The sequence below is a fragment of the Hypanus sabinus genome, chromosome 10 (assembly GCF_030144855.1).
Source record: "Hypanus sabinus isolate sHypSab1 chromosome 10, sHypSab1.hap1, whole genome shotgun sequence".
Taxonomy (NCBI): domain Eukaryota; kingdom Metazoa; phylum Chordata; class Chondrichthyes; order Myliobatiformes; family Dasyatidae; genus Hypanus; species Hypanus sabinus.
In genome coordinates, this window is record NC_082715.1 from 103,140,719 (window position 1) to 103,212,807 (window position 72,089).

A 72,089-nucleotide genomic window follows, 5' to 3' on the forward strand; every position below is an offset into this window, starting at 1 on the left:
TGTAAGGATAAAAGTACATTCCGCTAATAGTTGCCCTTGGTTGATCAAAATGAAGGATCTAAATGTTGATCAAAATTAAGGCAGAACTGTATTTAAATATTCAAACTTTTTTTCAGATGCGGTTCAAAGGGGGTATTTATATTAGACATCTAAGTATATAATTGGGCTGGCACATTATTATGGAAGGGGTAGTGAGGGACTGCCACTTTTCCAGCAGTGTGTAACTTATAACTAAGCATTAAAGTCGTGCCTCCCTGATGTCCAATATTTATCCATCAAACACCGCTTTAAAAAAACAAAAAAATTATCTGCCCATTATCACAGTCTCGTTTGTAGGATCTTGCAGAGCTTAAATAGGCTACTGTGTTTCTTACATTACAACGGTGACTACAAATCAAAAGTACTTAATTAGCTGTAAAGCCTTTTGGGAAATCATGAGGTTGTGAAAGGTAGTATATAATGCAAGCCCTATAATGCAAGTCTTCAAATATATACTAACAACACAGTTTCCCATTATTTCCCTCTGGACTGTGCAGTATGTTTTGCTTGCCCACTCTGAGCCTGCAATAAGGAGAGCTCTGTGAATGTTGGAGATTTTAAAATGCAGATATAGCTATGCTTATTTCTTTTTGACTTTCTAGTACCTTTTCAGTACTGTTTTGCTTTAATCATATACGATATTATGTTATTTTTCAGTTTTGCTTTGAACATGTTGAGAATATTTGTGTTTGAAGCTATAAGAACAATTTGCAAAAGAATCAGAGAGTCAATTGTATGTAGGACAGTTAAAAATCAGGAAGAGCTCAGTAGATAGCAGCATATAATGGAGCCCTTAAAATTAACTACATAAACATGGGCATAGAAGTAACAAAGTTTCTTCTTGATTCTACAAGGAGAGTAAGACAACTGTGCTGATCCAAAGAGCGCTATATGAGGTCACTCTTATCCTTGGGCGTTAGACTCTATAATGAGTCAACCTATAGCCAGGGAAGTGGTGACCTCCTGTTAGACAGTTTGTGGTAACTTATTTATTTATTCTTTCTACTTCTCTTCTAATATTTGAATATCTGTGCACTTGTAATGCTATAGTGATACTGTAATTTCCTTTGGGATCAATAGATTATCTATCTATCTAAGATTCATCTTAAATAGCTTTTCTTGTTAAATGTTGAGAAACTTCTATAGATGCCCAGTGGAAAGTATTCTGATTGGTTGCATAACATTCTGTTATGGAAATACCACTGCGTAAAAATGGACCAGTCAATTACAGAAAAGCTATTCCAACCATTGAGGACATTCACACGGAACACTGTCACAAGAACACAGAATCCATTTACAAAGACAAAGGCGGAACTGTTCAGCAGTCCTGCTGAGTTCCTCTAGCATTTTGTGTGTGTTGCTTAGTTGCCTGCCAGTCTTTCTTTGTGTGTAGTTTTCCATTGATTCTATTGTACTTCTTTGCTCTACTGTGAATGCCTGCAAGAAAATATATCTCAGGATAATATTTGGCGACATATATGTACTTCGATAATAAATTTACTTTGAACTTGTCTGGCCCCTCCGGAGAGAATCTCAGTCAGACGATTGGAGGGTTAAACTGCCATTCATGCAAACATGATGAAAGTGGACGGCAGAAATTCACTTTAGGTTTTTAGGTTTTCTATCTGGAAGGATCGCAGTAGCTGTTGATATAACGGGATCTCTCTCATCTTATGGCTTGTGGGAATACATGCATCTCACCCCAACACTAGTATCTGTTCAACACACATAACACACACAAAATGTTGGAGGAACTCAGCAGGCCAGGCAGCATCTATGGAAAAGAGTACAGTCAACATTTTGGGCCAAAACCCTTTGGCGGGTAGAATGTTTGCTCTAAAGTTGAAGTGGTGGTCAGACTGTTAATCAGCTTTTGTAACTTTCCATCACATGCTGCACCAGCATTGAAGTTGATAGAGGCCTTAGGTCACAAACCAAGCACAGGAAGCTGACATTGAGACTGCATTTCTAGGATGTCCATGGATAATAATGCTCACTCTTGCTCTTGTAGCATTTCTGTCATGAGGGATCCTTATTCAGATAATTAAGGCCATTGTAACCATCAAATCTCTGATAGTAGTCATAGAAAACCATAAGAAATAGGGGAACAATTGGGCCATTTGGCCCATCTAATCTGCTCTGCTATTCCATCACGGCTGATTTATTAACCCCCTCAACCTCATTCTCCTGCCTTCTCTCCGTAACCTTTGACACTCTGGCAAATCAAGAAACTATCAATCTCTGCTTTATATATACTTAATGCATTTTGCCCAATCTGGCCCGTGACCTAAAATGAGTTTGACACCCCTGCTTTAGGGAATCCTGCACAAGGACTCTCAAGTGCCTTTGCACCTTATTTTTTATTTTCTCCCCATCTGGAAAATAGTCAATGCCTTTATTACTTCTACCATAGTGTATGACCATACACTCCCCACGTTATATTCCACCTGCTTTGTCCATTCTCCCAATCGGTCTAAGGCCTTCTGCAGTCTCCCTGCTTCCTCAACATTACCTGCCCTTCCACCTGTATTCATATTGCCTGCAAACCTGGCCACAAAGCCATCAACTCTATCATGCAAATAATAGACATATAATGTGAAAAGAAGTGGTCTCAATACTGACACTGTAGAACACCACTAGTTGCAGCCAGTCAACCAGAAATGACCCCGTTTATTCCCACACTTTACCTCCTGAAAATCAGCTAATTTTCTATCCATACTGGTATCTTTCCTGCAATAACATTGGCTCTTATCATGTTAAGCAGCCTCATGTGTGGGACCTTGTCAAAGGCCTTCTGAAAATCCAATTAAACAACATTTTTTTGTCTATCATGACTATTTTTTCTCAAAGAAATCTAACAGATCTGGCAGGCAAGATTTCCCCTTGAGGAAACTATGTAGATGTTAGCCCATTTTATCATGTTTCTCTAAGTACTCCAGAACCTCAGCCTTATTATTGGACTACAACATCATGCCAACCACTGAAGTCAGGCTAACCAGCCTATCATTTCCTTCTTTCTGCCTCCTTCCCTTCTTAAAGAGTGGAGTGACATTTGGAAATTTCCATTCATCTGGAACCATTCCAGAATCTAGTAATTCTCGAAGGATCATTTCTAATGCCTCCACAATCTCTTCAGCTACCTGTTTCAGAATCCTGGGGTATAGTTTATCTAGTCCAGGTGACAAAACTACCTTCAGCCCTTTCAACTTCTCGAGCACCTTCTCCTCAGTAATAATAATTACATTCACTTCTGCCCTCTGACACTATCGAATTTATGGTGTGCAGTTCATGTTTTCCACAGTGAAGATTGATGCAAAATAATCACTCAGTTCGTCTGTCATATCTTTGTTTCTTATTGCTACCATTCCAGCGGTCCAATATCCACTCTAACATCTCTTTTACTTTTTATATTTCTGAAAAATATTTTGTTATCGTCTTTTATATAACTGGATCACTTATCTTCATGTTTCATCTCCTTATGACTTTTTTAGTAGCCTTCTTTTGGTTTTTAAAAGCTTCCCAATCCTCTAATTTTCCATTAATTTTTGTAATATGCCCTCTCTTTTGCTTTTATGATATCTTTGACTTCCCTTGCCAGCTATGGTCTCCTCTTCCTCCCTTTATAATACTTATTCATCTTTTGGATGCATCTATCCTGCCCTATCCAAATTGCCTCTGGAAACTCCAGCCATTGCTGTTCTGCTTTCATCCCTGCTAGTGTCTCCTTCCTTTGGTCATCTCTTCTCTCATGCCTCTGCAATTCTCTCTACTCAACTGTAATAACAGAATTGCCTTTCTCCTGTTGGGCTCAACTATAAGCTGCTCTGTAGTTGCATCTCACAGGCATTCTACAAATTCTTTCCTGGGATCCAGCACCAACCCGATTTTCTCAATCCACCATGTCTATCCTAACATTACCCTTTTTGCATGCCTTTTCTAGCTCCCATTGAAATTCATATCCCGCATCCTGGCTTGTGTTTGGAGGGTCTTTATACCTTTGCAATTTTTTAAACTGTTTCCATAAGGATTCTGCATTTTCTGATCCTGTCACCTCTTTCTAAGGAGTTAATTTAATTTCTGACCAGTGGAGCCACCCCACGCCTCTTCTTACCTGCCTGTTCTTTCAATACATTGTGCATCCTTGACTGTTAAGTGCACGACTATTTTTCCAGCCATGATGCAGAGGTGCCCTGCCAATCTCTAACTGCTCTACAAGATCACCTATCTTTTTATGTATAATGTGCTCATTTAAATCTAACACTTCCAATCAAGTATTCATTACCCTTTTTGATTTTGCCCCCATGTTACTCTTCAACTCTTCCCACGGACTGCAATTTTGCGCTTTCACCTGCCTGTCCATCCTCACATTCTCATTACACACGGTACCTACTTGTATACCAACTACCCCCTCCTCAGCCTCATCACTCCAGTTCCTATCACCCTGCCAAATTAGTTTAAATCCTTCCCTACAGTTTGAACAGAACTGTCTGCAGTATGTTCGTCCTCCTTGGGTTCCGGTGTAATCTGCTTCCCCAGAACAGATCCCCATGAACCAGAAATCTGAAACATTGCTCCCTGCATCTGATCTTTAGCCACAATTTAATTTGGACAAATTTTCCTGCCCTGACAAGCACATGACACTGGGAGTAATCCAGAGATCTCCTGTCTGCACATCTAACTATTCAGTCTCTATCACTGTAACTGACTTTACCCTTCCCTGCTGAAACTCAGGCTGGCAACAGTGACAATGGCCTGGCTGTTGCTCCTGAGCCCTAATAGGTCATCTTCCTCCAGCAGTATTCAAAGGGGTATTCTTGTTGCTGAGGGGAATGGCCTCAAGGGAACACTGCACTCCACTTACTTCTCCTGGTGGTTAACTGCCTACTATCTGAGATCTGAAATCTGGATGTGAACAAGTCAGTAGAAGTCTCATCTGTGAGGTTTTCAGCCTTCCAGATGGTCCTAAATACATCCAGCTCCAGCTCTGGTTCTTTCAACTTGTCAGTCAGGATCTGAAGTTGAGTGCACTTCCTGCAGATGTAGACATCAGGGAGACCATTCGGTACCCTACAATTCCACATCTTACAGGAGGAGTATTCCCTCCTGAGACACCCTCAGACACCCTGAGCCAATAGGCTGGTCCTGGACTAATTTCCACTTGGCATTATTTACTTATTATTATTTAATTATTTATGGTTTTATATTGCTATATTTCTACACTATTCTTGGTTTGTGCGACTGTAACGAAACCCAATTTCCCTCAGGATCAATAAATTATGTCAGTCTGTCTGTAATTGCCTTGACTACTACCCTTCCTACACTTGTTATACAGTACCTCTAAATTCTCAAACTTATATACTTTTAGCTCTAACTTCCTAAGCTTAAGTTCTACAATCTCTAAGAGACTCAAAAGACCTAGTACTTTTAGTCAATGCCTGTTCTCACTGGAGCCTGTTGAGCAAAAGCCTGACCACTCTAACACTGGCCCAGTCCAACAATGGCTACTCCACTTATACTACCCTTCTTTTTATTGGCTCAAATAAGATTCACTTCTAATGAGACTTGGTGCTTTCAAATGGCTCCTGGCCTGAAAGATGTCACTCTTTCACTTGCTACTTCAAACAAGACTCATGCCCGATGAGACATGGAGACCAAATAGTTGATAGAACTTCAGAACTTCCTTCTGACATCAGCATCCTGTTCCTTTATTTGATTGAACAGTCAATAATATTTATTATCAGAAATGTCCTTTCACTCATATACTCTTTGGATATACTGTAGACTGATTTTGAAGTCCTTATAATCTGTAGAAAGAATTATTGCCTTTGTACACATCTTTTTAGTTTTGCAAATATACCCTTCTGATAGGTTGATGGGATGATTCCTTTGCTTTGATTTTCCAGATAGTATTTTACTTTGTTGGAGCATCACTTTCTCGATTGTGTTAATAACTGCCAGTCTGTGAAGGTAAGCTTCTCTGAGAACACAGCTCTGCACAATAGTCTTACTCAAGTTTATAAACTCACATTCCCTCAAGCTTGGCCAAGTTCAATTCCATAAACATTAGAGAAAAGAAAGAGATTAGAAACACCCAAAAAAAAAAACTTGGCAGCAACCACACTAATTATCCCTGTAGCCTGGTTTAGTTTAATGAAAAAAATCTGGATTATAACATTATTCTTCTCTGGAACCTGCATGAAAATTTAACTCTGCTTCCATGTGTGAAACTGGATGAATGCATTGAAAACACATGTGTGGTGCATTGGTCATGGAATGGCACAGATTCATTGATCCCACTTTCATTGACGGGAATACATGTGGCAGGTTCATTGTCTACTCCATTCCCAGGTTTCAGCAAGTTTCTGACACATTAACAAAATCTATGATTTCAAATCAAGTCTTCCATACACAACTTGATTCGAAGAACATTGTTCTGGAAATCCAAGCCTGACAATTCCAAGAAGGCATTTCATTCCAGACTTTGCTCCCAGTTACTCTGAGATTTTCCTCCAGCCATTCAGGAATTCCCTTCCAGGCAATGCTTAGATTTTACTCCAGATCATACTGAGGTTCCCTTCCAGATAATTCCAAGTCTTCTGCCCACTCCAGACTAAGAATCCAGTCCAAATAATTATTGAAGTTCACTCCAGAATATTCCAGGAATCTATCCCAGGTAGTCCAAGTAACCTTGAACTATTTATGAAAGAATCATGCTGTTTAAATCACAATGTGCAAATATAGCATGCAATGCTTCCCACATCAGTATAAAATTCCTTTGTTCCTCAAATTCAGGCACTAACCTCTGATTTTATTTTAATTGATTAATTGAACAACAGGGCAAGCTCATGAGCCATATGGCTCACTCCTGCTTCTATTTCTTAGGCTCTTCTGCAAAATGTTTGCTTGAAAATGCCTCAGAGTACGCCTAGGCCAAGCTTTTGTTATGGCCATTCAAATTTAGAATGATACTTTTGTGATGTTTCCAAGGCAACTGGTTCGTGTATGAAGAGATCAATGATCTAGATCCAAAGTAAACTTCCTTATAATTTAACAGGTTGAAAGAAAAAGAACTCTCACTTATATTAGACATTTTAAGTTTCTCTATGTTTTAAATAAACCTTCACAGCCAATATCTTTTTAAAGTGCAGTCTTTAATCATTTTTCTTGTATATAAATGTGGGAAACCATATGCACACACATGTCCAAGTGCTCATGGATAGTGAATATGGATGAGGGATTATTAAACTAGCAAAAAGGTGTACTTCCATTGCCTCTTACATTATAGGCCCCAAGAAAGGTAGAAAGCATGAGTTGAGCATTTCATCTTCCTTTAAGAACTGATATTTTATTTATAATATTAAAACATGACATATGGGCCAGGTGCAGGTCAGTGGGACCAGGCAGAAAAATGTTTCGGCACAGCCAAGAAGGGCCAAAAGTCCTGTTTCTGTGCTGTAATGTTCTATGTTCTATGACAATTTGGGGTGGCACTGTAGTGTAGTGGTTAGCACAACACTTTATAGTACCAGTGACCCAGGTTCAGTTCCTGCTGTTACTGTGAGGAGTTTTCACCTTCTCTCCATGACTGTGTGGGTTTCCTCCGAGTGCTCTGGTTTCCTCCCACAGTCCAAAGATGTACTGGTTGGTAGGTTAATTTGTCATTGTAAATTGTCCCATGATTAAGCTCAGATTAAGTTGGAGGATCACTGGGCAGTGCTGCTCAAAGGGACGGAAGGGCCTATTTTGTGCTGTATTTCAATAAATAAAGAAAATCAAACAATTAACATATTGCTCTAAAGATAGCAATTCTTTAAATTAATTATACACCACTTTTTGTTGAGAAAATGGCTAGGATGTGAAATTCTAACAAAATACAGATACTAGTAATGAATTACATATTCCTTCATAATATTTGTTTTTAAAAAATAGGAAAAAAAATGTGAAACTGGTCACCGTAAATACTGTTGATAGTAACCCAGTATTTGGAGGTACAACATGGTAACAGGCCCTTCTGGCATAATGAGCCTGCACCACCTAATTACACCCACGTGACCAATTAACCTACTAATCTGTACGTCTTTGGAGTGTGGGAGGAAGCTGGAGGAAACCCACACAGTCACGGAGAGAATGTAAAAACTCCTTAGGGGCAATGGTGGGAACTGAACCTGAGTCACTGGCCAGTAAAGTGTAACGCTAACTGCTACACTACCATGCTACCTGCTGAAATTTAATTTTCAAGTGATGAATTTCTATTTTAATTATTTCTTCTCTAATTATAAGTGTGTTAATTCACTGTTGCATGTCATCTAGCTCAGAGCTTATTATTTGCTTAAATTCCATTTGAAATGAGTGAGAGGAGGGAAAAGGGTGATTATCTGCACATAAGTGTTTTCTCTGGTATGCTGCATGAGCTGGTGAAAACAATCTCTAGTGGACCTGTTGAGACTAGATAGGCAATGGATAACTTTATGCTTGGAACAAAACAGAAGTGCTGCCAAGAGGACAAGAAGCTGGAAAGACTTTCAAAGAGTACAGCATCAATGGGACTCTTTCATTAATCTGAGCATGGTACATTCAGGTGAGAAGATAATTTTTATACACTGTGAAGAAAAAGCTTTGTGCTTGAGCAAATGGAATTCTATAGCACTGAAGACAAGATGTTATATGGCCCTTTCCATCTTTACAAATCATTATTGCTTCTAATGATGCAAAGCCTTTGTACCTCTGTGTGGATCGGGTGCATCAGACCATTTTAAGTGTCTGACTTATTAAATTGGCTTTGTTCTACCTGTCAGAACCTCTTTCTGCATTGTGATGTATTTTTTTAAATGTTTCTCAGAAAACAGCAGTTATACAAAGAGTTGGATGTTAACTCCCAAGTTTAGATTTAAGGCTTGTGATAAATATCCACAACAAGAACAAAATCAACTTCAAACTTGCCCTTTCAGTTTTGATGGGGGAGAACAATATTGGAGGATAATCTGCCCAAAGAAAGTGTGTTGTCAGTTTAAGTATTATAATGACACTGCCTGCTGTTTTTTTAAGCTACTGAATATTTATTTTCATCAGTCTTCCCAACACTCCCAAGCCATGCAGCTAAAACATGCAAAATAGAAGGTAAAGGGTGGTTGTAGATGGTTCGTATTCTGCATGGAGGTCGATGACTAGTGGTGTTCTGCAGGGATCTGTTCTGGGACCCCTCCTCTTTGTGATTTTTATAAATGACCTGGATGAAGAAGTAGAAGGATGGGTTAGTAAGTTTTCTAATGACACAAAGGTTGGGGGTGCTGAGGATAGTCTGGAAGGTTGTCAGAGGTTACAGTGGGATGTCGATAGGATGCAGAACTAGGCTAAGAAGTGGTAAATGAAGTTCAACCCAGATAAGTGTGAAGTGGTTCATTTTGGTGGGTCCAATTTGAAGACAGAATTATATATAAATGGTAAAACTCTTGGCAGTATGGAGGATCTGAGAGATCTTGGGGGTCAGTGTCGATAGGACACTCAAAGCTGCTGCGCAGGTTGACAGTTTGTTTAAGAAGGTGTGTGATGTGTTGGTATTCATCAACTATAGGTCTGAATTCAAGAGCCGTGAGGTAATGTTACGGCTATATAAGACCTTGGTCAGAGCCCACTTGGAGTACTGAGTTCAGTTCTGGTCACCTCACTGCAGGAAGATGTGGATACTGTAGAGAGAGTGCAGAGGAGATTTCCAAGGATGATGCCTAGATTGGAGGGCGTACCTTATGAGAATAGGTTTAATGTACTTGGCCTTTTCTCCTTGGAGCAATGGTGGATAAGAGGTGACCTGATAGAGGTGTATAAGATGATGAGGGGGGATTGATCATGTGGATAGCCAGAGGCTTTTTCCCAGGGCTGAAATGGCTAACACAAGAGGACATAGTTTTAAGGTGCTTGGAAATAGGTGCTGAGGGGATGTCAAGAGTAAGTTTTTCACACAGAGAGTGGTGAGTGTGTGGGACGTTCTGCTGGTGGTGGTAGTGGAAGCGGATACAATGGAGTCTTTTAAGAGCCTAATAGATAGGTCTATTGAGCTTAGAAAAATAGAGGGCTGTGCACTAGGGAAATTCTAGGCAGTCTCTAGAGTAGGTTACATGGTCGGCACAATATTGTGGGCCGAAGAGCCTGTAATGTGCTATAAATTACTATGTTCTATGTTCAAAATTGAGTCCCTGAGGTAACAATCAGAATCACATTTATTATAACTGAGAAGTGTCTTGAAATTTGTTGTTTTGAGGCAGCATAACATAAAAAAACTGTGTTTCCATTAAAAAAACATAAATAAATAAATATTGCAATAGAGGAATAGTGAGGTAGTGTCCATGGACTATTCATAAATTTGATGGTGGAGGGAAGAAAAGTTGTTTCTGAATGGTTTATTGTGAATTTCAAACTCCTGTACCTCCTTCTTGATGATTGTAATGAGAAGAGGACATGTCTCCGATGGTGAGGATCCTTCATGATTGATGCCATTTTCAAGATGTTCTTCATAGCGAAGAGGCTTTTGCCTTTGATGGAACAGGCTGAGTCCTCAACCCTCTGCAGTCTGCTTCAAGCCTGTGCATTGGAGCTTCCATACTATTTGGTGACAGAGACGGTCAGAAGGCTCTCCATGGTACATAAATAGAAATCTTCTAGTGTTATACCACATCTCCTCAAATTCTGAATGAAGTCTAGCTACTGGCATGTCTTCTTCATGATTATGTAAATACGTTGGGACCAGATGTTGATGCACAGGAACTTGAAGCTGGTTCCCCTTTCCAGCACTGACCCCTCAATGATAATCTGACTTCCCCTTCTTTGGTCTCGCAGATGTTATTGTTGTGTGACAATACAACAATATTGTGCAAGGTTGTTGTTGCAACACCACTCAACCCACTGATCTATCTCACTCTTGTAGGCCTCCTTGTCACCATCTGAGATTCATTACAGCATTTCTTCTGAGCTAGGAAAAGCTGGAGAATCAAAGCATGAAAAATTATGGATGATGAGCAGGCCAATGGAATTGGTGAAAAGTGCTTCCCTGTTAACACTCCATTATGATTTGTCTTTTGCTCCAACATTATCAATACCAATTACAACTACCCAAGCCCTCAATCAGCTTCTGCTTTTCCTTCAATTTCACCACAGCCGCCAATGTTTATTACCCCTTACTTCACGCCATCAGACAGCAGAGTTCTTTCTCATCCCCTAATCAACATCACCAGTTTCCAATCATTCTTTACTCCCTATCATGAGCCCATAGCTACCTGGTCACTGATTGTCATTGGATATTGAACATTTCTTGCTCAAAATCATCAGTCCATCTTATCCCTTCAGATGTCAACCCTCAGTCCATAGACTCATAGATCACTACAGCACAGAAACAGACCCTTTGGCCCATCTTGTCCATGCTGACTTGTTATTCTGCCTAGTCTCTTTGACCCGTATCTATACTATAGCCCTCCATACCGTTCCTATCCATGTACTTATTCAAACTTCTCATAAGTGTTGCAGTCGAACCCACATCCATCACTTTGCTAGCAGGTCAATCCATGGTCACTCAACCCTTGGAGTGAAGATGTTCCACCTCAGGTTCCCCTTAAATATTTCACCTTTCACCCTAAAACCATGGCATTTAGTTGTAGTCTCAGCCAACCTCAACAGAAAAAGCCTACTTGCATTTACCCTATCTATACCCCTCATAATTTCATAAATCTATCAAATCTCCCTTAATTCGCTAACATTCCAGGGAAAAATACTCTGTTCTCCTCCAATCTTATTAATTGATATCTTTCCTGTTGGCAGTCATTGACTATCACCTCATATCCCTTGAGATCCAAACCTATTCCTATGATCTGTCTTGAAGATACAAATCTACTCTCAGGAATCAGTTTAATGTCAAAATTGCTCTTGGATAGCTATGCACAGCACTTAAGGGAAACATTGATGCAAAGCTAATTAGGAAATTTGTTCTCCTTTGTTTCCAAACTCAAAGAATTGTTCTCCCAGCTAACACACACACAAATATTGCTGACAGTGTTATTGGTACTCAAGCAGAGGGAAATTCTGAAAGACGTCTTGTCAAGTCCAAGGACAAATCTGTCAAGTGATGCTGAAGTATAAGGAAGTACTACCCTCTTTATCTCACTACAGCATACAAACTGAAGTCAGAGTTAAAATATAATTATTTTTGGATGGGAGGTTTTTAAGAGTGCTTAATTGGGAGAATCTATTTGATTCTTGCCCTCTCTCAACCAGTAACATCCAGTGAGCATGTCCTTGTCACTTAACTTTTTGATTGAAGTATCTTTAAAATATAATGCACCTGTACACATAATAATAACTAATTAAATCTTAGATTCTGAAATAATAAAAATGTTAAATCTGGGATTTATGCAGTATGTTTATTTCCAATGAAAACCCAAAGTATTCAAATTCCTCAACCACTCTGATGAAAATATTTAGCAAGCTACTTGTCAGATTAACAGAACTTGTATTTTATTACTGGAAACTAATATTGTGGGTAAGAAGAAACTGCTTAAAGGTTGGCTCTCAGACAGATAATGTCCCTTTCACTTTTATGTAGCCTGCAAGTACCATCCACTTTCCCAACAGCACTATAAATCCCCCTTCCCAACTCTGAGCCCTTATGATACGGACTGTAAACCAATTGAATGTAGTCAAGGTGACCAAATATGCAAGTTAATTACTCAAAATCTGTGATCTTCTATATGAAACCAGAAACCCCATTCAGTATTCAGCGATGGAATCAATGTGCAATTTCTGCTGTAGGCTCTTGACTCAGAATGTTAGTACATCCCTTTTGTCTTCACGAGTACAACTCTTCTTCCAGTGGTTTATTTTTTGCCACATTTCCATTTTGTTGGTTTGGCACAGATGCAAGAATTGTTGAATTATTTTCTATACAGTTTAAATAAATTATTATATCTACACACAGTTTAGGTTCACTTAGCTCAGAAGGAGCTAGTAGTATCGACAACAATCCAAAAGAAGTTTTACAGGCTACTTCCTGGGTTAAGAAGATAGTTGCATCAAGAGAGGTTAAGCAGGTCAGGTCTGTATTCTTTGGAGTTAGACAATAGACAATAGACGATAGGTGCAGAAGTAGACCATTCAGTCCTTCGAGCCTGCACCGCCATTCTGAGATCATGGCTGATCATCTACTATCAATACCTGGTTCCTGTCTTATCCCCATATCCTTTGATTCCCCTATCCATAAGATACTTATCTAGCTCCTTCTTGAAAGCATCTGGAGGCATGCCTTCCGAGGCAGTGCATTCCAGACCCCCAGAACTCTCTGGGAGAAGAAGTTTTTCCTTAACTCTGTCCTAAATGACCTACCCCTTATTCTCAAACCATGCCCTCTGGTACTGGACTCTCCCAGCATCTGGAACATATTTCCTGCCTCTATCTTGTCCAATCCCTTAATAATCTTATATGTTGCAATCAGAGCCCCTCTCAATCTCCTTAATTCCAGTGTGTACAAGCCCAGTCTCTCTAACCTCTCTGCGTAAGACAGTCTGGACACCCCAGGAATTAACCTTGTGAATCTATGCTGCACTTCCTCTGCAGCCAGGATGTCCTTCCTTAACCCTGGAGACCAAAACTATACACAATACTCCAGGTGTGGTCTCACCAGGGCCCTGTACAAATGCAAAAGGATTTCCTTGCTCTTGTACTCAGTTCCCTTTGTAATAAAGGCCAACATTCCATTAGCCTTCTTCACTGCCTGCTGCACTTGCTCATTCACCTTCAGTGACTGATGAACAAGGACTCCTAGATCTCTTTGTATTTCTCCCTTACCTATCTCTACACCGTTCAGATAATAATCTGCCTTCCTGTTCTTACTCCCAAAGTGGATAACCTCACATTTATTCACATTAAACTTCATTTGCCAAGTATCTGCCCACTCACCCAGCCTATCCAAGTCACCCTGAATTCTCCTAACATCCTCATCACATGTCACACTGCCACCCAGCTTAGTATCATCAGCAAACTTGTTGATGTTATTCTCAATGCCTTCATCTAAATCATTGATGTAAATCGTAAACAGCTGTTGTCCCAATACTGAGCCCTGTGGCACCCCACTAGTCACCACCTGCCATTCCGAGAAACACCCATTCACCATTACCCTTTGCTTTCTATCTGCCAACTAGTTTTCTATCCATGTCAATGTCTTCCCCCCAATGCCATGAGCTCTGATTTTACCCACCAATCTCCTATGTGGGACCTTATCAAATCCCTTCTGAAAATCGAGGTACACTACATCCACTGGATCTCCCTTGTCTAACTTCCTTGTTACATCCTCGAAAAACTCCAATAGAATAGTCAAGCCTGATTTACCCTTGGTAAATCCATGCTGGCTCGGCCCAATCCTATCACTGCTATCTAGATATGCCACTATTTCATCTTTAATAATGGACTCTAGCATCTTTCCCACCACCGATGTCAGGCTGACAGGTCGATAGCTCTCTGTTTTCTCCCTCCCTCCTTTCTTAAAAAGTGGGATAACATAAGCCATTCTCCAATCCTCAGGAACTGATCCTGAATCTAAGGAACATTGGAAAATGATTACCAATGCATCCGCAATTTCCAGAGCCACCTCCTTTAGTACCCTAGGATGCAGACCACCTGGACCTGGGGATTTGTCAGCCTTCAGTCCCATCAGTCTACTCATCACCATTTCCATTGAGAGGAACCTAAAGACCAAAGAAACAAGATAAATGTTGAGATTCTTCAATAATAGCAAAACCTCGAAAGAGGGGACATGGGTTCAACATAAGAGTTTAGTTATTTAAAATTGAAGTATTTAGAACTTTATTCTTGCAAGGATAAAAGATCTCTGGAATTCTCTACTCAGGAGAATTGTGGAGGCTTGATCATTAGAAGTGTTTAAAATGGAAGTAGATGTAGTTTTGAAAGACCGGAGAATTAAATTGGTTTATTATTGTCATGTACTGAGACAGTGTAAAATCATGCTTTGCATAACATTTATTCAGATCATTTTGTTATGTCAGTTCATTGAGATAGCACAGAATATAGAATGCAGAATAAAGTGTTGCAAGTACAGAGAAAGTGCAATACAGAAAGAAAATAAAGTGTAAGGTCATAATGAGGTAGACTGTGAGATCAAGAGCCTATATTCTCGTACTGGGGGACTATTCAATATCTTATAACATCAGGGTAGAAGCCGCCCTTGAGCCAGGTGGTATGTGCGTTCAGGCTTAGTATCTTCTGCTCGATGGAAGGAAAAAGAAAAGCAACAATCTGGGGTGGATGGGGGTCTTTGATTGTGTTTGTTGATATACTGACCTAGCGACAGTTGTAAACAGATGTTAATCAGTGCCTGCAGCTCTCTGCAGATTTCTTGTGGATTTGGCAGAGTTGCTGCCATGTCATGCCATGTTGCATCTGAATAAAATGCTTTCTATGGTACACCAATTCAAATTGGTAAGATACTGGGTAAACAGCAAATAGCCATGATGACATTGAAAACAGAGATCCTGAGGGGTCTGGTGGTCTACTTCTGCTCTTATTTTTTCATGTTTCTTGTGTTCTTTTTGTCTTGTTTTCACATCGAAAACTATTTTGTGAATCCAAAGAAGCAGTGCATTTTTTTTGCTGCTTTGAAGAAAGTAAATTGAAACCAAGACATGCTAAAGCATTAAATATTAAAGAGGATGAGATTTTTAAAAGTGTTTGTAATTCCATCTTTTTTAAAATTGGATAGAGTCCTCTATATTTGGAATCTATGCAAAGTGGAAGTGAGGTTTCCTCTGAACAAATATTTGAAAAGTTATGGTATGTGCACCAAATAGTTTGCTATTTTGTTAATTGGAACAATGGTTCCATTTTATCCATTTCTTGAAATATGACCTGAACTTGGTGATGGGATTATTCCTACAGTTCCGAAAGCCATTGAAACAAAATAAGTGTTTTTTCTGTCCTGCTGATACTTATAGATGACAATTCCTGGTGGGTTTCTGCATCCAATGCCAGAGAGGAATAATGCCATTGCTGTTTTATTGGATCCTCTATTACTGCCTATTTTTAAATATTCACTTGGTTTATTTGACTCTAAATGATCCAGTTTTTTATTTATATGTGTAATACTTACCATTAACTCTTTCATACTAAGATTCTTGGAAGGCAATAGGGATGAATCAAATATTAGTAGCTGTTAGCAACAATTAAAAAAGGCAATAAAAGAATAAGGTGGTTGCTAGGAAATTATAGGCTGTGCTTCCAGAGATGCTTTTAGAATACATGCCTTCTAAGCCTGTTGTTGAAGAAAAGACCAGGTTAGTGAAATGGAATCTTTGTATTTCCTACAACTTCTGCCTCCCAAAATCTAACAAAATGATGAATGGAAAGGTAGAAAGACTCAGGTTTATGCAAAAAATTACTTAGATTGGAACACCTCATTGCCACGTTAAACACAGGGCTTCTATACATGTAGTCATTTTCTAAAAACTTTGTTTGCAATGTTGGTTTGTTTCCTGTAGAACAGTGAAATTGCACTTCTTCCACTCACGTCAACAGTACTGATGTTACCCTGGGAGCAGGCTGAAATTATTTAGATTTTCTGCTTTCACTCTGACCCAGGTCATAAGCATTTTTGGGTATTTTATCTTTATCCACTTACTAAAGAGGAATGCAATTGGATCATTTTTACTTCAGCCACCAGAATGAATTTTTGCATGCACAAACTTAAATAGTTCTTTCTGAAATGAACTTCAAATTCAACTTCTCTGTAAATAGAACTGAATCCAATCTAGTCCAGATTGGTCCAGAGTACTTGGCTGCTCAGAATGTAAATAGCTTTTCCAAATTATATCGATGGTGGGAGGAGGAAAGCTAACCCTACTCTCAGCAGCTCTTGCAATGATGAAAAGCAACTAAGGCACCATATCTAATTATAATAAGACAAAAGAAAGACTTGCATCAACATAGCTCCACAGCACCCAAGTGCTTTTCTGCCGATTATGCATCTTTAGTGTAGGTACCTTTTGTGCATGAAATACGCCGGCTTATTTGATCACAAGCACCCAGAAACTGCATGAAAACCTGTATTAATGATGATTTGGGGCAAAACTTCAAAAGGCACTATGGATAAATCCCATAATCCTTTTCAAAATAATGTCTTGGGATCTTTTATGTCAACCAGAGAGGGCCGCTACCTCAACAGACTGGAAGAGTCAGCTGGACTTTCATAATTAAATCTCTGGAGTGACCAACTGTTTGAAATCTAAAAATCCAATGGTAGTTCACATGAATAGCTTTATGTGCTGACACCTGGTGGTTCATTGCTTCTGATAATCTTTATTTTTACCTCTGTAGTGTTCAGATTTAGAGCACAGGGAAGTAAACAAATAATAGGAAGAGTATGGTGTAACATTGCATCTTATCAACTTCTTAGGTGGTTTCAATGATCATGAAATACAAACAGGGTTGCTTCAGTAATCTCAGACTCCCAGAATGAACCTCCATTCAAGAACCTCTCTCAAAATCACAATCATATATTCTGTGATCTTTTGAACTAAAAATATCAATTATGGGAAATCGTGGTTCATGAGTACTGTCTCATACTCCAACGATTAATCAATCATATAAATATTATAACCAGTGTTTGTGGTCACAGAACAAATGCAATTATCATTTATGCAAATAATGCTTGTGCCACCATATCACCTGCTTTTACAGAACAAATCACAGACCAGGAAGAAATAATTAAGCACTCATTTGTGAGCAAATACATAAATTTTTATGGGTGATTTGAGTCTATATTTATTTTAATCTACACATAATGTGTAGACAAAAATGATTAGCAATAGACAATGAAAGCACTGGATCACTTTTATTACAGGAAGTAAATTTACTGATCAGAAAATTTACTAACTATGATCACAGTCAGCGCTTAACCTGTGGGATAATTGTAAGCACAATGGGTCAGACTACGCTGGATTTGATATGCCATCCAAAACTCACCATTTTTCATTCCCTCCTGCCTGCTCTTTCCCAGACCAAGTCTGGAGGGGCAAACTAGCTGAACCCTCAGATGCAAAAGTACTTCTGACGAAGCAGATTGAATCCTCTGAGGGGAGAGGGCTTCCGGGTGAGATTCTGTCCCTGGAACGCTCTGGTAGCAGATGAAGCTGCACAGGAAAGCTTTGCCCCGTATTAAAGCTGTCAGACTTTTGAATCAGTTTACAAATGTCTAGTACTCAGACATGTAGAAAACACAAATTCTCAGGAAAGTTCAAACAAATTCAGAAAACTGAATGAAATTAAACAGATTAATACAAAAACTGAAATAAGCTATATTTTAAACCAAAATTGAAAGAATAAACCAAGTTGAGTTTATTGTCATATGCATAAATACATATATGCAAAACTTACTTACAGTAGCATTGCAGACCCATTGCAGCATATAAGCAACATTCACAAAAAAAAACATAAATTAAACATAATTTCTAAAATACCCTTAAGAAAAAGAATGCAACTGGAACAAAATAATTATGAAGTCCACCTTAGTGAATAAAGTTTTGGATTGTTGCTGAACTAGAGGTCTCCTGGTCACTATTACTATTGAGCAGGAGGTACAGGAGGTACAGCAACCTGAAGACATCAGGTTCAATAACCAAATGGCCGCAGGGGAGTTCCTGAAGCTCTTGAACCTGGTGGTTTTGGACTTCAGGTTTCTGTACCTGTTGCCTGTTAGCAACAGAGAGAAAATGGCATGGTCCTGATGGTGGTGATCTTTGATGATGAATGTTGCCTTCTTGAGGCAGCACCTCCTGTACGTATTGCCAATGGTGGGGAGGACTGCTTTTGTGATGTACTGGGATGAGTCCACTATTCTCCGCAGCATTTTACAATCCTGTGCATCTGAACTGCCAGGCAGGCCATGATGCAATCAGTCAGGATACTTACACAGCACATCTGACAATATTTGTTAGTGTTAAATAAAAATATTATTATTTTCTTTATTTTAAAAATTTATTTCTGGTATTTTATTACTTGTCTTTCTCCCATCTAAGCTACTGGTTCAGGAATCCTCCTTCAAATCCATGGGTGCTGCACCTGTCACAGGCTTGGCTAGTGTCGGATTGCCAGTGGTAGATTCTTCAGCATGGAGTCTGCTCACTTCAGTACCCATTGGGTCTGCATTGCTCTTGATGTGCAGCTGAGCACTAAGAGCTCTGGCCGCACTGGGTTTCATTGAGCCCAACACTATAAATCTCGGACTGTTGAGGCAGAATCAGTGAATTTGTGTTCACATGCACTCTGCATCTACCCAACTCATTCTTCATTTCCTGACTCTGTCCGTATCCTCAGTTGGTCTGAAAAGAAAAGCAGAAGTCATCAAATCACATCTGTAAAAAGAAAATGAAACATTCCCAAATAAAAACTTGGCACCAGATTCAGTCAGTCTCTTAAAAAACACAAGCATAAAAGAGACATTAAGCAGACATTAAGAAACTGGTGGCCTGACTCTGTTTCCCTCTGTTCATCTGGAGTGGCAGATAGTGAAGGAGAGTTTGTGCAAACTCATATATTTCGCCAGGGACCAATTTCACATAGCATGCATATTAGGCGAACTTACTTCCGCAGTCTGCTAGTGTCTTTTAGTGTCTTTTGTTTCCTTAAAATCAGCTCCAGTCCCTTCAGAACATGGGTTTCCAGTCTTTTTGGTGCCATGAACCGACACAATTAAGCAGGATTTCCGTGGAACCCAGGATGAAAACTTCTGCATTAGGCTACTTCCATCACACTATAGTAATTGGTATTATAATGAAAACTCATCTTTTAATCTTTTTAAAGGTAAATACAATTATTTGTGTTTATTTAGCACCTATATATTTCAGAATGTACCAATAACAGTCAATGAACTGTCTTTGAAATTGTTGTCACTGTCGCAGCGTAGGAAAAAAGGTGGACAATTTGTGTTCAGCAAAGTAGAAAAGAGATAATGAACAGATCATTTGATTTTGGAGAAAAGACTGAGAGACAAATATTGGCAAGGATATCAGGATATTTCACCCTGAGAGGTTAGATGGCATCTCAAACCATGTAACACTCCACTAATACTGCATAAGGATGTCATCCTAGAGGCTTGTGCGTGTGTCTCTGGCGGCTATTGTCAGACTACAAGGTGAACAACTGAATGGCAGCTGGCACTGATCTAAAGAAGGGCCAGAAAGCAGAAGGGCAATTAGAATGCATAAAATGGCCAAAAGAAATAGGCTGAAATTTTTAAAGTACTTAAATATACTCCTGTATTCAGAAACTGAAGAATAGAACTTTATGTGGTTTAAAGCTTTTGAATACTGTTGAAGTGAAATATTTCAAGGGAGTACTTCTATATTTGTTGTTCAAATGCTGAATCATATTTTACGTTAGAACTCAATATGAATGACCCTCAGGGCTGTGTTATATACTTTTTTTGTCAAGGTATTATGGGAAAATTGCTAAAGGGTGCCTCCCCCGTGGTTTGTGTAGATGTGTAGAAGATCCGGATCTTTGAGACAATTTGTATCATACTGCACTAATGATCAAATAGAGATCCAAAGCCATCACATGAAGGCAAGATGATGGCATAGTGGTTAAGTTACCACACAAGTGGCCTAAGGATGAAAATTCAAACCTCCGTCGTAGAAGTTGTGGAATGTGAAGTCAACAATGAACTTGGATTTTTTTTTAAGTAAGTTGTCTTATTTAGGGATCATGGGACAATTGGACTGATGTAAGATCCCACCTGATCCACTCATGCCCGTCAAAGGGAAAATCTGCCATCCTTACCCAGTCCAGCTCTTACGTGGCCACTTACCCAAGCACTCTGGCTCAGTCTTCACTGTGCACTGAAGGAGCCTAGCTACTCAGTTGCACCACAAGTAGAAAATGCATGAAGTCATCTGGCATCAACCCAAGCCCTAAGTTCAGACATGAAATTGTCATTCTCAAACCAGCGAAGCTTGCAGAAAACTCTTTGCAAGTACCTGGAGATTGGTGTCTCAGTTGGGGAAACCAAACAAACACAATACTTACAGAATTACGCTTTACTGATAATGTACCAGACTACTTTAGTACAATCCCTGGCCCATTGGCAGGTGCTCTGGATGTCAGCACACCTGGAAAGAGAGGAGCTAGTGAAGTGAAACAACAGAACGGGACTACATTTGGTGTGTAGATTTGAAATGTGATCTACTGGTTTGGAAAGACAATTTTAACATAAACAATCATGAAACTGATGCTGCTGCATCAACATCCCACTTTAGAGCCCGCCCCACTTTTACTTTGTTGAAGTGTTGTTGAAGACACCGACAATTAAAGTGTATGTCCATTTCCAGCTGGATGAACCAGGTTCATATTAAACTGACAAATAAATTGAGAAATGTCCCAGTGCAAAACCATTTGTTGAAAAGTAATCTGTGACAGAAAGCACTGGATTCACTTACATATTGAGTAAGCTTTCTTTTCTCGGCTCAGGACTGGCAGTTTCACTTGCATTGGCACACTGTGATGACGTGATTAATTGAATTGGCAGTAGTATTTATGTTATAATACAATAATGTAGCAACAGGTCATGGGTGCATTAACATCACACTGACCCTGGTGTAAGAGTGGTGAATCAATCCCTTTTAATGTCCCTAATTCAGACAAAAAGAATGGGTGAGACAGAATCCCTCCAGGTGACTAGTCAAATTTATGTTTTACCCTTTTAAAACCCAGCTAAAGAGGTCAACTTTCCACAAATACATGAAAGACCACTGAGCTGACGTTCATGTGTTTTAATGAAAATGATTGACAACACAGATCAAACAAAAGGTTCAAAAAGGTTCAAAAGAATTCTCTTCAGAGTAAACTGTTGCAGGGCAGACCTGAAGAAATGGGATTACTATATTTCCACTTCCATTAGCCTTGGCTGTGTTAAATGTCATTTACCTGGGGACATCCTGCCTTCCATTTCAAGCTCTGGAGAACACAGCATTTGGGTGGTGTAATTAATGTCAATTTAACATGTAGCAGCAGTGAAACCTCCAGTAACTGGACATTTTATCAACAGGAAACGAAGTGGTGTTTGTTACAGTATTTTTTTCCTTAAAACTCCAAGCTTAAAATTTTAAAACTTGTGCGCTGCCCAGTTTAAAACTCCAAGTTTAAAACTTGTGCGCTGCCCAGCACAATCTTCATTGATTTGACTTGACATTTGTTTCGATATACCATACATTTTTAATCTTTATCTTTAAAGTTGAATGGTTTCCAATGCTGTATCTAATGTGAAAGAGGTGTGCATTCTTTTAGAGGAAAGTAAATACAACTGCAGGTGCAGGTGCAGTAAGCAAATACAGAAATGCTGGAAGAGCTCAGCATCTATGGAAAAGAAACCAGTCAATGTTTCCAGCCGTTCTGATGAAGGGTCATTGACCTGATATGTTGACTGGTTTCTCTATCCACAGATGTTTTTTAACTAGCTATTTCTTTCATAATTACTGTTTCTGCTTCACCTTCTTTGGATGTTTCCTTCTTGGATCCTTGCAAAACTACCTTCAGTGGTGTATGGACCAGCTTATGTAGGAGTTTCTGCTGTTTAGTGATCGGAAGGGCAGCAAGAGAATTCTTGTGTTTTTAAGCCTGCTCCAATTAGACAGCAAGCTGCTCTCTGGAAGTGGGCATCCTGAGGCATCACCTTCTGTTCTGGTCAGGGTAGTGCATGAGTTATCTGTCACAGTGAGCACTGGCCACGACTGAACCCAGGAGCAGAGGAACAACGGACTCTCATGTAGAAACAGAAACAAAAGTTTATACAAAGGAATTTTAACAGAACATCAGCGAACAGCACAAGACAAATCTTTCTCAGAACAAGGAGACCACTTTAAGTAATCACAGTATGTGGAAAATCGCTGCCAATCAAAATAAACTTGGCAAGCTTAAAAAGAAAACACAAAGGCTTAGCAACTCTAGTTAAGACAACAATTAACAATTATAGATGCTGTAGAAACCTTGGAGCATAGAAAACTATGGCTCGCCACACAAGCCCACAGGGCTCATGACAGTACCTCCCTTCCTAAGGCTGGCATCTGACTGTCCAGGGAGCCCTGCAGAACTCAAGACAGGGTTGGTAGAGTTAAGACAGGCCTGATGCTATCAAGACAGGGCTGATAAACTCGGGAACATTGACTATCATGGGAGACCTAGTGGAATTTGTCAACCTGGAGAAACTTGGAAAAAGTCTTGAATGTATACTGGAGAAGCTCAGAACGTACACATAGAATGTAGACTCGCGTCATGAACTGAGTATAGAAAGCACCGCCGTCTCCAGCAGACCAATGTTGAGGTCGTTGTTGAACCTGATCACGGGGTCCTTTGGTCACGGTGTGTACTGGCAATGACTGATCCCAGGTATGGAAGAACGATAGACTCCCATGTAGAGATGGAAACAAGAGTTTATGTGTAGGAATTCCAACAGAACATCAGTGACTCAATTGAGTGACACGGAGAGCCAAGGACCTCAGAATAAGGACCCCAGAACAAGGACCCCACGATGAGTGCGAATTGGAATTCTGCTTTAAATAATCACGGCACATGGAAAATCTGTGCCAGTCAAAATAAACTTGGCAAGGTTAAAAAGAAAGCACAAGGGCTTAACAACTCTCGTTAAGACCACAATTAACAAATATAGGTGCTCTAGAAATATCTGAGCCCAACGCTCACAGGGCCACTGGGCTCACAACATTATCACAAGACGCTGCCAGTTTTGGGTTTAAGAGGAGTGAGGGAAGGGCTAGTTTACCAAGGCACCAAAGCTGAACTGTGAGAAAGGATGATTTCATTTTTGGCATTGCAAATATTTTGAATTTATTATTCATTGTTTCTTCTGGGCACATGATGACTTCCAATTACAGAACCACTACAGGTGGAATTAAGATATCATTGTGCTCTGGGCAGCCAGGGCTAGCATGGATTTTAAAGGTAACTAGTTTATCAGAACTCCTACCTGGCTATGGTACTGGGGTCAGTCAGAGTCCCTGAGGTATATGCGATTTCAAATATGAGTACTGTCTTCTAGTTCAGGTTCAAGGTGCTGAGAGGTGATAGATTTAATGCTGGGGTCTTTTCACACCAGAGACATGGACTCACAAACTCCCAGAGCCCCCAACGACTCCATGATTTCCGTCTCTGACGCTAACATGAGAGCATCCTTCAAGAGGGTGAACCCAGGCAGGGTGCCTGGCCACACACTGGACTTGTGTTGATCAAATGGCTGGAATGCTTTCTGATTCTTTAACTTCTTGCTTCAGCATTCTGAGATACCAGACTGCTTCAAACAGGCTTCTATTATACCGGTCTCAAGGAGAAGGTGGTAACCTGCCTCCAAGGCTGTCGTCCAGTAGCACTTACATCCACTGTGATGAAATGCTTTGAGAGGTTGGTGATGAAACATATCAACTCCTGCCTGAGGAGCGACTTGGATCCACTCCAGTTTGCTTCCCGTCACAGGTCAACAGCAAGTGCCATTTCATTGGCTATTCACTCAACCCTGGAACATCTGGACAGAAGATGTCGGATGGTCTTCATTGACCACAACTCTGCATTCAGTACTAACATCCCCCACTACTAATTAATAAGCTCCAAGACCTAGGCCTCAATATCTCCATATAGAGACATAGAACTCTACAGCACAGAAACAGACCCTTCAGACAATTTCATCATTGCCAAACCATTTATCTGCCTAGTCCCATTAACCTGCTCCCAGATCATAACCCTCCATACCCCTACCATCCATGTACTTTCTATAGGGGCATGACTGAGAGCATCCTGACTGGTTGCATCACTGCCCGGTATGGGAACTGTACTTCCCTCAATCGTAGGACTCTGCAGAGAGTGGTGCGGACAGCCCAGCACATCTGTAGATGTGAACTTCCCACTGTTTACGAAATTTATAAAGACAGGTGTGTAAAAAGGGCCCGAAGAATCATTGGAGACTCAAGTCACCCAACCACAAACTGTTCCAGCTGCTACCATCTGGGAAACGGTACCACAGAATAAAAGCCAGGACCAACAGGCTCTGGGACAGCTTCTTCCACCAGGCCATCAGACTGATTAACTCATGCTGACAGAACTGTATTCCTATGTTATATTGACTATCCTGTTTTACATAATATTCATTATAAATTACTATAAATGTACATTGTACATTTGAATGGAGATGTAATGTAAAGATTTTTACTCCTCAAGTAGATGAAGGATGCAAGTATAAAGTCAATTCAATTCAATTCAGTTGAATTCAACCAATCCACATTTCTCTTGAATGCTAAAATTGAATTCACATCCACCATTTTCACTGGCAGTTCATTCCACACTCTCACCACCCTCTGAGTGAAGAAGTTCTCCTCATGTTTCTCTTAAACATTTTAGCTTTCACCCTTAACCCAGGACCTCTAATTGTGGTCTCACCCAACCACAAAGGAAAAAGCCTGCTTGCATTTACCCTATCTATACCCTTCATAATTTAGTATACTTCTAACAACTATCCCCTCAACCTTTTACATTCTAGGGAATAAAGTCATAACCTGTTCAAGCTTTCCCTATAACTCAGGTCCTCAAGTCCCAACAACATCCTTGTAAATTTTCTCTGCACTCTTTCAATCATACTTACATCTTTCCTGTAGGTTGGTGACCAAAACTGGACACAATGTGCCAAATTAGGCCTCACCAACATCTTATATAATTTCAACATATGATACCAACTTCTGTACCCAATACATTAATTTATAAAGGCCAATGTGCCTCTTTATATATCCGATCCCTCAGAATAACTTCCAATAACTTTCCCTCTACTGATGTCGGGCTTACTGGCCTGTAATTTCTTGGCTTATTCTTAGAGGCTTTCTTAATCAATAGAACAACATTAGCTATCATTCATTCTTCTGGAACCTCACTCGTGAATAGGGATGTTTTAAATATCTCTGCTAGGGATTCTGCATTATCCTCTCTTAGGGACTGAGGAAACACCATGTCAAGCCATAATTTGCCTCAAGACAGCAAATACCTTCTCCTCTGTAATCTGTATAGGGTCCATGACCTTGCTACTGCTTTGCCTCACTTCTATAGACTCCGCCCATCTCCTGAGTAAATACAGATACAAAAAATTCCTTAAGATCTCTCCAATCTCTTCCACTTCCTCACATAGATTACCACTCTGGTTATCTAGAGGACCAATTTTGTCCCTAGTTATAATTTTGCTCTTGATATATCTGTGGAATTCATTAGGATTCTCTACTTTCTTTGCTAGTACAAACTCATTCCTTCTTTTTGCACACCTGATTTTCTTCAGAAGTGCTCTCTTGCATTTCTTATACTCCTCAACTGCCTCATTTGTTTCTACTTGCCTATATCTGCTAAGCATATACTTCCTTTCTTTTCTTAATTAGGGCTTCAATATCTCTCAAAAACCAAGGTTCCCTAAATGTGTTACCCTTGCCTTTTAGTCTGATGAGAACATACAGACTCTGTACTCTCAAAATTACACTTGTGAAGGCCTCTCGCTTACAATGTGCACCTTTGCCAGAAAACAAACTGTCCCAGTCAACACTTGCCCGATCCTTTCCGATACCATCAAAATTGGCCTTTCACCTAGTTAGATTCTTGAGCCGAGGATTACACTTATCCTTTTCCATATTTACCTTGAAACTAATGGCAATGCATTCCCCTGCACAAACTTTTGTTCACCTGCCCTGTCTCATCGTCTAATAGCAGATCAAATATCGCATACTCCCTTTTTGGGACTTCAATGTACTAGTTATGGAAACTTAATTGAACACATTTGACAAACTCTATCCTACCCAGCCCTTTTACAGTTTGGGATTCCCAGTCAATAGCTAAAATCACCTACTAACACAATCTTATGTTTCTTACAGCAGTCTGCATTCTCTCCACAAATGGGCTCCTCTAAATCCAAAGGATTGTTGGGTGGTCTATAATAATCCCAATACCATCATCAGACCTTTCCGATTCCTCAGTTCTCCATAAAGTCTCACTAGATGAGCTGTCCAGTCTGTCCTGACTGAGCATTGCCATGGCATTTCCCTGAATAGTAATGCCACCCCTCCCGTTTTAGTCCTTCCCACTCTATCACATTTAAGACAACTGAACCCTGGAATATTTAGCTGCCAGCTCTGCAACCAAGACTCACTAACAGCATGCAGTTGCTCCTTGTGCAACTTGATCCTCGATTTCCTCACTTGCAGACCCCAGTCAGTTCAGATTGGCAAGAACATCTCCTCCAGTCTCCATCAGCACAGGTACACCACAAGGCTGTCTGCTTATACTTACGACTAAGGCTAAGTTCAGCTGCAATACCATATTTAAGTTTGCTAATGACACCAATGCCATTGGCTAAGTCAAAGCTGGTGATGAATCAGCACGTAGGAGAGAAATTGAACATCTGTCCGAATGGTACGGCAACAATAGCCTCTCACTCAGCGTCAGCAAGACCAAGGAGTAAATTATTGACCAGGAGGAGGAAACCAGAGGTCCATGAGCCAGTCCTCTTTGGGGGGTCAGAGGTGGAGAGGATCAGCAACTTTAAACTCCTCTGCATACTCATTCCACAGAATCTGTCCTGGATCCAACACATAAGTGCCTTTACAAGGAAAGCACAGCCCCACCTCTACTTTCTTAGAAGTCTCCAAAGATGTCAGCATGTCATCTAAAACTTTGAGAAACTTCTATAGATGTGCAGTGGAAAGTATACTCACTGGTTGCATCACTGCTTAGTATGGAATCTGTCAGAACTGTGAACTGGGCTGTGGGGTCTATGTGCCAGTGCAGGAGGGCTGTGAGCAGGTTCAGCAACTGCACTCATGAGTACGCACACTCCAACTAATTACTGTCTCATTATGGTGATATTAAACTCCCTTCTTTTTGTTTTAGTCTTGTTGAGATTTGACCAAAAGCACAGCAACATTTATGTTCCCTATTACCCCCATCTTTGTCTGGGATAAGGACAACTGTTTTGACTGTTGCTGGAAAGGAACAGTATTCAGTTAGTATTTAGTTGTTACTTTCATCCCCGGTGTTGACATTGTCAGTTTGAGAGCTTCGGTTCACAACCCTGTTTGCCACTCGTTTATTGTTTTTCTTTTCCTTTAAATTCTGCAGCAGTTCTCATTTAAATCAGTGAACTATCGGCACACTTCAGTGCCTCTTTCTCTCCGCACTTGGGCTATAGCTGAACATTTTGACAGCATGAACAGGAAAGCCAACAAAAACTAATGGATACAGCCCTGTCCATCACAGGTAAAGACCTCCCTATCATTCAGCACATCTACAAGGAGCGGTGTCACAGGAAAACAGCATGCATCATCAAGTACCCCACCATCCAAGCAATGCTCTCTTCTTGCTGCTGCCATCAGGAAGGAGGTTCAGGAGCCTCAGGACCCACACCATCAGGTTGCCCTTCAACCATCAGGCTCTTGAACCAGAGGGGATAACTTCACTCAACTTCTCTCATTTCAATGCTGAGCTGTTCCCACAACCTATGGACTCACTTAATCTCAAAAGTTCAAAGTGAATTTACTATCAAAGTACATATTTGTCACCACATACAACCCTGAGATTCAGTTTCTTGCAGGCATTCACAGTAACTGCAAGAAACATAATATAATTAACGATTCTGTAGGATGGACAAGTAACCAGTGTGCAAAAGACAACAATGCAATTACAAAAAAGAAGAAAAAAGAAATTATGATAATAATAATGATAGTAATAATAATAATAATAAAGTACGACCCAGAAAAATGAAGAAATTATCACTACAGTAGAAAAGGTTTACAAATGGAAGAGCATGACCCTCCATGGAAGACATCCCATGATCTGTGTGGTCTAGATTTTGACAAGGAAGCATCGAACACCTGGCCCAGAATTGGAGCCTCTTCCCAGAAACAGGAAGGGTCCTTGTGGCAAAACAGGACTGTAGGATAACATAAAAAAATTTAAAAAGCATTATAAAAGATCAACAAATTCAAGACAATAAATGCAAAAAATGCCAAGAGACACCAGAAACAATCCAACACATTACAGGATCCTGCAGCAGTTTAACTCAATCTGATTACTTACAGAGGCACAATCAAATGACAAACATCATTCACCAAAATATTGCTTTATAATACAAACTCATAAAAGACACCATACATTACTGATCCTGCTTTAGGATTAGAGTTCTAGTACTTATATTATGACCAATCCATTATTATAGATAGAACAATCCATAATAAACATTCAGATATAATATTGCAGGATAAAGAAGCAAGAACAACTTACTTAATAAATATAGCCATTCCAAGCACACATAGCAAACAAAAATAAAGAAGTGAAAAACACCAGAAGTATGCTAAATTGAAAGAGGAAATTGAAAGACTATAGAACATGAACAGGGTATATATTGTCCCAATAGTAATATCTACAACTGGTATCATCCCAAAGCCACTACAGAATACCATTAAACAATTTGGCCTATACAGCAATTTTTATATAAATATCCGGAAAGCCACAATACTAAATAGCACTAATTAGAATAGTCCAAAGGTTCCGAGCAATTGAGAGATAGATGCGCTTGTTTATGCTCGTGGCTCAGCTTTACCGGCTTGAACTGAGAAAATATAAATATCCAATAATAATAAATAAATAATCAATAAATATGATAACATGAAATGAAGAGTCCTTCAAAGTGAGCCCATAGGTTGTGGAAACATTTCAATGATGGAGCACGTGAAGTTGAGTGAAGTTATCCCCTCTGGTTCAAGAGCCTGATGGTTGAAGAGTAATAACTGTTCCTGAACCTGGTGGTGTGAGTCCTGAGGCTCCTGCACCTTCTTCCTGATGGCAGTAGTGAGAGAGAACATGGCCTGGATGATGAGGGTTCTTGTTGATGGATGCTGTCTTGCTGCAACAACGCTCCACGTAGATGTACTCAGAGGTAGGGGGGCTTCACCCATGATGGAGGTTTTTCTGTTCAAGGGCATTGGTGTTTCCATGCCAGGCCCTGATGCAGCCAGTCAATATATTGCCCACTGCACATCAGTGACAGTTGGTCAAACGTTTAGATGACATGCTGAATCCACACAAACTTCTAAGAAATTAGAGATGCTGCCATGCTTTCTTTGTAATGGCACTTATGTGCAGCATCCAGGACGGATCTTCTGAGATGATAACACCGAGGAATTTCAAGTTGCTGACTCTCTTCACCTCTCATGAGAACTGGCTCATGGATCTCTGGTTTCCTCCTCCTTATGTATTTCCACTGTTTGTTATCTTTTGCACAGGGTTTGCTTGTTTTATTTTGTTGAGTGCATTTTATTTCTTCATTGATTTTTTTTTTAGAAATCTATAGGCCCTTTTGCCCATAATGTTGTGCTGACCATATAACCTACTCTAGAAACTACACAGAATTTCCCTACTGCATAGCCCTCTATTTTTCTAAGCTCCATGTAGCTATCTAAGAGTCTTTTAAAAGACCCTGTTGAATTTGCCTCTACCACCGTCACTGGCAGTGCATTGCACGCACCCACCTCTCTCTGTGTGAAAAACTTACCTCTGACATCCCCACTGTACTTACTTCCAAGCACCTTAAGACTATACCCTCTTATGTTAGCCATTTCAGCCCTGGGAAAAGGCCTCTGACTAGCCATATGATCAATGCTCTTCATCATCTTATACACCCCTGTCATGTCACCTCTCATCCTCCATTGCTCCAAGGAGAAAAAACTAAGTTCACTCAACCTATTCACATAAGACATGTTCTCCAATCCAGGCAACATCCTTGTAAATCTCTTCTGCACTCTCTCTATAATATCCATATGCTTCCTGTAGTGTAGTGCCCAGAACAGAACACAGTACTCCAAGTGGGGTCTAACCAATGTCTTATATAATTGTAACATTACCTCATGGCTCTTGAACTCAATCCCATGGTTGATGAATGCCAATGCACCATACACCTTCCTAACAATACCATCAACTTGTGCAGCAGCTTTGAGTATCCTATGGACACAGACTCCAAGATCTTTTTGATTCTCCACACTGCCAATACCATTAATATTATATTCTGCCTTCAAATTCAACCTGCCAAAATGAACCACTTCTCACTTCTGGGCTGAACTCCATCTGCCACTTCTCAGTCCAGTTCTGCATTCTATCGATGTCCCACTGTAACCTCTGACAACCCTCCAGACTATCCACAACAACCCCAACTTCTGTGTCATCAGCAAACTTACGAACACAACCTTCTATTTCCAGATAATTTACAAAATTTACAACGAGGAAGAGTCCCAGAACACATCCCTGCAGAACACCACTGGTCACCAACCTCCATGCTGAATATGAGTCATATACAGCCACACCTTGCCTTTTGTGGCCACGCCACTTCTGAATCCACAAATGAAAGTCTCACTGGATCCCATACCTCCTTACTTTCTGAATGAGTCTTGCATGGGGAACCTTATCATTTGCCTTACTGAAATCCATTTACACTACATCCACTAGTCTACTTTCATCAATGTGTTTTGCTTCAGTGGTATTTCTTGCTATCTAATGTGAATGCCTGCAAAAAATGAATCTCAGTGTTGAATGTGGTGACATATATGTACTTTGATAATAAATTTGCTTTAAACTTTGAACTTTGAGCCTTGAGTTTCCAGCTTTTTGATGAGGTTGTTACATATTTTAACTTCTTTTGCTAACTTTGTCCAATGTTCCAGTGAGCAGTCCCCTGACAATTATTTGTGCTTTGTGCCTCTGTCTAACCGGTCAGATAAAAGATAAAGAAAGATTAGCTTTATTTGGGACATGTGCATTGAAACATTGAAACACACAGGCCAAGGATGTGCTGAGGCAGCTGCAAGGTGAAACCGGAGCACCTGGAGGAAACTTACACAATCACAGAAAGAACATGAAAACTCCTTACAGCAGTGCAAATTGAACCTCGATCGCTGGGGCAGTGAAGTTTCAGATGCTACGTTACTATGTCACCTATAATAATGTTTAGCATTGAATTTGCAAGGATATAAATCATCGAAGATCATCTTACTGAGGCTTGGCCGGTGTCTTTGTGTCAGACAGCTTTGTGATATCTGTACAAAGAAGGTAGCTCAGAGATTATGCATGTCTAGAGCCAACAATAGTTGTCATGAATTTCAATGACCGGATTTGTGGCAACTCATTGGAATAGAGGCTGCACAAAGTCAGTAAAAGCACAGGTCCCTAGAGTGTATCTTTCATCACGTCACCAACCACTATCCACCCTACTGCTGAAGGACTCCCTGTGGTTCTTCTTTATTCAAGTTAACACCTTTCATGTAAACACAAAGTACCCTGCAGATGCTGTGGTCAAATCAAGACGTACAAACACGCTGGATGAACTCAGCAGGTCTGTTGAAAGGCGCAGTCGACGTTTTCAATAGATTACCTCAACAGACTCACAAGTGAAGTGTTGCCTCACTTGGAAGGACTGTTTGGGGCCCTGAATGGTGGTAAGAGTTTCCTCTTACATTCCTTCTTCACCTCTCCGGCCTAACGCCTCCCTCCCGCTTCCCCTCCCCCACCCCTTGATCTTTCCTCTGATTGGTTTTTCACCTGCACCTTCCCCCTCCCCCCACCTTCTTTATAGGGCCCCTGCCCCCTCCTTCTTCAGTCCTGACGAAGGGTCTCGGCCCTGAATCGTTGACTGTGCCCTTCAACGGATGCTGCCCGACCTGCTCGGTTCATCCAGCTTGTTTGTAACACTTTTCATATGCTATGTGCTATGTGTGGAATCAAACACATCCCTTACCATCCCTATCCCTTACCATAGATGCTGCCTGATCTGCTGCGTTCCACCAGTATTTTGTGTATGTTGCTTGAATTTCCAGCATCTGCAGATTTCCTCGTGTTTGCCTTCCCTAGAAAGCTAGGTGAATAAAGTACTTGTGGGGCCTCTTACTGTTATGACAGGCAGCTTTTCCAACTTATTTAGTTATAACCTAACACTTGAAGAAGACAGGCATGTCTCTAGCTTATCGGGTGTCGGTATTTATAAGATGGAGGTGTTAAAAAGGTGAAGGACTCTGCTAGTTTGATTGCCATTTGCTCCTGGCTGTTGAACTCAGAGGTTCTCACAAAGACTTTTATTTTACTGCTTTTTTAAACTATATTTGATGGCAGCCGGCCCGTTTTATCTACCCGATCAATGGAAGTTCATTTAGCTTATTAATAGGGCTCTTCAACTCTGGATCTGAAAGTCTAGGACTAGGTAGTACATAAGACAGGGTATATTATCACTGTAGAATAAGAGGAATACCAAAATACTGTCACCATGGACATGTCAGAAGTCATTTGTTCGTACTACATTTTTACTCATAGTTCCATGGGAGAGGATTGAGCCTATGTATCAGTTAATCATCTCAACTGCTTAACAAAAACATATGCTTTTAATAAGCATATTTTAATCAGTAAGGGAATCAGTGATTATAGGGACAGTAGAGGAAAATAAATTTAGGGAAAGTTTTGCTTTTGTGAAAATGTTACCAGTTGAGTGCAATACATCAGACAGTACAGGCAGGGTGGCTACACATTATGTCCCATAATATATTCAAATGCTGGAATGTAGTTGTATAATTTGGATTGACTCATTAAGTGAATAAAAGGACTAGTTTGATTTAAATAAAACCATTGCATCGTCAACAAGAGAGTGCATAACAAGCTGTTGAATGCATAACAAGCTAAACGAGCTGTATGTCCTCCTATTTTGTAAGACCTTGTTCCACATCTTCTGCCCTATCTGAAAGTCTAATCAGAAAGAATCAAAAAGGAGACATTTGCAGCAATATTGTACATTGCTCTGAAACAGGATCAGTGTAAATATTTGAAAAGGAAAATATTTTGTTATTTTCAAGTACAATTGCAGAGGCTGTTTTAAAGTGAGATTGATGTATTACAAGCAATCATGATGAAAAATTTTACAGAAATAGAATGATGGAAAGGCACACACTGCGAAATATTACATTAGGTCAGTGATTCACTCAGATTACACCGGATAACAATTTTTTTCTGGAGTGTTGATTTCTCAGATCTTTTTTTGTTTATAATAGACCACTTGAAGCTGAACATAAATATAATTTCAGACTACTTGTATCACATAGGAACTTGGAGAAACAAGAAATTAACTTTCATTGAATATAATGTGTTTCATTGCCTAACGGTGCTGACACTTTGCAATAGTTCAACTAAGCTAAAGGTGATTTTCTTTTGCACTCAGAGACAGGCTTCTTGCTTAACTGTCCAACAATAAAGTATATCTTTAAGATTTTTACTTTATTGACATAACTAAGGATATGTATCATAACTTTTAATAGAACATAGAATAGTACAGCGCATTACAGGCCCTTCGGCCCACAATGTTGTGCCGACCCTCAAACCCTGCCTCCCATATAACCCCCCACCTTAAATTCCTCCATATACCTGTCTAGTAGTCTCTTAAATTTCACTAGTGTATCTGCCTCCACCACTGACTCAGGCAGTGCATTCCACGCACCAACCACTCTGAGTGAAAAACCTTCCTCTAGTATCCCCCTTGAACTTCCCTCCCCTTACCTTAAAGCCATGTCCTCTTGTATTGAGCAGTGGTGTCCTGGGAAGAGGTGCTGGCTATCCACTCCATCTATTCCTCTTAATATCTTGTACACCTCTATCATGTCTCCTCTCATCCTCCTTCTCTCCAAAGAGTAAAGCCCTAGCTCCCTTAATCTCTGATCATAATCCATACTCTCTAAACCAGACAACATCCTGGTAAATCTCCTCTGTACCCTTTCCAATGCTTCCATATCCTTCCTACAGTGAGGCGACCAGAAATGAACACAGAACTCCAAGTGTGGCCTAACTAGAGTTTTATAGAGCTGCATCATTACATCGTGTCTCTTAAACTCTATCCCTCAACTTATGAAAGCTTTCTTAACTACCCTATCTACCTGTGAGGCAACTTTCAGGGATCTGTGGACATGTACCCCCAGATCTCTCTGCTCCTCCACACTACCAAGTATCCTGCCATTTACTTCGTACTCTGCCTTGGAGATTGTCCTTCCAAAGTGTACCACCTCACACTTCTCTGGGTTGAACTCCATCTGCCACTTCTCAGTCCATTTCTGCATCCTAAACAGCTTTAAGCCCCCTTTCCGTTTATAGTTTCTGGCCAGACTTATAATTGAGAATATTTCTCAATCTACAAAAAGAAATATCTTCCAAATGACTTCAGGATATACTCATTCTCTTGTTGACTATAGGATGGTTTTACTTAAATCAAACTAGTCCTCTTATTCACTTAATGAGTCAATCCAAATTATACAGCTACATTCCAGCATTTGAATATATTATGGGACATAATGTGTAGCCACCCTGCCTGTACTGTCTGATGTATTGCACTCAACTGGTAACATTTTCACAAAAGCAAAATCTGCAGATGTGATTAATTCAAGAAAAATGAAAACACCGCAAGTGCTCAAGGCAGAATCTCAGCAGAAAGAGACCAACGACTTTTCAACAGAACTAGATGAAACAGGTCATTGAACTGAAGCATTAACTCTGTTTCTCTCTCCACTGGTGCTGCCTGACCCGATGAATATTTTTAATGTTTTTGTTAACCATTTCCATAGTCCATTACTGTCATATTATTTGTCAGCACAAAAATGCTAAAAACCTACATTTCCTGAATTTGCTTTTTTTCAAATAGGGAGTAATAAATTGATGTGGTTCCCTTTTTTTTGTTCTGGAGAGCATATTTTCTGACTGGATGTATCTTACCCGGTCCATATCTCAGTTTGGCAGGGGACATCTAAGACAGAAATCTAGAAGGCACAAAGAGGATGCAAAATAGCTTTGGCAGACGAGATAAAGGACAATACTAAGAATTCCATATTAAGAGCAAAAGGATAACATGGGAGAGGATACTGCACCTTAAATTTCAAAGTGGCTGTCTGCAGTGTGGAGCCACAGGAGACAAATAAGGTCTATAACTCTTGTCTATATTCATCAGGAAGGCCATGGAAACCGGAGAATTCCTGGATGAGAATAATTATGTCTTGGAACATAACAATAAAATGAAGAAGAATTCCTAGCTGTTTTAAAATGCACAACATTGGATAAATCTTCAGGCCTTAACCAGGTATATCCTAAGGATATTTGAAGGAAGGTAGGGAAGGAATTATTGAGATCTTAGCAGAGATAGTTGAGCCACTTGTAAGGTAACAGAAGACTGGAGGGTGACTAATATTGTGCCTTTGTTTAGAAAGGGTCACAAGGACAAGCAAGGGAACTACAGGCCTGTGAGCCTAACAACAGTAGTGGAAAAGTTATTAAAGGGGATTGAGAGACAGGATCTGTCTGTATTTGGAAAGCCAAGGACTGATAAGGGTAGTCAATATTCTGAGTTGAAAATCATATCTTACAAATTAGACTGGGTGTTTTGATCAAGAGGGATGTTGAGAACTGGGTGGTAAACTTCTGAAATACCTTTGACAAAGTGCTGTTAGGAAAGCTGGCCCTGAAGGTTGGATTACATGAGATCAGGGTTGAGCTAGCCAATTGGATACAGAGTTGGCTTGGTGGAAGGAGACAGAGAATCTTAGAGAAAGGTTGTTTTCCCAACTGGAGGCCTGTGGTATGCTGCAGGGAGTGGTACTGGGTCTATTACTGATTGCCATTTAATAAGAATATTGTTGGCATGGTAAGTTTGTTGATGACACCAAACTTGGTGGCATGGTGGACATTGAAGAAGGTTATCTAAGACTAAAAGGGGATCTTGATCAGTTACTGAAATGAGCTGAAGAGTGGCAAATGGATTTCTATGCATGTAAGTGTGGAAGTGATGCATTTTTGAAACTCAGATTTGACCTATACTATAAATAAGTTGGATTTGCGTATATTATGAATGGCAGGACATTAGGGTGAATGAAACGGAGAGACTTAAGAGTACAGTTGCATAGTCTGTTGAAGGCAGTGTCACCAGTTGACAGGATGGTGGAAAAAGTTGTTGTTTAGTACGCTGGCCTTCCTTCATCAGTCCGAGTATTGAGGATAGGAGTTGGGACTGTATGCTGCAGTTGTATACATTATTGGTGAGGCTTTATTGGTGTACAGTTTTGGTCACCTTGTTATAGGAAAACTGTGGAAAGAATGCATAAAAGGTTTAAGAGGGTGTTGTCAAAAATGCAGGGCCTGAGTTATAGGGAGAGCTTGGCCAGGCTAAGTTTTTATTCCTTGGAACATTGGAGAATAAGGAGAACTTTATAGAAATATTTAAAATTATAAGAGGGATGGTGACAGTCTTTTCCCCTGCACAGAGGAGACTACAACTAAGGAACGTGGATTTAGGGTGAGATGGAAACGATTTGAAGAAATACATGAGGGACAACTTTTTCATGCAAAGGTTGGTGAGTCTCCGGAACAAGCTGGCAGAAGTGTTTGAGACAGGTACAACGGAATCTTTAAAAGTAATTTGAGTAGCTATATGGAAGGGCAGGGCTTAGAGGATATGGGCCTAGCACAAGAAGTTGGGACTAGCTGATTGGGCATCATAGACTAGTTGGGCCAAAGGGCTTTACCCGTGCTGTCTTGTTTTATGACTCTGTGACTCTATTGCAATAGGATCTGGATCAACAGGGAAAGTGAGCCAACGAATGGCAGATGTAATATAAGTCAGACAGGTGTGAAGTGTTGCATTTTGGGACATTAATTCATGGCAGGACTTGCACAACAAATAATGGAGCCCAAGAGAATGTTAGAGAACAGAGACCTAACAATATAAGCACTTAGTTCTCTGAAAGTGGTGGCGTAGGTGGTGAAGAAAGTGTTTGGCAAGCTCAAGTTCATTTGTCAAGGCAATACGTACAAGAGCTATGTTGCAACTGTATAAGACATTGGTGAGACCACACTTGCAGTATTGTTTGTAGATCTGCTCACTTTGAGACAGAAAGTATAGTACTAAACTAGAAAGGGTGCGAAAAAGATCCACATGGCTCTTACCAAGACTGGAAGGGTTGAGTTACAGTATAAGGAGAGACTGGATAGGCTGAGAATTTTCTTTCCCTGAGTGTAGGTCTCTGAGGATGACCTTACTGAAGTACAGTATATAAAATCACAAGAGGCACAGATAAGACAAATGCTTCCAGTGATTTCCCTAGGGTACAGAATCTCAAATTAGAAGGCATAGGTTTAAGATGAGAGGGAAAGATTTAAAAGGAACCTGAAGGACAACTTTTTCACATAGAGGGAGGTGGGTATTTGGAATCAGCTGCTTGTTGACATGCTAGAAACGGGTACAATTACAAGCGACATTTGAACAGGTAAATGGATAGGAATGGTTTAGAGTGGTATGAGCCAAACAGGACTTGTTCATGTAGGCAAAGTGGTCATCAGGGTTGAGTTATAGTGAAGGACCTGTTCCCATGCTGTATAACCCTATGACTCTTTTTTTTTTTGCTTGCATTAATATGTGTGGTAAGTTTCAGAGGTGGTAAATGAAGACTCCTTGAATCAACTGCACACGCATACCTTATTACATTGCTTCTGTCTCAATAGAGCAGAGTACACATATATAAACACTGAAGGAGATAGATCCAAACATAACACAGGCCATCTATTCTTCCCTCACCACTTCCCATTTCTTTTAAGCTTTGTAAACTCTTTATGGTCTCAAGTCCACAACCCGTTAACTGTGGAACGTCTGGAACCGTTGTAGCTAATTCAGGTTGAGATGATCAAAACCAACTCCTGGTTAACTAGGCCATAATTTTTCTACAAGCTACATTTTTTTCAAGGACAAAAGTGGGTTTATATTCAGTGCAAAGTTCTCCTACATCAGTATTTTCTCTGAATGGAAATGAACTGCAGAACCGAAAGTAAAACAAAAATGTGTTTTTATGATTTGACAACCAAATGGAGATTGAATGTTTGGGCACAATGAATGTCATCTGCCTTGATAGAAAAATGAAAATAAATTGACTGAAATAACACTCAATGACATAAAATGCCAAAGTGCTGAAATTTCACTCAAGTTAAAGGCTAAATGAAGATATTGTGAGCAAGCTACAAAGGATAATTTACCACATATAGCCAATTAGAGTATTTTTTGATCAGTAGTTTTTTTTTGACAGTAAAGACTGAACTTATTTACTTTAGTGCACAGCTCTGCAGACACTTCCTGAACAAGGCACCATACATTTAAAACTGTGGTTTGCTATCGCAAGGGAAGGAAAAAGAGAAACTGTTGGTCCAGGAAATACTTTGATTAAATTATTTACACATGTCTGTCTGCAAGATTGACTACAAAGTTCTAAAAGATATATTTTAGGTGTTTGGCTATAATGAAAAACAGCAGTTTCTTTAGCTATTACATCTGTTTTTCTGAATATGCTTGTATAGATCATGGTTATAAAATATCAGTAGTACTGCACAAATATCCTGATGATACTGCTGACTCGTCACATTATGCTTTCATAGCAAATAGTTCTGAATCCACCCACAGATGTGATATTCCACATCTGGAAAGATTTTACTGTTGTATACAACCTTTATACCTGCATAAAATAATGGATATAGTTGAAATAAAATCTAATGAGTGAACCCATAAATAGACTTAAATGTTCCTTTTGAATTCTGGTTTACTGGACACATTTATTTGTTTCTGTTTGCATAAGCCCATCTGGTCAGTACAGGAGCTTCTATGGTTTTAATTAATATAAGAACATAACAACAGTTCATAAAACTTTATTTTGATATCATTCTGCCAATAGCGTGGAGCATCAAAATACTCTATGACACAGATAGAGAACAAAAATTTTTGGTTAAATAAAATATTAGATAAAGATAATGATCTAATAGTTAATAAATTAAATAAATACATTGACTATGTCCACCCTAACTGTACATTATGCTCTGTTGATTCTTTCTTGTCTATATTTTGAACATTTTTCCAGAAAAGGATCTGGCAGAAGAGATGACTATAGCTACTTTTAACTGGATTTATTTGGAGATACAGCATGGAATAGGCCTTTCTGGCACCAAGCCACACAGACCAGCAATTCCTGACAACCCCAATTAACCCTAAACTAATGGCAGAACAATATACAATGACCAATTAATCATTGGGCTGTGGAGGAAATCAGAGCACTCAGAGAAAACCTGTGCATTCCGCAGGGAGGATGTACGGGGGTGCCAGGATTGAACTCCAAACTCTGACGCCTTGAGCTGTAATAGTGTTTATTAGTGCCTGGAGCATAACTGTTTTAAAACAAAATGATGAATGTAGCTACTTAATTTAAAACACAACTGAAAATCATAAAATAACAGATAATCAAAATGCTCTTGTGATAGCCTTTGGAATTCTTTCACAAATACAACAGAATTATTTTAAGAAGGAGATTTTGTAAAATCTTTGAACTATTTTCTTAAATTCTTAGATTTAATTATTGTGTTGAAAAATCCATCATCCCAAACAGTAAGAAGGGATCAATTATTGAGATTCTGATTCAACTACAAACAGAAATTTAATAAGAAATAAAAAAGGAATGCAAAATCTAGAATTAATTGAAAGATGTTAAGTAAGAAAGGCTATCTACTGTGTGGGAAGAATATAATTATTTTAATACTATACATCGTATGTATTAAAATAAATAAGAATGTTTGCACAAGACTGTGTTCATTTGATGCAACAATAAAATTGAGAAGCTATTATTTCAGTTTCACAAAAAGCTCTGTCAAAATATCTTTGGAAATATTGTAGATACAATTTAACACTAAACATAATTGATGGGCTCCTATCCAGAATGGTTATCTCTCATTGAAGATGCACATATCTATGGGGGTAAGGAGCCGCACATGAAATGGGCTTGATAACACTGACATAACTGTATTACCCTAGATAACACTACTTTTTAATGAGACATCAGGATATGAGCAAACTCCCTAACATAAAATCTTGAATTACCTAAAAAATGTGCAGACTTATTATCTCAAATATCACCGCAAATCATTATCTAGAGCTGTTCTTTAATGTTGTCATAGCAGCAGGGGTGGGAGGTGGTGGTGTGAAAGGTTGGAATAAGCTCCCACTACCTATGAAATGCTCTTCATTTCTGTTTTGTGCTTTGTCAGTGTGATATTGTGACCATGCTCATTCCCTCATTATAATATTACATTGGTTAGTCAGTTCACTCTATTGCATAATCAGTCTGGGAATATTCTGTTCCATTCCCTTTGTCTTTCCTTACAGCTCTCCAAATTATTTTACAGTATTCCATCTCTGTCAAGTCAACCTTTGTTGCTCCAAGGAGAGCATTCCTTCTCTTATTGGCTAATCTTATATATGAAATCCATCATGCTTGACAACATTCCGGTAATTCTTTTAATTCCCACTCTCAAATATTTGAATCCTTTCTGTAGTACGGTGATCAGCATTGCATGCAATACTCCTATTATGGTTGAATCAGCTTTTTTTTAATGTAAATGTATAAATTCTTCCCTTCTTTTTTTATTCTAGTCCATTTATGGATCCTAAGATTCAAAATACTATGCAAGCTTCTCTCAAAACAGGTATTTTCCTGTTAAAATGTCTGTTTTTCATTAATATTTCCCATTGCAGAACATCTGAGATCTCCACCTTCTTCAAAGAAAGGTGTTTCCTTCCCTCTACCATCCATTCTGTCCACATCTCATCCAGTTCCAGGATATCTGAACCCGAGGGTGACCAATATTTTTGTGGGCAGGTTTGCTAGAGCTGATAGGGAGGGCTTAATCTAATCTGGCAGAGGGATGGGAACCAGAGTGATAGGCTGAGGATGGGGCAGTTGCAAGTAGATGCAGTGTGTAGTAAGACTGTGAGAAAGGACAGGTAAATGATTGGGCAAAATTGCAGTCAGTGCGATGAGTTGAAGTGTAACATGGGGGCAAAATCAAAAAGGGTGATGAAAACAGGACTGAAGGCATTATATTTGAATGTACACAGAATACATAATAAGGTAGATGATCTTGTAGTGAAGTTAGAGATCAGCAAGTATGAAATTGTGGATGTCACTGTGTTAATACTGAAAGAAAATCATAGTTGAAACTTAACAACTAAAAGTTCACATTTCATTGAAAGGATAGACAGGTAACAGAGGGGATGGGGTGGCTCTGCTGGTGAAAAGTAAAATTAAATCCTTAGAAAGAGGTGACATAGAATCAGAAGATGTCGAATCCTTGTGGATACGGTTAAGAAGCTGCAGGGGTATAAAGACCCTGATGACAGTTATATACAGATCTCCGAACATTAACCAGGACATGGGATACAAATTACAATGGGAGAAAGAAAAGGCATGTAAAAAATGCAATGTTATGATATTCACAAGGGATTTCACATGCAAGTAGATTGGAAAATCCGGTTGGTGCTGGAAGAGTGCCCAAGAGAGGAAATTTGTTAAATAACTACGAGATGCTTTTTTAGAGCAGCGTATGATTGAGCCCCAAGGGAAAAGGAAATTCTGGATTGGGTGTAGTGTAATTAATCAGATTTGATTTGGGAGCTTAAGGTAAAGGAACCATTAGGAAGCAATGATCATAATATGATAGAGTCACCATACTACTTGAAAGGGAGAAGCTAAATGCAAATGTATCGGTATTATAGTGGAGTGAAGGGAATTACAGAAGCCTGAGAGATGAGCTGGCCAAAGTTGACTGGAAAGGGACACTAGCAGGGATGCCAACAGAACAGCAATGGCTGGTGTTTCTGATGGTAATTCAAAAGGCGCTGGACAGATACATCTCAAAGATAAAGAAGTATTCTAAAGGGAGGATGAGGCAACTGAGGTTGAGAAGGGAAGGGGGGGTGGAGTTTCAAGATGGCGACGTAAGCATCTGCCTTTTAGGCGCTCTTTATTTTTTTAACTATAATCACCCTTTAATTAGACCTTTTCGAACTTAATCATATGAGTTGCTACCTTTGATTGACCCTTTTTTCCTAAAATAATAGTTGATCTAATCTTGTCAAACCTAAAATGGCTACAAGTAAGAAATCGGCTAAGGATCCTGTATCCATCGACGCAATTGTTGGTCTTTTGGACACTAAACTGGATGTTAAATTTGCGGCTATGGAAAGTAAATTGGACAATAAACTGGATGCTAAATTTGCGGCTCTGGAAGGCAGACTAGAAGGTAAATTGGACAGTAAACTGTTAAGTTTGGAAAGGAGGATTACTTCGAAAATATCCGATCTTGAAGGAGTTGTTAAATCGCTTGAAACTAAGTTTCAGTCGCAGGCGTTAGAGGTTCAACAGCATGGAAATAAGATCACGACTCTTGAACAATCAATTTGTGAAAAAGCACGTACAATTGAAGTGTTAGAGAAGAAGATAGAGTCGACTGCTAAAACTTTAGATCAGTACAAGTTTAAAATTACTGATCTTGAAAATCGTTCTCGCAGACAGAATTTGCGCATCATCGGAATTCCCGAAAAAGTTGAGTCCGGTGATTTAACTGAATTTTTCTCTAAATTACTGTGGGAAATTTTCGGTGGTGAAGGTTTGAAAAATGAACCTGTTATTGACCGCGCTCATAGAGTTGCGAGGCTTTCGTCTGTGTCTGATAAACCACGAGCGGTGATTGTTCGCCTTCATTATCCTCGTGAGAAAGAGCTTCTAATTCGATTAGCTCGTAAAAAAGGTATGATCTCCTACAGAAATTATTCATTTCGAATAGTTGAAGACTACTCGTATGAAGTAATGAAAGCCAGGATCGCTTTTAAACCAGTGATGGCAGAGATTCATTCGATTGGATTTAAACAAGCTTTAATGTATCCAGCGAAACTTAGAATGGTGCTGCCCGACAACAGTCTACACTTTTTTATCACTCCTGAAGAAGCGAAGAAATTTGTTGAAGAATATCGATCCTCTAGTGCAACTTGAACTATGAGTTACATTGAAGATTTTTTTTTTGGAGAGAGGATGTTATTTCATTTTAAGTTTTAACCCTGGAAGTTGGGTTATAACTTCTTATTTTGAACTATGGGTCTGGGTCTTTTTTTTTACTACTATTATTATTGCTTATAGATGCTGTTTTAATTTTTATAATATCCTTTTTTTATATACGTTTGTATTTTGTAATAATGAATTTTTTTTTTCAAAATGTCGTTTCTTCTTCCCATAAGTCTTTACTTTTTATAAGCGTTTATTTGCTTGCCTGTATTTAGAAATGGAACAAAGGTTTTGAATTCTTTTTCTTTAGTTTTTTTTTTAAATATGTTGTAGTGTCTATTAAATCTTTTTTTTTATAAAAATATTCTATTTTGATAACTTTTTTACTATATTTTCTTATTAGATTGCTGAATTTATATTCATATTTTGTAATATGGCTTTCTCAAAATGTCGTTTCTTCTTCCCATAAGTCTTGGCTTGTGAAACGTCATCTTTGTATCTGAATATGGAATTTCTTTTTTAAAGGTGTATCACATTTTTAAACTTTAATGTGCATTTTTTTTTATTAATGATCTTTCTGGTTTTACTATTTTAGTTTTTTTTTTTGATTTGTCTGATATGGGTGTGTATGTGTATGTGTATATATATATATATATATATATGTAGGTATATATATATATATATATATATATATATATATATATTTTTTTTTTGCAACTCTATATTTTAATTGGGGTGTTATATAGTTTTTTCTTAAAAAATTTTCTTATGGAGCTGCCATCTTGAAATGGGGGTAATATTAGTATTAGTTTATGCGCCTGCCGCTTGGCTTTCTTTCAAAGGGTGGGGGGAGGGGGGAGGGATCTTTTTTCATGCTTTTGCTTTTTATTTTTTTGCTTTTAGTTTATGGGCTGACTTTAAATTGTTAATATTGTTGAGGTGTCAGGATCTCCGGTTGCTCCTGAATCAATTTTCCTTCTTCCTAAATTGTGGGTTATGTGTCTTTTTAACCTTTTATGATACACACAATTAATATTGGTATGATGGATAAATCTATTAACTTTATCTCGTGGAATACTAATGGTTTAAATCATCCGATTAAACGTAAAAAAATATTTAAAGTATTCCATAGATTGAACGCTAATATTATTTTTGCACAGGAGACCCACATTAGGAGGGAGGATAATCAACGTTTTTTTAGGTTCTGGTAAGGTCAACAATTTCACTCAAATTGTACCGCTAAAATTAGGGGTGTGTCTATTTTTATAGACGCCTCAATTTCGTTTACACATTATGAAATTATTTCTGATCCACAGGGTAGATTTTTGTTGATAACTGGTTCACTTTTTAATCGGAAAGTTGTTTTAGTTAATATTTATGCTCCAAACTTTGATTGTCCTGAATTTTTTAAACGTTTATTTACTTCTCTTCCTAATTTGAATGAATATATGTTGATTATGGGTGGAGACTTTAATTGTTGTTTGAATCCTTCGATGGATAGATCTAAACCTATTCGAACTCTTCCGAATAGATCAGCTTTACTTATTAATTCTTTTATGGTTGATTCTGGAATTACTGAAATATGGCGGTTTTTGAACCCTAAAGGTAAAGAATTTTCATTTTTTTCACATGTATATCATAGTTATTCTAGAATTGATTACTTTCTTATTGATCATCGTTTATTAACAGATGTTATTGATTGTAAATACGATTCTATTGCTATTTCGGATCATGCGCCTTTGAAGTTATCTATCAAGATTTCGGATTCTTCTATCAATACTAGATCTTGGAGACTTAATGCTACTTTACTTCAAGATCCAGAATTTATTACCTTCATAAAACAACAAATTGACTTATTTTTTTCAACAAACTATAATGAAGAGATTGATAAAGGAATACTTTGGGACTCTTTCAAGGCTTTTATTCGTGGACAAATTATTTCATATTCCGCTGGTAAAAGAAAACAAAGATATTCAGATATAGCTTTATTGGTGGATAAAATTAAAGAAATTGATAAGATTTATTCCGTTACTCCTACCAAAGAACTTTATAAGAAGAGAGTTGAGCTTCAAATGGAACATAGTTTATTATTATCTTCTTCAATTGAGAATCAATTAATTAAGACTAGGGCTCAATTTTATATTCATAGTGATCGAACTGGTAAATTGTTAGCTAATCAATTAAAAGCTATTTCGACTAAGCGACAAATTATTAAAATTCGTAAACAAGACGGTAATTTAACTACTGATTATAAAGAAATCAATAACACTTTTCAAGATTTTTATAAATCTTTATATCAATCAGAATTTGACGGTGACCGGTTTACGATGGATAATTTTTTTAATAATTTGAATATTTCTAAACTGATAGATGAAGATTGTAGCTTGCTTGATGCTCCTATTTCTATGGATGAAATAAGAGAGGCTATCTCATCAATGAATTCAGGGAAAGCTCCTGGTCCTGATGGTTTTATTGTAGAATTTTTTAAAACTTTTTCTTTATTGCTTTCTCCTTGGCTATGTGAAATCTTTAATGATGCGTTTGTTAAGAAGAGATTACCTCAATCGTTTTATGAAGCTACTATCTCTTTAATTCTTAAAAAAGATAAAGATCCTACCTTATGTGCATCTTATCGCCCTATATCATTATTAAATGTAGACTCTAAGATTCTTACAAAAATTTTAGCCATTAGATTAGAAAAGGTATTACCACAGATTATTTCAGAAGATCAAACTGGTTTTATTAGGAATCGATATTCCTTTTTTAATATTAGAAAATTGATTAACATAATTTATACTTCATCACCTACAACCCCAGAATGTGTTATCTCATTAGATGCTGAAAAAGCCTTTGATAGAGTTGAATGGACATATTTATTTAATGCATTGAGAAACTTTAATTTTAGTCCTAATTTTATATCATGGATTAAATTAATATATTATAAACCTGTTGCTTCTGTTCTTACAAATAATTATAGATCTTCTTTTTTTCAATTATCTCGTGGTACGAGACAAGGTTGTCCTTTAAGTCCTTTATTATTTAATATTGCATTAGAACCTTTAGCTATTGCTATTCGTGAGTCTCCTAATATTTTTGGTATTACCCGTAATGAGAAGTTATACAAATTATCGCTTTATGCTGATGATTTGTTGTTATATATTTCTAATCCTAGTAGGTCTATTCCTGCTATTTTATCCTTGTTGGCTCAATTTGGTAGTTTTTCTGGTTATAAGTTAAACTTAGATAAGAGTGAGTTATTCCCTTTAAACGCGCAAACTTTATTGAGTGATAGGATGCCATTTAAAGTTGTTACTGATAACTTTATCTATTTAGGTATAAAAATCACCAAGAAATATAAAGATTTATTTGGACTGAATTTTTTACCTATGCTTCATCAAATTCAGCAACTTACTACTAGATGGTCTCCCTTATTTTTATCATTAGTTGGTCGGATTAATGCTATTAAAATGATGATTTTACCGAAATTTTTATATTTATTCCAAGCTTTACCAATTTTTATTCCTAAATCTTTTTTTGATAATATTGATTCAAAGATTTCCTCATTTGTTTGGCAAAATAAAAATCCTAGGTTAAGCAAAAGGCAATTACAAAAGTCTAAAAAAGATGGTGGTCTAGCTTTACCTAACTTTAGATTTTATTATTGGGCGAATAATATTCGTAACCTAATGTACTGGAAACTAGATTTGGATTCACCTGTGTGCCCACAGTGGGTAAATTTGGAATGTAGTGAGGTTAAGGGATATTCTATATTTTCCGTTCTTGGTTCTTTTCTTCCTATTGATTTAGCCAAATTCAATAAACAGATATCTAACCCTGTTGTTAAACATACACTACGAATTTGGTTTCAATTTCGCAAATTCTTTAATCTGAAAAACTTTGCTCTGGACAGCCCTATTTTATGTAATTTTTTTTTCAAACCTTCATTGACAGATCAAGCTTTTAGTATATGGAAAAGGAAAGGTATAAAATGTTTTCGTGATCTTTTTTTTGAAGGTACTTTGATGTCTTTTGATCAACTATCCAACAAATTTGAATTACCTAAATCTAATTTTTTTAGATACTTACAAATTAGAAATTTCTTACATAAAATTCTTCCATCTTTTCCTAATTCAACTCCATCGGATTTTTCAGATTTGATTTTTACTTTTAATCCTTGTCAGAAGGGATTAGTAGCTTTTATTTATAACATGATTATGAAGATACAGCCAGAAATATCGGATAGAATTAGACAAGAATGGGAAAAAGAACTTCGATGTAATATATCAACAGATAAATGGGAAAAAATTTTACAAATGGTTAATTCCTCCTCTATTTGTGCTAAACATGCTTTAATACAATTTAAAATTGTACATAGAGCTTATATGTCTAAAGATAAACTTGCCTGATTTTATTTGCATATTAATCCTCAATGTGACAGATGTCACTTAGAAGTGGCTTCATTGACTCACATGTTTTGGACATGTCCCACTTTACATAACTATTGGAAGGACATTTTTGATGTCATTTCCTCAGTATGGAATATCGATTTACAACCCCATTTTATTACTGCAATTTTCGGTATACCAAATGAAGATGGCAATCAGCTTTCCCCTTCAATCAGACGAATGATTGCCTTTGTAACATTAATTGCCAGAAGGTCTATATTACAAAACTGGAAAGAAGTAAATCCTCCTACTACATTTCAGTGGTTCTCCCAAACTATTTCTTATTTGAGTTTGGAAAAAATCAGAAGCACTATCTTTGATTCTTCAATTAAATTTGAAGAAACCTGGGGACCATTTATTCGACACTTTCATATGAATTAATTTGGCTTATTTCAGATCCTTTTCTCTACTTATACTTGTTCAGGTATGGAGTTCTGGAGTTCTTTTCTTGACACCTTTATATATTTATAAAGTGCTATTATTGCCCATGTTAGTTTTAGTTTAGTATTTTTTTTCATTATATATTTTTTCTCATATATAATTTCAATTTTTTTTTCTTTTTTCGACGATTATTTTTGTTTTTCATATATATTTATATAGACTTGATTGATTTATGTACCTTTTGTTGATGGATGTTTTAATAGGATATTATTATCCTATTACTAATGTAATCTCAAGTTTATTGAATCTGTAATCTATTCATTATTTTGTGTTGTTTTTTTTATATATGAAATTTAATAAAAAGATTGAAAAAGAAAAGAAAGAGAAGGGAAGTCAAATACAGCATAAAAGGAAAATAGAGGGCATATAACATAGCAAAAATTAATGGAAAGTTAGAGGACTGGGAAGCTTTTAAAACCTAACAGAAGGCATTTAAGAAGCTATAAGGAGAAAAAAGATTAATTACAAAGGTAAGCTAGCTTATAATGTAAAAGAGGATACCAAAGGTTTTTTCAGCTTTTTAAAGAGTAAAAGAGAAAGTGTGAGTGGATATCGGACTGCTGGAAAATGAGGCTGAGGAAGTAATATTGGTGGGTATATCCAGAACTGGAGGGCACAGCCTTAACATTGAGCGGTGCCCCTTTAGAACAGAGGTAAGGATGAAGATTTTTAGCCAGAGAGTAGTAAATCTGTGGAATGCTCTGCCACAGACTGCAGTGGAGCCAAGTTCGTGCGAATATTTAAGAAAGAAGGTGATAGTTTCCTGATCAGTCAGGGCATCAAAGGATATGTTGAGAAGGCAGGTGTATGGGGTTGAGTGGAATCTGCCATCAGCCATGATGGAATGGTAAAGCAGACTCGATGGGCTGAATGGTCTATTTCAGCTCCTATGTCTTATGAGCTTATGGTCTTATGGGACAAGGAAATGAAGACAAAGTTAATAAGTATTTTGCATCAATCTTCACTGTGGAAGACGTGAGTGGTACTGTATGCCAGAAATTCGAGAGTGTCGGGGGTAGGAGTGAGTGTAGTTGCTATTACTAAGGAGAAGCTTAGGAAGATGAAAATTTCTGAAGGCAGAAAAGTCACCTGGACCAGATGGACTACACCCCAGTGTTAACTGTTCCTATGTCTGATACATTTACCTTGCTTATGCCCCTGACCAGAGAGTAACCATCAGTAGCCACTGCAGAGTTTTAGCTATGTGAGAATGAAGGGGTGAAATAAAGAATGTGATTAAACTGCAATCGGCCTACAGAGAAGGAGGCAACAGGCGTACGAATGACAAAGCTGCATTTTAAAGACTGTTGGTCAAATATCTGGAACAATCTCTGTTTAGAGTCTTGTTGGTAATCATTATGGATGATAGCATTGTTGTAGATGCACATAGGGTAATTAGGGAAGGGGTTCTGAAGTACAGGGCATTTTTGTTGCCCTATTTGTTTAGATCTTACTTAAGGTTTGGCCTTTCTTGGAACAACATTTGGGAAAAATAGATCTTTGCCGAGGAGGGTCAAGGGGAAGGACTGTCAGGGTATATTCTAGAGTTAGGGGATATAGCAAATATTAACTTCAGCAACCAAACTTCAGATCCGAACATGGATTGTAGATTAAATTTAAAATGCAGCCCTGAACAATAGTTTCCTACTGCTGTGGACACCAGCTGATTGAAAATCAGACAATGGTGATTAACATTCATTTTGGGAGTCTGAAATGTGGGTGTGAAGAAGATGATGTGAAACTTACATGTAATTCAAAGGAAGCATTGTAGATACATTGCAGAATTGTCCTGCTGTTACCTTGTATCTTTAGCATATAAACTGTTGGGTCAAACAGGCCTCTTCTTCCAGGAGAGTCTCGTTTGGTTGAATAAGGCACTTCTGTATCCATGAGTTTCTGTGTTTCTCTGGTGTCTTTGTTTACATTACTACATTAAGGAAGACAACTGCAATGTTACCATTCATTTTTGGAGGACTAGAAAGCAAGGATATAATAATGAGGCTTTATAAGATATTAGTCAGACCACACTTGGAGTATTGTGAGTATTTTTAGTCCCCTGATCTGAGAACAGATGTATTGGCATTGGAAAGCGTGCAGAGGAGGTTCACGAGAATGATTCCAGGATAAAGGGTTAACTTATCATGTATGGGTTAAAGTATGAGGAGTGTTTGATGGCTTAGGGCCTGTACTTGCTGGAGTTTAGAAGAATAAAGGGGAGGGGTATCTTATTGAAACCTATTAAATATTGAAAGGCAGTGAATGTGAAAAGGATGTTTACTATAGTGGGATAATCTAGGACCAGAGGGCACAATCTCAGAATAGAGGGACATTCATTTAGAACAGAGATGAGGATTTTCTTTCACCAGACGGCAGTGGAATCCATTGCTACAGACAGCTGTGGAGATCAAGTCATTAAGTATATTTAAAGTGGAGGTTGATAGGTTTTTGATTAGTAAGTGTGGCAAACGTTACGAGGAGAATGTAGGAGAATAGGGTTGAGAGGGGTAATAAATTAGCCTTGATGGGCCAAGTGGGTGGAGCATACTCGAGGGCTGAATGGCATACTCTGCTCCGTTGTCTTATGGTCGATTTGCCCTCACTTCATCTGCCTATTTCCATAACAGAGATAGAGTTTTCTTGTCCTTACCTACCACCTCATGAACCTCTCCAACCAGTACATCATCCTCCATATGTTCCACCATCTTCAACGGAATCCTTGATACCTCCATATTATTGTCCATTCTTCCTCAGATATAATTATCCCTCCTTCCTTCTCCCATTTTATTTTAATGCATGAAGTTGAATGTGTTTTAAAATTTGACAAACCCTTATACATGCTTGAAATGATTGAACTACCGTTATCTGAATTACATGCTTTTTTAAATAGCTCTATCAAGCATGTACTTGCCTTGGTTACATTTTTAAGTGTCCTGTTAACATATTGTCGCATCTGTAAATACCAATAAAAATCTTGTTTTTCTAATAATTGTTTCTCTTTAAGCATTTAAAAATTGAATGGTGCTCCTTCTTTCATTATGTTGCAAAGAACTGTTATTCCTTTAGCTATCCAGACCTTAAATCTAGCATCCATTTCAGTCGGTGTAAAATCAGAGTCATATGCACACCATCTAAGAATTGAAATATCTCCCTCTAGATTATATTATTTTAAAGTAGTTTTCCATATTTTAAGAGTCAATTTCACCCATGGGTTATCAATAGTATTTATGTAACTTTGTAGGTTGTTATCAGCCAAAATTCCTTGTATGGGGATGGGAAGTACCCGCTCCTCAATGTCTTTCCATTGAGCGTCATATGATGGATTGTACCAACATATCACAGCACTCAACTGTGCTGCAAAATAATAATCTCTAAGAGAAGGTAGGCTCCATCCCCCCTTTTCCTTTGCTAATTGCAAAGTTTTGAGATAAACTCTAGGCCTTTTACCTTGTCAAATATACCTTGATAACATCTTGTTCCATTCATTGAACTGATTTTGATTCATCTCTATTGGTAGGGTCTGAAAGAGATTTAACAGTTTGGGCAGTATATTCATTTTAATAGACTCAATCCTTGAACTGAGACTAAAAAAAGGAATCAGGTTCCATCTTGCAATATCTTCCTTAATTTTTTTTATATAAAGGCTGATAATTACATTCTGATAATTTTGCTCAATCTTTTGGCATAATGATGCCCAAATATTTGAAAGACTCTATATGCCATGCCCAGGGATATCTACTTTCAGTTTCTCTTGGTGGGCTATAGTTATATGAAAGTAATTGGGTTTTAACTATGTTGATCTTGTATCCTGATAATTGACCATATTGTTCAAAGGACTGCATCAATTTAGGTAAAGAATACGTTGGTTGCCCTAGATAGATCAAAATGTTATCCGCGTAACAAGCCAATTTATGTTCTGTCACTTTAATAGTAATTCCCCTGATATCTTCATTTTGTCTGATGTATTGAGCTAATGGTTCCAGATATAATGTGAAGAGTAGCGGTGACCATGCACAACCCTGTCTCGTGCCCCTTTCTAGGGTAAGACTATTTGTTAAATATCCATTGATTTTAATCCTAGCAGTAGGGTTGTCATATAGTGTCTGTATAGTTTTAATAATTGTGTCTTGGGAAACCAAATTTATGTAAAACTCTGTAAAGAAACTTCCAATTAACCGAATCAAATGCCTTTTCAGCATCCACACTTATCACTATTGCTTTGATTTTATTTTTTTGTATATGATCCATAATGTGAAGTCTCCTTCGTATATTGTCTTGTATTTTGCGTTGTCGTATAAAACCTGTCTGATCGTTACGTATCAGCATGGGTAGAAACTCTTCTAATCGTTTGGTCATGATGGAGGTAAATAATCTATAATCTACATTAAGAACAGATATTGGTCTAAGTGACCCACATTCCATTTTATCCTTCTTTCGGTATAGCTGAGATTATCGCTTCCTTCCAAATGGGTGGCATTTGTGCCTTTTTTAGAGCCCAGTCCAGTGTGTGGAGTAAAACAGGAATTAACTCATTTTTAAATTCTTTGTATCACTCTGCCGTATACCCACCTGATCCTGGTGACTTGCTTAATTTAAGCCTACTAATTGCAGCTTTTAATTCAACTTCAGTTATGTCAGCAGTCATCGTTCTATTTTGTTCTTCGCTTAAAGTGGGTAACTCTAGAGAATTCAGGAAGGTGTCAATTTGGGTTATGCCTCCCCCTGGAACTTTGGAATATAGAGTTTTGTAAAACATTTCAAAAGCTTCTTGAATTTCACTTAGCTTATTTTTTATCATTTTTGTTCTTGGATACCTAATTCCATGAATTGTATTTTCTGCTGTCTTTTTTTTAGTTTCCACGCCAGTATTTTCGTAGACTTAGATCCACTTTCATAATGTCTCTGTTTCAGAAACTTTATTTTTTTCTTGATTTCTTGCATAGCCAAACTACTAATTTCATTCCTAGTTTTTTAAAATTTCCTCTAATGTATCCTGTGCCAAATTCAATTTGTATTTTTTCTCTGGTTCCTTCAGCCTATTTTGTAATTCCTCTAATGTTTTATTCCTTATTTTTTTCTAATATGAAGCTATCGCTATAATTTTCCCTCTTAAGACAGCCTTCAGAGTATCCCATAAAATGGGAGGTGAAACCTCTCCATTATCATTGAATTCTAAGTAGAGACCAATTTCTTTTCTAATTTGTTCCTTAAAGTACAGCCATTGAGTAGACATGAATTTAGTTTCCAAATATGTAGTGTTCTTTAGTTGTAGGTCAAAATCAACAGATAAATATATAGGTGCATTGTCACTTACATCTAGTTTCCCAATTCCACAGGTGTTTATTTTGTCTTTGTCTTTTCCAAATGTTATGAAATAGTCTATTCTTGTATATACAGAATGGGGAGCAGAATAATGAGTGTAATCCTTTCTGTCGGGGAAAAGGTCCCTCCATACACCAATTAAACCAACATCCTCAAAAAGTGTATTAGCTTTCTTATGTAAGGATTTTGTTTTATAGGTTTTTATTGGAAGAGTCTAAGTTTGGTTGTAATTGTAAATTTAAGTCTCCCTCACATATCAGGAGACCTTCTGTTTCTGCTACCATAAAATCAGTAATTTTCCAAAAGAAAACATTATCACTTCCTGGAGGTGCATATATATTCAATAGAGTAACTGAATTTCCATCTATGGTCCCCCTTACCAGAATATATCTGCCCTCCTTATCTCCCATTTTGAATACTTTTTCAAAATTTATCTTACTTGAGATAAGAATAGCAACTCCTCTCCTATGTTTTGATTTATATGAGGAGAAAAACAAATTAGTGAAGCCCGTTCTCTTTTGTTTTCTATGCTCATTATCACTTAAGTGAGTTTCCTGTAAATACACTACATGGCCTTGTTCTTTTTTCATTTGGGATAAAATTCTATTACATTTGATTGGATTTAATAGCCCATTGACATTAAAAGAAATGAATTTTACTTTGTCCTTAGCCATCTGTATTTATCTTTCAATGTATCATTGAAATTAGCAGAATAAAACTTAATCCATCTACTCCCTGAACAATTAAGAACCAAGAAATGCAAATAATAACAAAAAACGCAACAAAGGTATGATTTCAAGGCTGAGGTCTCTAGAAGATGACCCTGAGTAAAGCTAGAGGAAATGTCTAGCTGTGGGGGATAACCCCTCCTACTTGTGAGTTGAGGGCCCCCATTGCAGTATTCATAAAAGTCAGTAAACAAATCCATTACACAGAAAAGATTTCCCTGTGTACTCCTATATGCACGCATATATATATTCTCGTTTTGGTGGGGAAAAAGGAGTAACTGAGCAAATAAAGAATAACAACTAAGTAATATAAAATCCATATTCTAATAAGTATTTCTCGAGATAGGTATATCACCGTCTACTTTTGCTTCCGTTTAGCTTCTCAACATTTTTATAGTTAGCCAAACCTTATGGCTCTTCTGGAGGGGGTGAGGGCAGTCTTTGGAAAATTCCCAATCTCTTCCTGATAGACTTCTCTCTGCCTCCTCACGTCTCTTGCCTCCTCAATTCTCGCACTATTTCCCAAGCGGAGTGAGATGATTCCTCTGCCAGGCTTTCCCTCGGTTTGATCACGCTGATGGGCAACCCTCTGACCTTCATGTCTGTAGTCGCCTCTTCCACTGTCTGATACAGTTGGATCCCATCTTGATAAAACACTCAAAGCTTAGCAGGGTACAGAGTTTAAAATCTAATCCTTTCTTGCTTTAGTATTCGCTTTACTTCAGAGTATTCTTTATGTTTCTGCAGGACCATGGGGGGGGATAATCTTGTTCGAAATATGTTAATTTATCGTCTAAAAACACTTTCTTCTTACCCAGGCCCTTTGTAGAATCTCTGCCTCAGTACTGTATCGAAGGAATTTAATTACTATTGAGCATGGCTTATCTTCTCTGCCTCTGGTAGGTTGTGGGACGATCGCGTGATGCACCCTCTCAATTTCCAGCTCTATAGTCAAGGGAAGCTCCAGTGCATCCCGCAGCAACTTTCCTACAAACTCCAACAAAGACAAACCCTCCACTCCTTCAGAAAAGCTGTATATCCTGATATTTTTCTGCCATGATCTTCCCTCCAGGTCAAGCAGTTTACCTTCTTGTTGATTTAATTTTTTTATCATCTCACTTAGCATCTGTTCCACGTTTTGCGTGCGATCTTCCACCTTCTCAATTTGAGTCTCTGCCACTGCTATTTTTTGATTGACGTTGGTGAGCTCTGACTTAATATCATGTAGCTGCTGTTTTATATCTATTTGGAACTCCCGTATCTCTTTTGAAATTTTGATCATATTTGCCGCTTCACCTGAACGAGGCCCAGCATCCACCTCGCTAGCATGCGATCGGGTAGGAGAGCCTCTCGCTGCACTCCTCTCATCCACAGGCTCCACAGTGTCGCTTTTTTTAATTTCCATTCTTTTTCCCCATTCTTGCCCCTTTTACCAGTTCAAATACTTTCGAAAAATCCTATATTTGATGGGTTAATGGTGCAAAATATGCATTTTTCCGGAGGAGCTATTGACTTAAGCTGCCATTCTCAACCATGACGTCACCGGAACCTCCCATCCACACAGGTTTTAATGAAGTCGGTAACTACTGCAGCATTCTCATCCAGGTTTGAAGGTGAATCCCTGAATACAGTCCAGTCCACCGATTCAAAGCAATCCTGCAGGTGCTCCTGTGCTTCCCTTGTCCAAACCTTCTTGGTCCTCACTACTGGTGCTGGAGTCTTCAGTCTCTGCCTGTACTCAGGGAGTAGAAGTACCGCCAGGTGATCAGAATTCCCAAAGTGAGGGTGTGGAATGGCATGGCAGGTGTTCTTGATGTTGGTGTAGCAATGGTCCAGTGTGTTGGTGCCTCTGGTATTGCAAGTGATCTATTGATGGTAATTGTTTAGTGAGTTTTTTCAGACTGGCCTGGTTAAGATCTCCCAGAACAATGGTGAAGGTGTTACAATGTGTTGTTTCGTGCAGATTATCTAAAGCCTGCTCGACATTGGCCTGAGGTGGAATGTAAACTGCTTCCAAAATGATCCCACAGAACACCTGTGGTAGGTAAAAAGGACGGCACTTAAACTGCTAGACATTCCAGGTCTGGCGAGCAGAATTGACACAGCACTGATAAATTTGTGCACCAAGAAGAGTTGATCATGGGGCATACTCCTCCACCTCTGCTTTTGAGAGACTCTATAGATCTAACCCGATGGTGTATAGTAAACACATCGATCTGAATCGCTGCATCTGGTACGGAGGGGGTTAACCAGGATTCTGTGAAACAAAGGACACACATGGTCCTAATGTCCCTCTGATTCAGCACCCTGGCTCTGAGATCACCGATTTTATTCACCAGAAACTGCATGTTTGCCAGCAAGGTAGTCGATATAGGGAGTTTCGAACCCCATTTCCTTAAACGCACTTGTTTGCTTAGCCTCCTGCTCTACGCAGCTTATACTTCTGACTGCATGACTAAGTACAGCTCCATCCCCAGAATTAATTTTGCTTACTGTTGGTGGCCGAAACAAAGGTGGTGATGAGCCACCAAACAGAAGGGAGATTGAAAATCTGGTTGAATGGTGCCACAACAGAAACCTCTCACTCACCCTTAGCGTAATCAGTGTCAAGTTGATTATTGACGACAGGAGGAGGAAACTGCAGATCCACGAGCCAGACCTCATTAAGGGATCATAGCTATTGAGGGCTGGTAACTTTAAATCCCTGGGCATTATCATATCAGAGAATCTGTCCTGGGACCAGCACATAAGAACCATCACAAGGAAGGCACAACATGGATAACTTCAGCAGGTCGGGCAGCATCTGTGGAAACAAGCTTGTTTCCACGGATGCTGCCCGACTTGCTGAGTTCCTCCAGCTTGTTGTATGTGCTGCTTTGACCACAGCATCTGCAGTGTACTTTGTGTTTACTGTTGGATAACTTCAGTCACCTCAACTCTGAGCTGACTCTAAACCTATGGAGTCACTCTCAGGGACTCTCCAACTCATGCTGACACGATTGTGGCTAACAACAGAAGTCAAAGCCAACATAAAAGCCGAAGAGAAGGCATATAAAAGAGCAAAAATTAGTGGAAAGCCAGAGGATTGGGAAGCTTTTAAAAACAAACAGAAGGCAACTAAAAAAGTAAGTTAGAAGGTAAAGAAGGAAGACGAAAGTAAGCTAGCCAATAATATTAAAGAGGATACCGAAAGTTTCTTCAGATACATAAGGTGTAAAAGAGAGGTGAGAGTGGATATTGGACCACTGGAAAATCAATGCTGGAGAGGTAGTAATGAGGGACAATGAAATGGTGGATGAACTGAATGAATATCTGAAGAATCCATAACTGTTGGAATTCTTTGCAGAAATAGCATGCTGGATAGACAAAGGAAAACTGCTTGATGTTGTGTACTTGGATTTTCAGAAGGCCTTTGACAACGTGCCAATGAGGCTGCTTGACAAGCTACGAGCCCATGGTATTACAGAAAAGATTCTAGCATGGATAAAGCAGTGGCTGATTGGTAGAGGGCAAAGAATGTGAATAAAGGGAACCATTTCTGGTTGGCTGTTGGTGACTAGTGGTGTTCCACAGCAGTCTGTATTGGGACCAAATCTCTTTATTGTTTTATGGCAATGATTTGGGTGATGGAATTGATGGCTTTGTTGTAAAGTTTGTAGATAATATGAAGATAGGTGGAGAGGTAGGTAGTTATGCAGAAGTAGTGAGACTATAGAAGGACTTAGACAGATTCAGAGAATGGTCAAAGAGATGACAAATGGATACAGTGTCAGAAAGTGTATACACTTTGGTAGAAGAAATGGAAGGACTGACTATTTTTTAAATGGAAAGAAAATACAAAAACTGAGGTACAAAGGGACTTGGGAGTCATGCGTGATTCCTTCAAGGTTAATTTGCATGTTGAGTCTGTGCTGAGGAAGGCAAATGAAATGTTAGCATTCATTTCAAGAGGACTAGAATATCAAAGCAAGGATGTAATGTTGAGACTTTATAAAGCCCTGGTGAGGCCTCACTTGGAGTACTGAGAACAGTTTTGGGCATCTTATCTTCGAAATGGTGTGCTGAAACTGGAGAGGGTTCAAAGGAAGTTCACAGAAATGATTCTGGGATTGAATGGCTTGTCATATAAAGAGTATTTGATAGTTCTGGCCCTGTATTCACTAGAATTCCGAAGAATGATGGGTAATCTGATTGAATGGTGAACATCTTGATAGTGTGGATGTGGAGGGGATGTTTCCTATGGTGGGAGAGTCTAAGGCCCCAGGACACAGCCTCAGAATAGACGGGCATCCTTTCAGAATGGAGATGAGGAGGAATTTCTTTAGCCAAAGAATGGTGGATCTCTGGAATTCTTTGTCACAGGCGCGGTGGAGGCCAAGTCTTTATGTATATATAAGGCAGAGGCTGATAAATTCTTGATTGGTCAGGGCATGAAGACATACAGGGAGAAGGCAGAGATTAAGGCTGAGAGGAAAATTGGATTAGCCATGATGAAATGGTAGAGCAAACTCGATAGGTCAAATGCCAAATTCTGCTCCTATATCTTATGGCTTAAGGAATTATGTCATCAGTGTTATTTATTTATTTAAAAATGCCCATTGTCCTCTTTTACAGATTAATTGTCAGTCTTTGTGTGTAGTTTTTCATTCATTCCACTGTATTTCTCTTTTTCCTGGGATGCCTGCAAGAAAATGAATCTCAAGGTAGTATATGGTGACTTACACAGTATGTAACCTTGATAATAAATTTACTTTGAACTTTGAATCTTTTGGCAACCTCCTGCACCACTCACAACTCTGCTATGTCTGTGTCATTTGCAAACTTACTAATCAGTCCAGTTACAATGGCATCCAAATCATTTAAATATATCATAATCAACAGAGGATCTCATTGCTGATCTTAGCAGAACAAGCCAATTTTGAATCCGATCTACCAAGCCTTCATGGAACAAATGTGCTTAATCTTTTGTATCAGTCTACCATAAGGGACCTTGTTAAAACCTTTACTAAGGCTTTGCAATCACTTCATCACCTCCTCAAAAAACTCAGTTAAGTTTGTAAGACATGACTTCCCCATATGAAGCCATACTTAATTTTCTAAACAGTTTCTAAGGTGTTGATAAAGGCATGCAATATTCTGGCTTTTTGTAGGCAAGGACGAGACCTTAAGAGTCTGGGGATCATTGGAATAGTTCTATAACACCTTGGTAAGACCATAGTTGGGCTATTGCGTGCAGTTCTAGTCATCACAGAAGGGTATAATTGCACTGGAGAGAGTGCAGAGAAGATTTACCAGGATGTTGCTGCTGATGAAACATTTCATTATGAGGAAAGACGGAATAGGTTGGGTTTTTTGGTGCAGAGGAGACTGAGGAAGGACTTGATTGGGTTATACATAAGTATGACGGGCTTTGATAAGGTGGATAGTGAGAAATTCTTCTCATAACAGGGCACAAGTTTAAACAGAAGGATATGAGAGTTAGGAGGAACGAGGAAGTATTTGTTTCATGCTGGAATGCAGTACATGTATTTGAGGGAGTGATTAAGGGAAGTATTGTCACAACATTTAAAGCTTATAAAGCTCTGAATCAAGTGCTAGAAATTGGGATCAGCGTACAGGAGTACCTAACGGTCTTCTTGGACATGGTGGACCTGAACCTGCAATTGTGGACTGAGGTAAGTTTTTACTTGTCTATTATCATTTCTATCTCTGCTTTTACTAAGATATTTCCAATATCTATTCTCTTGATAGAAAGTTCTGCATTTCTGAGCCTAGAGCACCATACTGGTCCCTATAAACATCCACCTTCTGCAGTCTGCTTACTATTTATAAACCGATGGAAGATTTTTGGCCTTCCATTAAACTACCGTTCTATTCTCATTTTCTTCTTTGCTCATCCTGTGTCCATTTTCATCATAATTCTCAGTTTACAACATCTATCCTGACTTCTTCCTGAATTACTAATCTGATATTCATCATCAACCATTTATTCACTTATTTTCTCCTTTGCCATCCAATGAACTCTGGCTTTGGCCTCTTAGCATCCATCTAACTGTCAGCTAACTATTACTTGGCCTACTTGTAAGTATAATCTATATTTTCATTTATATTTATCATTATTATTGTTATGAGCAGAGAGACAACATCTGCCGGAAGTAAATTCCTTGTATGTGCACAGGTACTTGGCGATTAAAGTCCGATTCTGATTCTGATTCTGATTCTGATCTATGGTGAAAATGTACCTGGCCTGTTGTCTTTGTTAAATGTCTACCATCATTCCATTATAATTTTACCCATTCATCTTTGGTCCCTCTTCACCATTGGCAAGTTTACATATATCCTACTCACGTTATCTGTTTAGAATTTGAGAAGTTCCTTTATCTTCTCAATATCAAATTTCTAACCTCATGATACAATGATCATGGTTCCTCAGGATTTCACTCACTGATATGTGACCTGCTTACAGTATTCCCCAGAACTAGATGATCCCTTCCTTGCTGCACTGAAAACATAATGATCAAGACAGTCATCTTGTGTACATTTCAAAAATTCCTGACCTAGATGAAACCCTCTCCAACCATATCACACAATCCTTCTGTAAAGACAGTGACTATAGGAGTCCTGATGCAGGGTCACAACACACTCCAGCCTTTCCCTACACTCTTACTGCCTGACCCACTGAGCTCCTCCAGCAGGTTAATATTTTGGCCACAGTACTGCTAAAGATTATGTATTAAAGAACTGTACCAAATGACTTTATAAGTGGAAGCTAACCGACTATGCAGATTCTGCGTATCAATTCTCCTTATTACATTGTAATATAAACAAGTCAAATGAAACACGCATGAACAGCCAAATATAGCTATTCAAACAGAGATCATGTATATTGATCCAATGAATCTTAATGACAATGATGCTCTCTTTAGTGAACCCTGTGTAATATAAAACTGATATATGTATGATGACCTTAATACATTGGTCTCTGGCCAACTCTTCCAAGCCACTTATTGTATTTTTGGTTATTGCATTCTGTCACTGATCGTACCAACCATTATAAGTTAGAAATGTAATGACTTTACTGTGCAGTTTGCCCAAGTACAAGAAAATTTAGCAACCTTACAATTTAGGCAATGCAGTGCTGAGGATGTGAGTCTGCGGTACAGTGATGTGGTTCTTTGAGAGTCTGTATCCATACGGCAAGAATTCAAAGCATTTTGAGCATTTTGGGCGGTAAGCAGCAGGTTGTTTCAGCTTCCTTACAGGGTAAAAGTCCCAATTCCTGAAGAACAAGGTAATGACTGAGCTTGTTTTAACACATACATTCAAGCACCGGGTTTTGAGGCTCATTCGCTGGGCTTTATCCAAATAGATGCTCTTCTGGGAATTGGTTTATTCTTCTCCAGCTGCAGGAAAAGGGCAGCAATTTAAATCAATGTAACAGGTGTTCTTTTCTTGATTCAGGAGCCAATGTATCATCTGGGAATAAATTCGTACACTGATACATAATAAATCATGTGGTTAGTCTAACCAGCTGTCATGGAATTTAATAAGAATGGACCTTGATATATTTCCTGACTATTGGATGGCGTTCAGTTAAATTGCATTTTCTGGAGTTAACAGCCCAACAAATAGCAGTTATGTTGCGTCATGGATAACATTGACTGTAATCTTTGTTATAGTCAGAGGCAGACTTCAGCCCTCACCATGACTGTTATGGTTTTAATGTTGCTCCAAATGAACAAATATAACCATTCTATAATCTGGAAGCCCTTATGTTTCTGTAATGTATATTGCTGGATTGTGCTTACCATAATCCTTTTGCTAATGTATTGATTATGAAAATATAAGCTTGCACGAAAATCCAGCAACATTTCCATGCCCAGTTTAAATACTCTTTGAGTAAACTTTAAATACTCCTGATTTACCATTTAATGATTTGTGAGATTTATTGTAAAGAATGCATTTATGTTTGTAATTAATTTCTGCTATAAACATTAACAACTGATATACTTATAACATGGCAAATATTCCACTATTTATTTTCATAGTTATATTTTTAAAGAGCAAATACAGGCTACTATCAGAATTCAAATAATCATCTTGTGCAAAGATGAAAGGCAGCTGAGAGAGAAGAGATCATTGTAGTATATGGTTGTTTGCCTTGTGAAAATCACTGTTAAACCACTTCTATATTTTGACCAAAACTGTAGTTATTTCTTTTCCTTTTTTCCCTTTGCAATGTAAGAGTTCAAACAAATATGAAGGACTCAGACATGACCATATCCTTCTGGAAAAGGGACTTATATACTAAGGACTAAAATATGTATTAATATTCAGTGGTAAATTAAATTTCTGTTATCTTTGTTTATAATACAACATACTGTATATTCCTGGAGAGGGATGGGCTCTGCCAGGTTTCAGATGCCCAAGACACGCCGTATGATGAGCAATCACCAAAATGATCAGTGCATAAAGCTTGTCATGACAGCGCCCCGACGACTCCACCAGGAGTTAAGGTGCACTCACACACACACACACAATATTAGGTTTTATTGATTTTGTAATGAGGCACAAAATAAAATCAATACATCAAAATAATAGTGTTCCTAATAAACTATCCGTGTTTCAATAAGAGTGAAGTAGCATCTTCAATAAAAAAAATAATATCACATTTTAGAGTCCTGAGTAATGTTTAAGTCTGAAAGTTAACTGAAATATCTCACGCATTTTACTCTGATCAGATTTCTTATGCTCAGTCTGAGGACCATATGTGATTTATTTACCTATCAACTAGTTTACTCCATTACATAAAAAAGAAACATGAAAGAATACTATTCCTTGTCAAAATACAAGCTAAAGTGTCTTTAAGATTCACCTGACGGCAGTTCAGGCTGCACTGCTCAGTGGCAGTTATAATAAAATGTGCTGACGTGCAGAGTTATGGGGAGCCCTTCAGCTAATACTGATCATACCTGGACAAGGGATTACTGGAACAGAACAATTTGTTTGAGATTTAGTCTGTCAGATCATCTACTGAGAGCTTTAGACCACCCTAATCTTACAGAGAAAATGAAGATGTATGTTGACAGGACCAAATTTAATAGAACCACTTCTGATTTTAACCTGCTGCACATTGTAACCTGAATGGTGACTCTCCTCCATTAAAGTTACAAGTGCTAACAACACTTTTATGATGATACTCATCCCCTTTTAGAGAAAATATGCAGACAAGGTCACAAAGAAAGTTCAGAAGGAGGTTCTTCAGCCCACATGATCTTCTGATGAAAACACAGGGCAAAAGCAAAATTCAACCCATTAAAGTTTATCCTTCTAGATCCCTAACTCTCCAATTATAATATCAGTCTATCAAAAAGTATTTAACTAATGTATATGTATATATTAAGAAACTCCATCCTCCAGCACTAATTTGACAGTAGATAACATTACAGAACTCTTTTCCTAATGGATAATAACACAAGCAGCTAAGCTCTGAACTTCTTTCCAGTCTATTATTTCAAGTCTCATGACTATCTCTATCCTACCACTCACTCATCAGGTTCTTGAACTAAAGGGGATAAAATCAATCAGCTTCACTTGCCCCATCATTGAAATGTCCCCACAACCTGTGGATTCACGTTCAAGGACTCTTCATCTCATGTTCTTGATATTTATTACTTATTTCTTTAATATTATTATTTCTTTCTTTCTGTATTTGCACATTTTGTTGTCTTTTGTGCATTGGTTGAACATCTAGTTTTGTTCAGTCCTTCTTTGATTCTGTCATGGCTATTATTCTAATATGGATTTATTGAGTATGCCCACAAGAAAAATGAATCTCAGGGTTGTATATGGTAACATACAGTATGTACTTTGACAATAAGTTTACTGCAAACTTTGAACCTTGACTGTATCTTAGTTGATCGGGAAATACACTCGGTGGCCACTTTATTAGGTACAGGAGGTACCAAATAGAGTAGAGACTGAGTGTATGTTCATGATCCTTTGCTGCTGTAGCCCATCCACTTCAAGGTTCCACATGTAGTGCATTCAGAAATCCTCCTCTGCTCACCACTGTGTTACTGTTACTGTCGCTTTCCTGTCAGTGTGAACCAGTGATACCATTTTCCTCTAACCTGAACAAGGTGTTTTCACCCACAGAACTGCAACTCACTAGATTTTTTTGTTTTTTGCACCGTTCTCTGTAAACTCTAGAGACTGTTGTGCATAAAAATCCCAAGAGGTTAGCAGTTTCTGAGATACTCAAACCAGCCCGTCTAGCATCAACCATCATTCCATGGTCAAAGTCACTTAGGTCACAGTTCGTCCCCATTTTGATGTTTGGTCTGAACAACAGCTGAACCTCTTGACCATGTCTGCATGCTTTTATACACTGAGTTGCTGCCAAATGATTAGGTGCTTAAATATTTGCGGTAACGAGCAGGTGTACAGGTTCACTTAATAAAGTGACTACTGAATGTCTTTTCAACTTGTGCTATGTGAGTCATAATGTAAGAATCAGGAATAAGGCTTTGATAACCTCAAGGGTTTTGAAACAAATACCTAACAGTATGGTCTATGGAGCAGAGCTTCTGGGTAAAGATGATATGAATTTCTGTTACATTCATTTATGAATCTGGATGCAGTTGAAAGCATAACAATAATCGTCCTCCCCCAGTTTCCCTTGAGAAACTGGCAGTGAGCTACTTCTTGAACCACTGCTGACCTACTGAATGTGTTCTCCATGTGCTGTTTGTTAAAGGGTTATACTTTTTACACCCAGTGACAATGAAGTAACAAGGAGCTTATTTCCAGTTCTGGGTAGTGTATCAGATTAGATGAGGGGCAGCAGGTGTGGTTCCTTTACTTCTCCTGCTTTCGCCCTTTTAGTGCAAAGGAGGCAGGTTTGTGAGGCACAACCAAGGGAACATTGACAAGTTGCTGAATTACTTTACATAGTTGTTACTAACTAGAGTGATGGAGGTGGAGGAGTGAATGAACCTTTAGAGTGGTAAAGATAGTTTAGGCAGCTTTATCTTGCATGGTATCGGGCTTCTTGAGTGCTGTTACATTTGGAATCCCGTGGACAGTTTTCCATCTCATGCTTGAATTGTGCCTTGTGGATGGTGGAAAATCTTTAAAGTTGCAAGATGTGATTTCTAGAAGCCACACTATTTACATGGCTGCTCAAGTATTTGGTAAATAATGACCTCAAGGAAAGAAAAATGGAGAGTTATGTGGGAAGGAACTATGTGATTGATCTTGGAGTAGGTTAAAAGGACGGCACGACATCATAGGTGGAAGGGCCTGTACTGTGTTATACTGTTCTATGGTCTTTGATGCTGACAGTGAAAAATTCATCCATGGTAATGCAAATAAATACCAAGAGGAGATGATCGGATTTCTCTTGGATACTAAAGATAGTTGTGTGATTTTTAAGCACAGCCACCTGCCGAAAAATTTCAGAAGGCATAAGGGAATGAACAGCATGGTTGTGAGATTAAAAAGCCGAAAGTGCTGAGAATGCTTACCAGGGTACAACAGGAGCAAAAAAAGAGAGAAATAATGTTTCAGGTTGATAACCTTTCATTAGATTTGTCATAACCTGGAAATCAAGTGTGTTTGGAGATACAGCAAGTGGGAAGAACTGGACAGAACGAGAGAATATCTGCAGTGGGGTGGAGAACAAGATTGATACACATAAGGTGCTAGAGGATCTCAGCAAGTCAGACCATCCATCCAAAAACAAAGTTACAAGTCAAAGAATATACTTGCTCTATTAAGAAACCAGGAAAATGAACAAACTTAAAATGATGAAAACTAATGAAACTAAAACTAACGATGTAATGAAATAAACAGTATTAGTGCACTTAAGTGTACTTAAACCAAGCGTTCTTAAATGTATCCAAGAATATTCAAGCACACTTAAGTGATTTTAAGCAGTCTCCAAAAAGATATCATCCATATCACTCCTGACCCGCTTTCTAACTCTATCCAAACTGGTCTGAACTAAAGACAAAGCATGAATACATAACTAAATTCTTTGCTTCTACCAGACCCCCACCCACGTGACTAATTACCCATAATAAACATAATAATTGCACAACAATATAGATATAAAGTAGATACCGGGCTCATATACATTTTCCTCCGTAGGTACTGTCTGACCTGCTGAGTTCCTCCAGCTCTTTGTATGTGTTGCTCAGGATCTCCAGCAACTTCAGAATCTCTTGTGTTTAGAATTGATTGACATGACGGTTGGTGCCTCTGGCTGAGAGGGAACAGGAGGGCTTGATAGTTGCAGCTAGTCTGTCTGGGGAGGTGTAAATGAATGAAAACATCAGAACTAAAAGTTCTGGAATTATGACACACAGACCACAACAGCTGCCAGAAGCCTGAAATGAAGGAGGATGCTGGAAATACCCAAGAGGCAGTGAGAAAACTGGGCTTACATTATAGGTTGATAACTTTGCATCTGCAGCAGCCAGTTCTGAAATATGGTCATCAAATTTGACAGTTACCCTTACAGTTCTCACAGTTCCATCTCTAACGTCCTTGCTTTCAAGAAAGGCCATTATCTCAACCATGAACTCTCTTACCAAGGGTCACAAAATAGATAAGAATGCACATTTCTTCCCTCGACAGCATTGGTGAAACAGGAGGGTTTTTATAATAATTGTAAGTTTCATTATTTACCATTTTTGGAATTCACTTTTTCTTTCAAGATTGCTCAGGTAATTAAGTTGAATTCTAATTCTGTCATAGTAGTCACATGCCTCTACATCAATCATCTGTATACTTGGATATCCAGTTTGATAAGATGAATAGTATGTTACCATCCCTACTACTTATATGGCCAGGATCAAATGAACTGAAGATTGGTGATTCTTTTTTCCACGTGGCCCTTCTCAAAATCAGTAGATAGTGAACAAAACAATCTTAAAAAATAGCAATCCCTTTTACACAATAAGTAATAGCCAGACATGCAACTCCCAGCTCAATACAAACAATATATAATGGCTTACATCACCCATAGCAAAAATGCCTAGTATGTTAGTAAGGACTCTCTGGAACAGCAAGTAACTTATCCACAAAGAGGCTGCAGGTGGATATCAAAAACGCAGATACTGAAATCTGTCATAACTAACTGTCTGCTGGGGGATCTTAATGGGTCAAACAGAACCTGTTGGGGAGGGAGGGGTGGGGGAGGAAAGGCTTTGTTGATGACTCAGTTCAACGTCCTGGATCAGGACTAAGGGTGGAGAGGGATAATGACTGGTATAGGTAGGAGAGGGGCAGTGGTGAGAAAGGGGCGATTGCGGGACCAAGAAGGGGTGGAGGATGATAGCCAGATGGAGCCAGGTGGGGATGGATGGAGCTGGGTGAACTTACGGAAGAAATGCAAGTGGACAACAGCTGGAGGTAAACAAAGAGAAAAAACAAGCAGACAGGACTGCATGGGGAGTGGGAAGAGTTGGGGGATTATGGAGACAGCAGCCTGAATGTGATAAGTAGAAAAACAGAGCAGTAAGAAGCATGATTAGGGGGAAGGTAAAGGACAGGTGGAACCAAATGGCAGAAGGGGATGAGAATCCATTGGATAAAATGTGTGTGTATTAGGTGGATGGTACCAGGAATGTGGACAAAAAAAAGGCTACAGAAGGTGATTCGGTGATAAAGTACAGAATTGCTAAGAATAAATGCAGAAGTTACATGCTTTAGGATATTCAAAACTACAGAGTAGGAGTTTCTAAATTTATAATTTTTCCGTATTTTCCAACACTTTAAAAGCAAGAAAAGTTTAAAAGGAGGCGGCTATTTCTTCAGCTGTTTGATCGGGGTATGACTGTGGAAGTGCATGGACTTCAGCCAATGAGAACGGCGAGAAGAGTTTAAAATGAGACAGCTTTATAGAGCGGGCGTATAGTAGAGGGACACAGAGTAGAAGTGCTTTGGCTCAACGGGGCTTCAGCAATAATGGGTTGAGGCGAGGTAGGTTGCCTGTGTAGAATACAGACAGGAAGAATGTGTTCTGCGCTCGGTGTGATGTGGGAAATTCAGGATGACCTCATCTGCACCAGGTGCGTTGAGATGCAGCTCCTTAGGGACTGTGTTAGTGAACTGGAGATGCAGCTTGATGACCTTCGTCTGGTCAGGGAGAGTGAGGAGGTGATAGACAGGAGGAATAGGCAGGTAGTCACACCAGGGTCTGGGGAGATAGATGAGTGGGTAACAGTCAGGAGAGGGAAGGGCAATAGTCAGAGGCTAGAGATCACCCCTGTGGCTGTATCCCTTAACAATAAGTACTCCTGCTTGAGTACTGTTGGGGGGTACAGCCTACCTGGGGGAAGCGACAGTGGCCATGCCTCTGGCACAGAGTCTGGTCCTGTGGCTCAGAAGGGTATGGAAAGGAAGAAGATGGCAGCAGTGATGGGGGACTCTATAGTTAGGGGGTCAGACAGGTGATTCTGTGGACGCAGGAAAGAAACGCAGATGGTAGTTTGCCTCCCAGGTGCCAGGGTCCGTGATGTTCCTGATCGTGTCCACGATATCCTGAAGTGCCAGAGGTCGTAGTACATATTGGTAGGAACAACATAGGCAGGAAAAGGGAGGGGGTCCTGAAAACAGACTACAGGGAGTTAGGAAGGAAGTTGAGAAGCAGGACCACAAAGGTAGTCATCTCAGGATTACTGCCTGTGCCACGTGACTATGAGTATAAGAATAGAATGAGGTGGGAGGATAAATGCATGGCTGAGGGATTGGATCGGGGGCAGGGATTCAGATTTCTGGATCATTGGGACCTCTTTTAGGGGAGGAGTGAAAAAGGACTGGTTGCACTTGATCCCGGAGGGGGACAGTATCCTGGCGGGGAGGTTTGCTAAGGCTATTGGGGTGAGTTTAAACTACAATTGCTGAGGGGTGGGAACAAAACTGAAGAGACGGAGGAAGAGGCTGTTGGCTCACGAACAGAGAAAGCTTGGAGTCAGTGTGAGAGGGAGGATAGGCAGGTAATAGAGAAGGGACATGCTCAGACTGATGGTTTGAGATGTGTCTATTTTAATGCAAGGAGTATTATGAACATAGCAGATGAGCTTAGAGTCTGGATCAGTACTTGGAGCTATAATGTTGTGGCCATTACAGAGACTTGGATGGCTCAGGGGCAGGAAATTGCACCAACTCGGATTGCAAGACCCTGCAGTGGATAGTGAGGTCAGCTGAGAAGATGATCGGGGTCCCTCTTCCTGCCATCACAGACATTTACACCACACACTGCATCCACAAAGCAAACAGTATTATAAAGGACCCCATGCACCCTTCATACAAACTCTTCTCCCTCCTGCCATCTGGGAAAAGGCACCAAAGCATTCAGGCTGTTACAACCAGACTATGTAACAGTTTCTTCCCCAAGTTATCAGACTCCTCAATACCCAGAGCCTGGACTGACACTAACTTACTGCCCTCTACTCTGCCTATTGTCTTGCTTATTATTTATTGTAATGCCTGCACTGTTCTGTGCACTTTATACAGTCCTGGGTAGGTCTGTAGTCTAGTGTAGTTTTTTTTGTCTGTGTTGTTTTTACATAGTTCTGTGTAGTTTTTGTACTTTTTCATGTGGCACCATGGTCCTGAAAAATGTCTCGTTTTTACTGTACCAGCGGTTATGGTTGAAATGACAATAAAAAGAGACTTCACTTGACTTGATTTATAGTGCCAAGCTTTAGATGTTTCAGAAAGGGCAGAGGCAAAAGAGGTAGGGGAGTGGCACTGTTGATCAGAGATAGTATCAAAAGAATAGGACCAATCAAGTGCGACAGTGAGAAAGTGCGTATGGGACCAGAGGAAATAGCAGAGGTTCTTAATGAATACTTTGCTTCAGTATTCACTGCGGAAAAGGATCTCAGCAATTGTAGGGATGACCTACAGCGGATTGAAAAGCTTGAGCATGTAGATATTAAGAAAGAGGATGTGTTGGAGCTTTTGGAAAGCATCAAGTTGGATAAGTCACCGGCACTGGGCGAGGTGTACCCCAGGCTACTGTGGGAGGTGAGGGAGGAGATTGCTGAGCCTCTGGTGATGATCTTTGCATCCTCAATGGGGACGGGAGAGATTCCAGAGGATTGGACGGTTGTGGATGTTGTTCCCTTATTCAAGAAAGCGAGTAGAGATAGCCCAGGAAATTATAGACCAGTGAGTCTTACTGCAGTGGTTGGTAAGTTGATGGAGAAGATCCTGAGAGGCAGGATTTATGAATATTTGGAGAGGCATAATATGATTAGGAATAGTCAGCATAGCTTTGTGAAAGGCAGGTCATGCCTTACGAGCCTGATTGAACTTTTTGAGGATGTGACTAAACACATTGATGAAGGTAGAGCAGTAGATGTAGTGTATATGGATTTCAGCAAGGCATTTGACAAGGTAACCCCGTGCAAGGCTTATTGAGAAAGTCAGGAGGCATGGGATCCAAGGGGTCATTGCTTTGTGGATCCAGAACTGGGTTGCCCACAGAAGGCAAAGAGTGGTTGTAGACGGGTCATATTCTGCATGGAGGTCGGTCACCAGTGGTGTGCCTCAGGGATCTGTTCTGGGACCCCTACTCATTGTGATTTTTTTTTAAATGACCTGGATGAAGAAGTGGAGGGATGGGTTAGTGAATTTGCTGATGACACAAAGGTTGGGAGTGTTGTGGATAGTGTGGAGGGCTGTCAGAGGTTACAGTGGGACATTGATAGGATGCAAAACTGGGCTGAGAAATGGCAGATGGAGTTCAACCCAGATAAGCGTGAGGTGGTTCATTTTGGTAGGTCAAATATGATGGTAGAATATATTATTATTGGTAAGACTCTTGGCAGTGTGGAAAAGCAGAAGGATCTTGGGGTCCAAGTCCATAGGACACTCAAAGCTGCTGCGCAGGTTGACTGTGTGATTAAGAAGGCATACAGTGCATTGGCCTTCATCAACCATGGGACTGAGTTTAAGAGCTGAGAGGTAATGTTGCAGCTATCTAGGACCCCAGCCAGACCCCACTTGGAGCACGGTGCTCAATTCTGGTCTCCTCACTACAGGAAGGACGTGGAAACCATAGAAAGGGTGGAGAAGAGATTTACAGTGATGCTGTCTGGATTGGGGAG